General features: G+C 35.9%; 4 protein-coding genes across 5 annotated transcripts in view; 3 read left to right on the top strand and 1 right to left on the bottom strand.

Moving 5' to 3' along the window:
- The window catches only part of LOC145246004 (N-acetyl-D-glucosamine kinase-like), a 238,909-nt gene extending 231,014 nt beyond the window's left edge, over positions 1–7,895 (bottom strand). Inside the window, exon 1 of one of the 2 annotated variants that reach the window (XM_080107803.1) lies at positions 7,197–7,895. In XM_080107803.1, coding sequence (XP_079963929.1) covers positions 7,197–7,237 — 41 coding nt within the window. In that variant the 5' untranslated portion in view covers positions 7,238–7,895. The remainder of the gene's footprint in view (positions 1–7,196) is intronic. The other variant, XM_080107806.1, reaches the window with a different exon arrangement.
- A 9,645-nt stretch (positions 7,896–17,540) lies between these two features.
- LOC145245637 (uncharacterized) lies at positions 17,541–18,407 on the top strand. The gene has a single exon (XM_080107202.1). It carries the CDS (start codon positions 17,541–17,543, stop codon positions 18,405–18,407), a length of 867 nt encoding a protein of 288 aa, XP_079963328.1.
- Positions 18,408–19,675: 1,268 nt separating this feature from the next.
- On the top strand, positions 19,676–20,416 carry LOC145245636 (uncharacterized). Its single transcript, XM_080107201.1, has one exon. It carries the CDS (start codon positions 19,676–19,678, stop codon positions 20,414–20,416), a length of 741 nt encoding a protein of 246 aa, XP_079963327.1.
- A 36,994-nt stretch (positions 20,417–57,410) lies between these two features.
- On the top strand, positions 57,411–58,550 carry LOC145245635 (uncharacterized). Its single transcript, XM_080107200.1, has one exon. It carries the CDS (start codon positions 57,411–57,413, stop codon positions 58,548–58,550), a length of 1,140 nt encoding a protein of 379 aa, XP_079963326.1.
- Positions 58,551–72,089: the final 13,539 nt, after the last annotated feature.

Raw genomic sequence — 72,089 nt, 5'->3', positions numbered from 1 at the left:
CTCATCTCGGCTGTGCTATTAAAAAATGCTCCGCTGAGGTTGCTCCAGTTCTCTCTAAACTCTTTAACAAATGTCTTACCGAATCTTGCTTTCCTGACAGCTGGAATACTGCTTCTGTGGTACCAGTTTACAAAATCTCACCCCATTAGCTTCCACCCGTTTTTCGCCAAAATATTTGAGTCTTTAATTAATCAAGCTGTAGTCCACCACCTTACAGCTGCTAAACTTCTATTTGACCACCAATATGGATTTAGGCAAGCCCATTCTACTGCAGATATTCTAACTGTAATCTCTGAACATATATACCAAGCACTGAATAAGGCAGGGGAGAGGATGGCAGTAGTCCTACATATATCTAAGGCTTTTGACAGGGTATGGCACGATGGTCTTCTCATGAAAATAAAATCTATGGTATTACTGTACGAATGCTTAACATAATTAAATCCTTTTTAAATGAGAGACTAATCCAGGTTGTCCTCGATAGGCGTACGTCCAAACAATATGATATAAATGCAGGTGTACTTCAGGGCTCGATCCTTACCTGATAAAATTGTCTCTGACATGGATATATTTGCCGATGACACCACACTCTATAGCAGGCACGTAGATGGTAACGTTCAAAGCTGCTAAGACAAAGCTTGTTTCCTTTCATAATTACATGAAACCTTATCAACCACCAACAGCTATGGCTAAAGATACATTACCTGAAAGTACTTCGTTCAAACTCCTTGGCTTAACGTTCACAAGGAACATGAGTTGGAATAAATACATTGAGATCATTGCCAAGGCTGCTGCGATCAAGGTGGGCTCTCTCTACCGTGCTAGAAAGTTACTTACACCTGAAAGTATCCTGTACCTTTACAAAGCCACCTCCATGTATGGAGTACTGCTGTCACATTTGGGTTGGTGTATCTGTTACTAGTCTCTTGCTCCTGGACGGTGTTCAAAAGAGAGTCACCAACCTGATAGGTCCTGAACTGTTATCCAAAATTCAGCCTCTGTCCCATTGACGAAACAATTATTTTAATGGTAAATGCTCTGACGAACTACAAGCTCTTGTACCCCCTCGATGAAAATACCTTCGACAAACCCGACAAGCAGTGAAGTGCCACCCCTACACAGTAGAGATCCCCAGATGTAAGAAAGCCTTCTACTCTAAAAGTTTCTTCCCCAGAACTGCTAGACTTTGAAATTCTCTTCTGGGTTCCTGCTTCCCCAACTGTACTGACATGCAGAAGTTCAAGTGTAATGTAAACATACATCTTGCTGCTAAACTCCCTACATAGTACCCCTGAAACTTAGATCCCTGATAGTAGTCCTCTACAACAAAGTGGCAATGTGCCTTGTTTGGTTAGAAAATGTAACAAAAACATACTGGTAAAACCATATAAAAAAATAAATTCATTCGACTTAAGGAGTTGGAGTCGGGTAAAAAATTCTGACTTCGACTCCTTGTACTTTTAGAAATCCGACTCCGACTCCAACTCCAGCTAAAACCTCCTACTCCAACTCCACAACCCTGGAGTAAATGTCAAGCCCAGAAGCTTATCAAAACATGGAGCTTCCCCTAGATGAGAACCATCCATTTCAATTGATGCCAGATGGGGATCAGTGTGTTGATGATGTAAAGATAAGAGCTTGGTTTTAGATGCATTAAAATTAACTATCTACCTTTCCCCCACTGTACCACGCGCAGAGAATCAGAGAGAAAATTGTCATTTACGGCCTTTGCTGTGTTGCCATAGATAGTCATGTCATCAGCATAGATGTCAGCGAATGATTTAAGTATGTGTTTAGGGAGGTCATTGATGTAGATCAGGAAGAGAGTTGGGCCCAGGATTGACCCCTGAGGGACTCCAGCATTAATATTGAGGGCTTCTGATTTCTGCCCATCAACCACTACTCTTATGAGCCTATCAGAGAGAAATGATTTAATGATCGAGAAAACATTTCCAATTATACCGTAGCTGGAAATCTTGTGAAGTAGTCCCTTATGCCATACCTTATTGAAGGCCTTTGATATATCAAGAGCAATTGCCCTAGAAAGGAAGCCTTTGTCAAGAGATTCACTAATCCTATGAGATATAACAGTTAGCACATCTGCTGTAGATCTGGCAGAACGGAAACCATATTGCATGTCACTAAGAAGGTTATTTCTGCTGAGGTGGTTGACTACTTCTTTATTTAATATAGATTCCATCAACTTAGGAGACAGAAGACTTATTGGTCTGTACTGAGAGCGAGATGACTTATCACCTGAATTCTTAAATACAAGGCATACTGATGAGGTTTTCCAGGGTGTGAGGATGCACTTCTCCTTAAGGCAACGTTTAAACAGTTTTGTAAGTATGGGGGCAAGTTCTGATTGAAGTTTTTTCAGCACTATAATTGGAATGCCGTCAGGGCCAGTTGGTTTACTGGAATCAAGGTTCTTGATTAGCTTGGCAACCTCACGCACAGATATTTGTATGTTGCATAGCGTGTTGTCTGTTATAGAAGGAAATACTGGGAGTTGATCGCCTTCGTCGCATAGTGCAGAATTAGCTGCAAAATCCTTTGCAAATAGTTTGGCCTTGTCTGATGCTGACGAGATGACCTCAGGTCCATTGGTGATGGTTGGGATAGAACGCACGCTTCTGTTCAGGATCTTGTTAGCTATTTGCCAAAACTGGTGGGAACCAAGCCGCTGCTCAGCTACTTTGGATTTAACGGACTGAGCATATAGCTCTCTTGCATTTTTTATTACTCTTTTACAGTGGTTGCTGGCAGTCCTGAAAGCAGCTTTAGTCTCAGTACATCTATTACATTGGTAGCTATGGAAAAAGTGATTTCTGTGCGCGATGGCAGCAGCACATTCTGGGGAGAACCATGGCTGGCTGTTAGGTTTTTGTTGGAATTTTTTGGATGGTATGAATTGGTCTATGCCTACAATTAACCATTCGGTCAGGTCTGATACTATGGAGGACACATTAAACATGGAATGCAGGGGCAGATCTTATACAAATGTACGGAAGATATCCCAGTCAGCCATAGAGTATCGATATACAGTACGGTGGAGAGGTACGTCTGAAGACTTATTGCATTTCGTTTTTAACTGATACAACTGAGTGGTCAGAAGATCCCAGAGGAGACAGAATGGAACACGAACATAGCTCAGAGGAAGTTGTGAGAAAAAGGGCTAGAAGGCTAGCATACTGACCGGAAATATCGGGCACATGGGTGGGTTTGTGAACAATCTGGGTGAGGTCATAGGCAATGGCGAAATCATGACAGAACCTTGCCTCATCATCCGTCTTGTACTATAATTTTTTTTATTTTATTCAATGTTGTTTTATTTTAGATATTGAAAAAAAAAATTTAATTGATAAAGAAGGAATAAAATATTTTAAATCAAAAACTCATGTATTTCTTTAAGAGAATAAAAAAAAAATGGAAAATTTGTCGAAAGGTTTGTTTATAAAAGTAAACTTACTTATGAGTGAATGTGATTGTTTTGTAAGTACGGTGGCCCATATTTAACTAACTTTTGTTTACAGCAAAAACATGTCAGAAATAGAAAGGGGAGATTAATTCTGGCACTTTTAGGCCACCGAAGTTCTCAACTGGAAAAAAGGGAGACGTTTGTTTCCTTTTCTTCTATCTGATATTGCAGTATTTTTTAATCCTTGCTTAAAAAATTTTTTTATTTAAAAAGTACATAGAATATAAAATATAAATATGGATAAATTCTTAACAATGAAGAATGGAAGTACCCATTGATTAGTATGTTTTATAGGCAAGTGATTTTTGGAATTTATATATATTTATTATATTCGAAGTAAGTTAAAATTCGTTGATTTTCTCAAAATCTTTTTAAAAAAAACGATTAAAAAAAACAAATATTGCATATTTTGCTATTAAACTTGTTATTATTTTAAAATTTGGTCTTTGCTCCTTTTATCGAAAAAAAATTAGGGTTTAAATTACATTTTTCAAGTAGTTATAAGCTTCGAAAGATAATAAGTCTAATTATTCAAGCTTTTATCACGCATTTTTAATGGCGATTTCTGACACTGCTAGCGTAGCTCGTTAACGCCCCACCTGATTTGTATAGTTTCTAATGTGAAATGTAAAAAAAACTACGTAAAAATCTTTTTAACAAATCACTAGTGCGAGTGCGCTGTATTGCACAGGTCCAACAAACAAACATTAAAAAAAAAAAAATTATTTTTAATTTTTTGAATGGCCAATAAATGCAAATAAGTCAATAATCGCCCCCCCCCTCCCCGGTTACTGCAGTGTTATCACTTGCGCACTGGAAATTAGTGATGATTAGGAAATGGGGCACTTCTGCAATATACGGACAGTGGCCATTGTTAGGGGCGATAACTCTGAATTTTTTCTTGGCGAAATTTAAAATTTAAAAAAAAAAGCCTAGCCTACTTTTTTTTTAATAAAAAATACTAAATTCGCGAAATTTGGCCTAAAAACATGGTTCTGAAATGGATGACTATAACGTTGCAATATGCAACGTCGTTGGGTTAGAAAATGAGCATCAAAAAACAAATATTTAAATATTGACTTTTTTTTTTCAATCTGATAGGCTAGTGTCCATTTGATAGTAATCCGCTAAAAAAAAAAAAAAAAAAATGAAAAATGACAAAAATAAAAATAAAAAATAGAGAGGGGGCAAAATTCTTCAGGTCCGCCAAAATGAATTCTCTAGCGACATGATTGTCAATAAAGTGTAGAACAAAAAAAGAGAAAAATACCGAAATAAGGGACAATTTTTTTTTTAATCTTCGCAAATGCTCATGAATGACAGTTTGGGAAGCTTTTTTTTTTTTTTTTTTTTTTACATTCAATCATTTTATAAATAGATTAAAACAACATTAACAGGGCATATGATTTGGTTCGATAATAATTAAACGGGGTTTGTATTACATAGATTCGAAAAAGTTGTCAAAAAACAAATATATAACAAATAAATGTTATCAATATATAACAAATAAATGTTATCAACCTATGTCACGGTAATATATATTGAGCGAGTTTCTAACAGTAGAAATAGCTGAATAAACATGTTATTGTTACATTAAGTAAAAACACTGAACCCATATCCAGTTAGGTAGAAAAGTAACTTATCTTGCCTTTGATAACATTTATTTGTTATATATTTGTTTTTTGACAACTTTTTCGAATCTATGTGTACAGTAATACAAACCCAACTTTTCACTTAATTTAATCGAGTAGTTTTTTTTTGTTTTTTTTTTCACAGCGGAAAAACACGTTTTTATGAGAGCGCGTTGAAGGCAGTCATCTTTGATTTTTTTTAAATTTTGTTTGAATTTTAGAAACGTCACGGGGAGATAACTCGCCAACACTCCCTCCCCATCTTTTCGTCCTAAAAAATCAAGTACTTTTTAATAATTAAATTTAAATATTCAATATATATAAATATATATATAAATTTTGAATGTTTAAATTTAATTCCGTTCTGGATCGACAAACAATCGATACCCCCTGTGAGGGTTAGGGTTAGGCAAGGGTTGTGCAACCCCCAACCACGCCTCTCCTGAATCGGCACTGCTTGTTGAGTCCATTGAAAACAATGCCGAGATAAACGGAGAGTACTACATCAGCACCCGGAATTCCTAAATAGTCACCCGGTTTAGTACTGATCAGGCTCAACGTACATAATGAAAGCAAACTCCCCGGCAACACCGGATTGTTACAGTTAAGTTACGAAATATAACTGTCAACATGTTTTAACGTAAAATAGTAAACAATATTGTTACCATATTGGGTAATCGTGAAGAAAGAGAGAGCCTGTTTCCTCCGTTCGACTATAGGTGGCGTTACTGTCTGTCCACCCAGTTACGGAAGTACAAAATGTATATAATGCCACCCTTGAAATAAAAATAAATGTTTTTGTTATATTTTAATTTTAAACAGGTTTCTTTTTTTTTTTGTGCAAACATATTTAAGTTTTATTTTTTTGCAAACATATTTAAGTTTTATTTTTCCAAACATTTACGTTTTGATGCTTGTTTATTTTTAAACATTTACGTTTTTTTTTTTTTGCAAGCATAAACTAAATGTTTTTGCTATATTTTTCTTTTAAACATATTTATGGGTACAACCGTTTTTCCGCGAGTATTTTTTACGCTCTTATAATAATAATAAAAAAATCAACGTTTTTTCTTTTATCTTTTTTATGGACCCCCCCTTTTTTCTTAATTTTTCTGCACTTATTTTACCTTTTCCGCAAGTATTTATATATATATATAATATATATATATATATATATATATATATATATATATATATATATATATTTGAAAAAGGATATTGTAAAACCTGAATCTTACTTGAAACTACTATTAAAAAATAGCGCGGTACCAATAAGTGCATAAGCAAACTTTTCAAAAAGAAAAATATTTCAAAAATATTTAGTTTATGCTTGTACCCCCCCCCCCCAAAAAAAAAACCGTAAATGTTTTAAAATAAACAAGCAACAACACGTAAATGTTTGGAAAAATAAAACTTAAATATGCTTGCAAAAACAAACAAAAAAAACGTAAATATGTTTGAAAAAACAAAAAACAAAACTTAAATATGTTTGCACCCCCCCCCCAAAAAAAAACCATGTTTAAAATTAAAATATAACAAAAACATTTATTTCAAGGGTAGCATTATATACATTTTGTGCTTCCGTAACTGGGTGGACAGACAGTAACGCCACCTATAGTCGAACGGAGGAAACAGGCTCTCTCTTTCTTCACGATTACCCAATATTGTTTTGATTAATTTATTAAACAATTGTGACTATAAAAAAAGATGTCACAAGAAAACAAAAAACAAAATGTTTTGGATTTTCGATATAAAAAATTACGTTCACGTGCGTTCTGTGATTTGTTCGAAAGGATTTTTTTAATTCCAGAATTTTAACATGAAAAGTAAACATTAGCTTTGTTGCTTGCTTTCATAGCATACGGTCCGATTTTAATACTTATTAAGTATACAAATAAAGAAATGACGAGCTGTCAACTCAGAATTATAAATGAAAATTATAAATTATTTACGAAAAAAAAAAAATCAAGCACGATTGAAAGTGCCAAAATAAAATGAAGTTTAAACATCTTTTTTTTTTTTTCAATTTGATTTTGAATTATTCGAAAAAGAAAAAAGAAAAAAAAGCTTTTTGTAGTGTTTACCCTTCAATTCCGGCGTAAAGATACTTTGTTTCGTCCGACATAATGAAAAGAGTTGGCAAATGTGTGCGCGTGTTCACAACAACGAAAGAAGGCGAAGTTATTTCTTTTGAAATGTCGAGTAAATGTCATATTGACTTTATCAGAATGAACCAATCGCACACTTGGCAAACTATGGGGTTACTTGCCCGCGTGACAACTTCAACTTTCTTTTGTACCCAAGGTAAAGGGACAAGAATATAATCGCTGCTTGCTTTTTTATTTTTCGCATGTTGTGCGCTACAACTTCATGTTTATGACATTAAAAATATCGACATTATATTGTCAACCCCAAACCGATTTTTGTAGAGGCATATATTGTTGTCTATCCAGCTAAATGTTTTTTTTTATTTTATTCCGGAGACATTCAAAACATTTTTGAAATAAAACAATACTCGACATAAACAACTACAGAACTTTTATCTTAACTCATATTAAAAATTAACTGTTTTTGTAGTATTTGACGTAGAGAAAAATTATTCAAAATATGTCCACTTTTTTTTTTAAATAGGATCTTTTTTTTTTTTTTTTTTTTTAATACGTTTTAGTTTTCCGTAATTTTGACACGGGACAGACAGTCAACAATGAATACTATGTTGAGACTTAAGGGTGATTCTGTCGGAAGAGGCTAATCTTCAAATCGGATCAGTGGCATTTCCACCAGGACAACGCAGCGCAGCCAGCACCAGTAGCAGTGTCAGATGTCGCCATAAAAATGTGAATTATTGGACTAACTGTCTTTCCAAGCTTATAACTACTTGAAAAATGTAATTTAAACCCTATTTTTTTTTTTTTTTTTTTTTTAATAAAAGGGAAAAAAATCAATCTCTTAAATAATAAAAGGTTTAATAGCAAAAGATGTGTTGCGGACCAGGATATAAAATACCCTAACTCGCTACAAGAAAAAATAATGAAACGAATTGAATGAAAGAAACAAAGAACTCAAATGCCGGAATGAAATAAACATGTCATTTATTTTCTGTTGAGAAATGAAAGTCTTCGGTGTACACGTGTTCATTCAGCCGTTGACGACTACGCGCGTAGAAGGAAAGGGGGATGCAATAGAGAAACGCGAAGTGGCAAGCCGTCTGTAGAAAGAAAGGGTTAAGCTCAGTAGAACGTCGCGCCCATGTCTGTGTTGATGGGCCAAAGCGAAGGGGAGATAGAGTGAGAAAAGTCAATCCAGTTCATGGAGAGAGAAAGCGTATAAAGTGTGCTTACGCTTGCCCCACATTACAGTAGCAGGGAAAGTGACGTTAGAATGTGTGGTCGGTTCGTCGACTCAACAGGTCAAACGCTGACCCAGACGAAAAAGGGAAGTTAACAGGTTTTGTTGACTTTTATACTGGAGTTAGTGTTCTGGGTGCGCATGTCTGGTTTTCACCTTAAAGGAAGTGACGTTACAGCTCGGGGTGTGTGTGTGTGTACGTTAGCGTGTGTGTGTGTGCGCGCATGAATGTGAGTGTGTGTATGAGGATGTGTATATGCGTGTGTGTGTGTGCATACGTGTGGGTGTGTATATGTGTGGGAAAACATGTTCGAACATATGCAATATTTGTTTTTTTTAATCGGTTTTCTTTAAAAAAGATTTCAAGAAATTCAACGAATTTTAACTTACTCTGAATACAATAAATATATATAAATTCCAACAAATCACTTACCTATAAAAAATACTAATCAATGGGTACTTCTATTCTTCATTGTTAAGAATTTATCCATATTTATATTTTATATTCCATGTACTTTTTAAATAAAAGAATTTTTTAAGCAAGGATTAAAAAACACCGCGATATCAGATGGTCACAAACGTCTCCCTTTCTTCCAGTTGAGAACTTTGGTGGCCTAAAAGCGCCAGAATTAATCTCTATTTCTGACATGTGTTTGCTGTAAACAAAAGTTCCACTTAAAAAAAAATCAACATGGTTTTTTTAAAAAAAGATTTTAAACTTTTGACTTTACAGATAAATTTGCACATAACTATTCTTTTTTTTAATTAGATTATTTTATTTATTGATCTTTTTTGTTCAACTTGTGATATATAAACCTCAGGTGAAAAAATTAATTATTTTCATTTTAATAGACATTTCAAAATGGGGGAGGAATGAATTAAAAAAAAATAACGTTTGTCTAGAATATTATATTCGGTTTATTGGAAAGAGCATAAAATTTCACATTAAACCTGAAAATATCTTAAAAATTGAACCAATAGAAAAATTTTGATAGATTTTTAAATTGAGAAAATTGAAAAAAATTCAATTTATTTCATTACGTAAAAAAAAATGGCTGCATGAGCGTGCACATGCACTTTGTAAATACTTGTTTTTTTAATAAAAAATAATATTTCTTTTATTTAAAAAAAAATACTTTAATAGTTTATTTTGGCAGTATATTCCATAAACAAATTAAATAACCCACTTTGAAAAGAGAAATTACCTATATTTTATTCGCAGTTTTGTGTTAGGGGTATCAAAATTTCCCTCAAAATTCTGACACACCTAATGCACCAGTTCACAACTCCATCCTTGTCACAGGCTATTTGACCAAAATGGGCATCGAGACAGTTCCTCACCCTCCCTATAATCCAGACCTTGCTCCCTGTGACTTTTTATTCCCTTAGGGAAAACCTTAGAGGCTGTCGTTATGAGACTTTAGAAGTGAGTGTTTTACCCCTAATAAAATATATTTAATTTAGAAGTGAGTGTTTTACCCCTAATAAAATATATTTAATTAAGAACACAACACGAAAGGAGCAACAAAAACTTTTTTCAACAATAACAACGAAAAAAGGAATTTATTCTACAGCAGGAAGCTGAAGGTAGAACTGTGGTAGAGGAAAATGGAATCGACAGTTCTTTTTGAGATTTGTATCAGTCAATTGGTATATTCTCTGTGTTGTCCCAAAATAATAGCAGTTGTCTCCAGTGGAGGCCGACTATGCTAGAGGGAGGTGTCCATTGAACAGGGGGCGAGAGAAGAGAGGTGTTGCTTGGCTGGAGGTTCGGTACTGACTGATGATTTTCAGTAGTTCCAAAAAGTAGTTCTTTAGGGGATTGATGAGTCAATGCACCCTGTTAGCTGATTGACCAGTTTGTGGCTGAACAGCTCAGATGGGGGGGGGCATTGATTCACAAGAGAAAATAGATCTTTGTGACTGCTACATAACCCCAGCTTAGGTGAAAGCAACAGAGAAGATAAGTAGCAGTTGTAAAGAACAGATATAGTACAATTAGTGGATCAAGCAAAGATTAGATACCCCATAGCAGAAGACGAATACTGGCGAACATTTCAAGTGACACCGGTTGTTCGCCTTGACATTGCCATTGGTTGTTTGTAAACACGTTATGGTCGAATGTTCGCGAGCAAGATTTTTTTTAATATATTTACAAAACTTTTTAAGATTTAAAAGAAAAAATATATATTTATAAAATATTTTCTTTACTATTAAATATTTACAAAATATTTTCTTTACTATTAAATATTTACAAAACTTTTTAAGATTTAAAAGAAAAAATATATATTTACAAAATATTTTCTTTACTATTAAATATTTACAAAACTTTTTAAGATTTAAAAGAAAAAATATATATTTACAAAATATTTTCTTTACTATTAAATATTTACAAAATATTTTCTTTACTATTAAATATTTACAAAACTTTTTAAGATTTAAAAGAAAAAATATATATTTACAAAATATTTTCTTTACTATTAAATATTTACAAAATATTTTCTTTACTATTAAATATTTACAAAACTTTTTAAGATTTAAAAGAAAAAATATATATTTACAAAATATTTTCTTTACTATTAAATATTTACAAAACTTTTTAAGATTTAAAAGAAAAAATATATATTTACAAAATATTTTCTTTACTATTAAATATTTACAAAATATTTTCTTTACTATTAAATATTTACAAAAATTTTTAAGATTTAAAAGAAAAAATATATATTTACAAAATATTTTCTTTACTATTAAATATTTACAAAATATTTTCTTTACTATTAAATATTTACAAAACTTTTTAAGATTTAAAAGAAAAAATATATATTTACAAAATATTTTCTCTACTATTAAATATTTACAAAATATTTTCTTTACTATTAAATATTTACAAAACTTTTTAAGATTTAAAAGAAAAAATTAAATATTTACAAAACTTTTAAGGATTAAAAAACTTTTTTCTGTTTACGCAAAACTTTTTAATGTAAATAACAAAACGAACGTAAATTTAACAAAATATATTTAAATAAATCAGTGTCTTTCTGGGTGTGTTATTTTAATTTTTATATATTTACAGAACTTTTTGATAAAACTAATAATAATAATAATAATAATAATAATAATAATAATAATAATAATAATAATAAAAATGGTAAATTTTTACGACGTGCCCCAGCCTATTATAAACACCCCAACCTCCCCATGTTAGGAACAGCTTTCAGAATAAACACCCCCAACCTGAAAAGCCGTTCTTAACATGGGGAGGTTGGGGGATATTCCAAAAGCCGTTCTTAACATGGGGTGGTTGGGGGTGTTTATACTACGCTGGGGCAAGTTGTAGAATAATACCAAATAAATAAGCCGACGTTATAACTTGTGAAAAGTTCTCTTATTTGGAGGGAAGTGAGGGAATACAAGCAGAAATTAGACAAAGGCATATGTACAGAGTCTTACATAATTTCTTTGGCCAATGTACTCTACGACCACTAAGTGTGATGTTGACATAACTGTCTTTGGATGGAGTACTCGCTTCAGGTAAAATGAAGATAATGAAAGAAATCTCATTCTAATATTTAAAAGCAACTTTATTGGTTATCTTCGTTAGTAAGAATATAGGCGAGAAACAGATTAGTAGCTGAAAGTGTTCTTGTGTGAAAATATAGATCAAATATTAGACAGGCTTGTTGAAGGAGAACAGTGTTCATGCACACTTGTATCTATAGTAGTCGTGGGAAGAGTTTTTCATGCGGAGATGTAGATTAGAGTTTAGCGGTTTAATGAGAAAGAAAGAGAAAAGTGTTCAATGGATACATATGTCAGAATTTTATTTTTATTCCTAGCAGCCTTCAAGAGGTATGGCGGGATTAGGCCCCTTTTTTTGTCTTGTTAAATAGAATGTCTTCCCTTCATGACCTGGCATCATCATCCTAAATTCCTCCTGACTTCAATGTCCAAAAATTAAAACAAAAAAACATTCCCACCACTCTGCTGTCTAATTTCATCCAACTGCAACACAACTCTCTGCTCACAAAACTCGCTCCTTCTGTCACCAAATCCTAAATTGCTGAGTCTCTATAAAAGTCAGGCTTTTATACTACAATCAGCAGCATCTCATTTGCATAAAGCGATCAGTTGGATTAGCATAAAACCGGGAAAGCAGCCATTTTTTCTTTTCTTTTCTATTTGTTTGCATGGGACCGCACAAGAAACAGGTGTGTACTGATTTTTTAATGCCTTTTAATTACACCCCCCCCCTTGATCTTACTGGTCAATAATTAGTCCATCATACATGCCAGACGTCTTTATTTGTGGCACAACTCTCACACCAGTTCTTGCAAGACTTCTTCAACCTCCTCCTCTGCTGGCAAAAAAACTTTTCGTACATCCAAGATGTGACGTGGCATTCTGTCTACTGCCACCATGTTCTTAGAGAGTACATCAGTTATAGTACCTCTTCCCCATCATGTTATATAACGAGAATTGGGTGGCTTCACCAACTACGATTTCTGCGTATGTCTGTTCCACTTTTTCTGCTCCAGCCAATGGATGTCTCCATTCATATGTGAAAATGAATCGATGTGGAACTGACATTTTATCTTGGCGAGACTTTGGCGCCATATTATACCAAAATACCGCCTCTTGGGTGAAATTTGATTTCTTGTTACCAATGGTGCCTCTCTGTTATCCCATTGCAACTCGGTTGGTATGCAGCTCAAAAATATTGCCTAACAGGTTCAACTTAGATAAGTACGTCCTGCAGACGAGTCCCGTTCTGACATTTGGAAAATTTAGGTTAACAACCGGTGAAGCTACCGCAAAGTAACCTTTTTGAATGAAGATGTATATAAACAATATTTTTAAAATTATTTTCTTAATTTTACTTAAAAACAAAATGTAAACATATATAAACAAAATATTTTAGAAAATAATTTCTTAATTTTAAATAAAAATTGATTGTAAAGAAAATTTGTTGTAAATAATTATTGAAAAATATTGCAAAGTGTTTACATAGCTGGTTCTTTGGGATAATACTGTTATATCTCATAGGATTAGCAAATCTCTTGACAAAGGCTTCCTCTCTAGGGCAATTGCTCTTGACATATCAAAGGCTTTCGATAAGGTATGGCATAAGGAACTACTTCACAAGATTTCCAGCTACGGTATTACTGGAAATGTTTTCTCGATCATTAAATCATTTCTCTCCGATAGGCTCATATGTGGAAATTATCTTCCACCATCTTTCTTTCCTTTTTTCTTTCCTTCTTTCTTTCCTTCTTTCTGCTGTTTCTGTTCTTCCTTCCTTTCTTCTTAACCCCTTTCCTGCCCCCTTCCCTAGCTTCCCCCTTTTCTTTATGTCACCTGACTCCCTTATGCCCGTTAATTGGATGAGACATTTTCGTGCTAAATTGAAGCTCGTGTGTGACATTTTTGAGTTAACTCGACAGTTGTGGAAAAGGCGTCACCGAGACAACAAGTATCGAAAGTATTCCCTTCAGGTCTCGGATAAAAGGGGACGCCTGGAAATTTACTAAGGCGTTGTGCAACTCTGTCCTGACGAGACATTAAAGTCGTTGAAAAAAGAACCAAGAGAAGAAAATTCGCCACTGAAAATTTTCTAAGACACTTGAAAACTGAATAGAATTATCGAGATAAAGATAATTGAAGTTTTGAGAAGAAAATTCGCCGCTGAAAGTTTTCTAAGACACTTGAAAACTGAATAGAATTATCGAGATAAAGATAATTGAAGTTTAAGAAGAAAATTCGCTGCTGAAAGTTTTCTAAGACACTTGAAAACTGAATAGAATTATCGAGATAAAGATAATTGAAGTTTGAGAAGAAAATTTGCCGCTGAAAGTTTTCTAAGACACTTGAAAACTCAAAAATATTCTGCCTCCATGGAATTTTAACCTTTGCAAAAAGGACTATGGAAACGAATTTCCAGGAAAGGGACTGACAAAAAGAACTTTTAAACAACACAAACTCAGAAAGTAAAAGCCCCTACAAACGAACTTTCTAAATGTTCCATTCGAAAAAGGGTGCCCAGAAGCTTCCAGTAAGTGCTCCCCACTTTTTTCTTTCTTTCTTCCTCCTTCTCTATCTCTCTTTCCTTCTCTTTCCCTTCACTCTCTCCCCTTTCGGTTACTACTACAAGAACACTTGTAAGCCAGATGGACATTTTTAGCAGCCCATAGAGGTCACAAACTTTTCCTTTTGATATCATATTTAATAAATTCTATTTCTCCTATTTTTCTCTTTTTGTTTGTTTTCTTCCTTGATGTTTCAGAGTTTAATAGTAACGACTAATCGATTAAGAAGAATTACCTTCCACGGGAAGAAGTGGATAATAAAATTTCTTCACTCTGCCAAAAATTGGTACTCATAGAGTTAATAACTCTGCCAGTTTAGTAAGTTACTCTCTGCTAAACTGGTCTGGGCTTTATTTGGTGACCGCTGCTGCCGTCCATTGCGTAGATAGTACCCCCCCTCCCTCCTTCCTTCTTCTTTGTTTCTGCATCGGCCATCTTGGCTTCTTGTTCCTTTGTTTTACAGGCATTTTTGGCGCCAAGAGGGGTTGTTGGTGACTTGCGCGCCAAGAGGGGAGTGGTTTAGCATTTAGCCATTGATAGGTTAGAAGGGGCGGGGTGTAGTATTCTAAAATGACTACCTCTCCCACTACCTCAATGTTACTTGAAAAAAGAAAGATTATTAGAGATAAAATCTTAACTGTGTTTGAGTTCTTAGACTCGTTAGATGAAATAAACGAAGCAGGTTATACGTTGTATAAAAAGCAGATAGATGATTACACTGCTTAGGTGGATTTGTTAGATGAGCAGATTATTAATGCTTATTTAATTGAGGGAACAGAAGATGAGGAGATAAGGTCATTTAATAAGGATTGCGCTCTTCATTGAGGGAAGGTTTTGGAAAAATTGTCAAGACTCAAGCCTTCGGTAGAAGTAAAGGATAATGCAAATCACAAGGTCTCACTTATTAAGGAAAAACGTCTGGGGATAACGCCCAAAATTGAATGTCCCAAGTTTAGTGAAAAGGATTTAGAAAATGATATATTAGCCTTCCTTAATTTTCAGCGGGAATTCGAGAATAGCATAGTGGACTTAGAAAATTACGCCCTGAGGTTAGTTGTGCTGAAAAACCATTTGTCTGGCTACGCCTTTCAACTGGTGCAGCACCTCTCTATATCTGAGGAAAACTATCGCATAGCCACCGACATTCTCGCGTCGAAATTTCTAGATAAGGACAACATTGTGGATTCTGTTTTTTCTCATATATTGGGCATAGAGAAGTTAAGCAACCACTTAGCAGCAAAGAAGTTCTTGAATTCTGTTAAGGCTCAGGTACACGAATTAAATAGTTCCTTCAGTTTAAATTTCTTGGAGATGAACTCTCCCGGAAACAACTTATTAAATCACATTGTTTTTAGTAAGCTGCCCACTCTTTTTAGTTCTGAGTTAATTCATAAAATAGGGAATAATTACCCTACCCTGGAAGACATACTAGACCACAGTTCGGAAATATTTCGAACGATTGAGTTTTGTAAAAATAAGGAAACATATCCTCGGAAGGTGGCTAGTATACCTAAGAAAACATTTTCTCCTAGGTTCATGGGTTCGTCGGATGCTAAAAAACCTTCCACGCTGGAAAACTTTCATATCCAGTCTACTAAGATTGGATTTAAGTGTAATCGTTGTCGAACCAATAACCATAACAGTTATTCCTGCAAGTTTTTTCCTTCTCATGCAGATCGGTTGAGGAGGTGTAAGGAGATTGGCTTATGTAGCAAGTGCTCGAGCCCTTCTCATGCAGAAGAGTCATGTCTTTGCAAGGGTAAGGAGTATGGAATGTGCTGGCTATGTAATAAGAGAGGCCACTGTAGAGTGTTGTGTCCTTCTGTTGGGGGTGAATCTACTGCTTCTAATGCTTGTTGGCACTTGAATAGCTCTTCGTTGCTGCCTGTTGTTGAGGTTGCCGCCAACAATGGATCTGGTGAAAGTGTATCTTTCAACTGCCTTATCGACACTGGTAGTGAGTGATCCTATTTGTCTGGAAAAATGTTGGATGCTTTTTCTGATATTAATACTCCCATGAGAGATCGTAAGTTTCTGATTAAGACCTTTTTGGGAAAAGAAATTAAACACTTGAAGGAAGTTAATATTCAAGTGAGGTTTCCAAATTCCTGCCATTCTGTGTCGTTCTTGGTGGATGACAATATGGACCTTTCGTTTTGTGTTCACGGATTGAATTCTGTGGTAGAAGACCTTAAGAAACATCAGGTCAAATTGGCTGCTAATTTCTCGGAGTTGAGAGATGACACTTTACCTGTATATGGTTTACTGGGTGTGGACGTGCTTAGGTTTTTGGGACCCATGAATTTAAAGGAGTTTAGAGAGAGCCTTGTGTGGGAATTTCCCCAAGGAATGGTTTTGTTTGGTGATCTGGCGGATTTTGGGTCTCCTCCTCCCAAAGACCAGGCAAAGGGGTTGGAATTGAATTATGCTCAAGTCGTCAAAGAACACTCTGTGTGTAACCTCACTCATGTATATTTTGTGTTGAACCCCAAGTCTGTGTATACTGATCCGTTCAGTTGTTTTGAGGAGTCTACTGTTGAGAGAACTGTGGAAAAAATGGTTAGTTTGGAAGCCATAGGTATTGTTGAGGAGGAATGCAGTGATTTCGATAAGAATATGATTGAGTCCTTTCGCTCCTCCATTCACTTCATAGATAACTGTTACTATGTCAGTTTGCCTTGGAATGAAGAAAAATTAAAGTCGGTGCCTGCTAATCATCAGGTGTCTTTGTCAGTTTTGAATCGCGTATTCAAGAAGCTGATGGAACAAGGTTTGTACGAAGATTATTGTCAGGTCTTCTTAGACCAAGAATAGGAAGGATTAATTGAAAGGATTGTGGTTTCTCCTTCCGATTTTAACAAATACGTATGGATTCCTCATCGACCGGTGATAAAACAGGATTTACAGTGCACCACCAAGATTAGACCGGTCTTCAATTGTTCTTTGAGAACCGGTGGGAAACCTTCTTTAAATGACTGTGCTTATTCTGGTGTTAATATGTACACTGACATGCTGGATTTGCTTTTGCGGTTTCGGATGGACCAGTATGTTCTACTGGCCGATATTCGGAAGGCCTTTTTAATGATTCGTTTGAATGATGAACGTGACAGAAATAGATTCTGCTTCTTTTTAAGATTGGGTGATGAGTTGATCTGCTTTAAATACAACACTCTTATATTTGGCTTTGTATCCAGTCCTTTCATACTGAGCTACATGGTTCGATATCATGTGGAGAAATACCCTCCTGGTCCTTGCAGGGAGATGCTTTTGGGCCACTTCTATGTGGACAACTTGGTGAAAACTCATAATTCTGCTGAAGTTCTGATGCAGCTGTATTTGGAGGCTGTTTCTGTCATGGGGGAAGGTGGATTTTCCTTGAGGAATTGCTGTAGCAACAATGAAGTGCTTGCTAAGCGAATGTTGCAGGATAACAGTCTCTACTCCCATGGTTCTGACACTGAGAAGGTATTAGGCTATTTATATAACCCCTCCTCTGACAAAATGCGAGCAAGTTCTTGCATTGAAGGAAGATCAGTATCCTCTAAGAGGGATATTTTGTCTGTAAATTCCTCTGTATTTGACCCCCTTGGCTTAATGCTCCCTGTTACTATTAAAGGTAGGATCCTTCTTAGTAAATTGTGGAAGTTGAAAGTATCCTGGGACCAGCCGGTCCCACCCGACGTTATGGTTGACTGGGAGAGGTTGTATAAGGATCTGGTACGTATCGGGGAGCTTGAATTCGACCGTTACTCCGTGGCTTCCAATTCTTCAGCCACGTTGATAGTGTTTTGTGATGCCTCGAACTTCCACTCATTTTCAACACCTGGCCTATGGAATCACGGTATATTTACATCAGCATGGTAAAGCCAGACTGATATTCGCTAAAACCAGGGTTGTTCCCTCTGTTAAGAGAACCTTACCCACCTTGGAGCTGTTAGCGGTATATTTATGCATGGAGCACATTTCTGTTCTGGTGAAAATACTCCCTTTGGAAGTGCTCAGTTCTGTGATTATCGCTGTAGATGCACAGGTAGTGCTATCCTGGGTTTTGTCTGACAATGCCAATACAAAATGTCAATTCACTCATAACCGGTTAAAAGATGTAAAAGCGATGGTAAAAAATCTTTGTGATAAAGGTTTGACAGTGAAGTTTAAGTATGTGAAGACTGATGATAATCCTGCTGACTTTGTCATGAGGGGTATGTCCCTGAACAAATTTAAAATGGTTTTTACTCGTTGGTTATTTGGGCCTGAATGGTTGAGAGGAGATAACTTGGCCTAGTTATGACCTAAATTGTCTTAATCCGGCTAGCCACATGTTGATCAGTACAGTTACTGGTTGTGAACCTGTCATTCAAGGCAGTTATATAATTGAAGTAGAGAAATTCTCTTCGCTGAAGAAGCTCATTGGAGTTTTGACTGCAATTTTCCGATTTATATAAAAAATGAGAGGTATTGTTCTCGACTCTGGTATTAAGGCGAGATTGTACTTGCTCAGAATGACACAAGGACTGTTCCTTTCTAAGGGAAAGGATTATTTGTCTAAGTCTGATGGCGGTGAAGTCCCCCCCCCCCTTTGATTTCTAAATTTAATTTATTTTTGGACGATGAAGGATTGATTCGCTCACGAGGTAGAATTGGTAAATCTACTTATTTTTCTGATGCAGTCCTTCATCCTATTCTGCTTCCCAAGTCTTGTCATGTTACAAGTTTGATAATCATGGATTGTCATTTGAAGTGTAAGCATCTGGGAATTGCTGCTACGCTTAGCAAATTAAGAATGTTGGGATTTTGGATACACAAAGCTAGACAAGCTATTAAAACGGTGATATCTTGTGTCATTTGCAAAAAATATAACACTCTTTCCTTTAGATATCCCAAGGTTACAAATTTGCCTAAGCATCGGGTTAATTTAGTTAAGCCGTTCTTGCACACCGGGGTCGATTTTACTGGCCATTTGTGGATGCATGAAGGTGATGAAACTAAAAAGATGTATATTTTAATCTTCACCTGCTTTAGTGTGCGAGCTATACACTTGGAACTGTTGCCTGATATGACCACTCAGTCTGTGGTTTTGGCATTTGTGAGATTTTTCAATTTTTATGGAGTCCCTTCTCACATTTATTCGGATAATGCAAAGTCCTTTGTGGCGGGTCAAACAGGTTTATTTGTCTGACGAATTTAGAGGGACAGTTGATGCCCATCTTATCAAACACCAAATGATACCTTTATATTCTGCTTGGTACGGTGCTGTGTGGGAAAGATTAATTCGAGTTGTAAAAGGTTGTCTTTTCAAGGTTATAGGACGTAGGAAGTTAAATTATTTTCAACTTTTGACGGTTCTGTCAGATGTGCAGGGATCTGTTAACGATCGGCCCTTGACCTATCGTTGCTCTGATGATTCTGGCTTGGAGGTGATTACTCCTAATGCCTTTGTGCATCCCTTCCATAAAAACTCTGTGTTTTTGTCCTTAGAAGAAGATTGTTTCCAGAATAACCCCCCTAGCAAAGAAGATCTTATTGAGAGTCTGGGATGTAGAGATGAATTCTTGAATCGTTTTAAAAGGCTATGGTATGAACAATATTTCTTGGGTCTGAGAGAGTTGTCGCAAGATCTTTACCAATCTGATTTTGAAAATATGATTAAGCTGGGCGATGTCGTTTTGATAAAAAACCCTATGAAGCCTCGCCTTTATTGGTCCTTGGGAAGGGTGGTTAATCTAACTTCTGGATCGGATAGCTTAGTTCGGTCAGCTTTAATCAAAAGGAGTGATGGCAGCACTCAGGAAGATTCCTTAAAGAACTTGTGTCCTTTAGAACTTTCTATATCCACTCTCACGAAGCTTCTAACGATGGAGAGGGCAATTCTCTGAGCTCGGGGACTAGTCGGGACAGGGAAAACTTTTGGTCTAGGCCTGTAAGGTCTGTTAAATCTTTAAATGAAAGAAATCCAGAATACGTTTGGTATTAGATTGTTGTTTGAGGATTTTTTCTTTTTGTCTTTTTTCTGTTTAGGGAGAGTGTGGAAATTATCTTCCACCATCTTTCTTTCCTTTTTTCTTTCCTTCTTTCTGCTGTTTCTGTTCTTCCTTCCTTTCTTCTTAACCCCTTTCCTGCCCCCTTCCCTAGCTTCCCCCTTTTTTTATGTCACCTGACTCCCTTATGCCCGTTAATTGGATGAGACATTTTCGTGCTAAATTGAAGCTCGTGTGTGACATTTTTGAGTTAACTTGACTGTTGTGGAAAAGGCGTTGTCGAGACAACAAGTATCGAAAGTATTCCCTTCAGGTCTCGGATAAAGGGGGACGCCTGGAAATTTACTAAGGCGTTGTGCAACTCTGTCCTGACGAGACATTAAAGTCGTTGAAAAAAGAACCAAGAGAAGAAAATTCGCCACTGAAAGTTTTCTAAGACACTTGAAAACTGAATAGAATTATCGAGATAAAGATAATTGAAGTTTGAGAAGAAAATTTGCCGCTGAAAGTTTTCTAAGACACTTGAAAACTCAAAAATATTCTGCCTCCATGGAATTTTAACCTTTGCAAAAAGGACTATGGAAACGAATTTCCAGGAAAGGGACTGACAAAAAGAACTTTTAAACAACACAAACTCAGAAAGTAAAAGCCCCTACAAACGAACTTTCTAAATGTTCCATTCGAAAAAGGGTGCCCAGAAGCTTCCAGTAAGTGCTCCCCCCTTTTTCTTTCTTTCTTCCTCCTTCTCTATCTCTCTTTCCTTCTCTTTCCCTTCACTCTCTCCCTTTTCGGTTATTACTACAAGATTACTTGTAAACCAGATGGACATTTTTGGCAGCCCATAGAGGTCACAAACTTTTCCTTTTGATATCATATTTAATAAATTCTATTTCTCCTATTTTCCTCTTTTTGTCTGTTTTCTTCCTTGATGTTTCAGAGTTTAGTAGTAACGACTAATCGATTAAGAAGAATTACCTTCCACGGGAAGAAGTGGATAATAAAATTTCTTCACATAAGAGTACTGGTTGATGGGCAGAAATCAGAGGCCCTCAATATTAATGCTGGGGTCCCTCAGGAGTCCATCCTAGGCCCAACCCTCTTCCTGATATTCATCAATGATCTCCCAAAACACATACTTAAATCATTCGTTGACATCTATGCTGATGACATGACTATCTATAGCAAAACAGCAAAGGCCGTAAATGACAATTTTCTCTCAGATTCTCTTTCCTCTGATCTTGAGCGCGCGTGGTACAGTGGTGGGAGGAGGTGGCTGGTTACTTTTAATGCATCTAAAACCAAGCTCCTATCTTTACATCATCAACGCTCTGATCCCCAGCTGGCATCAATTGAAATGGGTGGCTTTCGTCTAGGGGAAGCTCCATGTTTTGATAAGCTTCTGAGTTTGACCTTTACTCCTGACCTGAAATAGAACACGTACATCAAGTCAGTTGCCAAGGTTGCTGGAAAAATGTTAGGATCCTTCTACCGCTCCAGAAGATATCTCACTCCTGATGCAATTCTCTATCTGTATAAAAACCAAGTACGTCCAAGGATGGAGTACTGCTGCCACATCTGGGCAGGAGCTGCTAAAAACAGCCTATCCTGCATTGACAGAGTACAAAATAGGATTCGTGGCCTAGTGGGTGATGCCCTTTTCTCTTCCCTGCAACCTCTCTCCCACAGGAGAGACGTTGCGAGCCTGTCTTTCTTTTATCGTTACTACCATGGCAGGTGCTCGTCTGAACTCCAATCTCTGGTCCCCCCTCGCCAATCTTTCACGATAAACACCCGTCTAGCTGAAACCACTGTCAAAAATTTTCCCCACTCCGTATCTGTGCCAAAATCAAAACGTAGATTGCATGAACAAAGCTTCTTTCTTAGAAGTGCACGCCTGTGGAACTGTTCTGGTTGCCTGTTTCCCACCTGACTACAACCTGAATGTCTTCAAGTTCAATGTAAACAAATTCCTGATGAACCGCCCCCCTTAAGTAAGACACTTTATCAAATCTCCAACACTAATGTACTGTACACACAATAACCCTTATCCCCGAGTGGCTTCCAGGCCTTGATAAGTGGTGACTACCTTGTAAAAAAAAATAAATAAAAAATAATAGGCGTGCCTCCAAAAAAAGACAACAAACAAAAAAAGCTTTAGTGTTTTTACTATTTTAAAGCACTTTTTTTTTTAAAGCACTTTTTTTTTTTAAGTTTGAAACACAAATAGTGGCTAGTTGTTAACTTAGAACAACAAGGGCGCATGGTGGAAATTCTTCAGGGTTTAAATGTATTGTAATGCTTTTATTGGGGTTGAAAAACGTTTTTCAGCTGCCATATTACTTCCTATTTACTTGCTTCCCCACAAGGGCAGAGTTAGACACAAGGCCGGTATTTAATGTAGAGAAGCATTTACTACTAAAAAAACAAATGGTAAAATATAAAAGCAAGTTAAGTTAAAAAAAAAAATAATAATTCAAAAAAATAATTCAAAGAATTAAAGAAAGACAAAATTCAAAGAGATTTCAAACATTTACTACCAGAGAACCTTGCTGGCTTAAATTCTGCCAAAGTATTTTTTTTCTTTCCTTAAAGCAAAACAATCATAAATGGTTTGGTCAAAGGGGACAGAATGATAACTTCAAAAAAACATACGTTTTGTTTTCAAGTCGAGCGATGGTGACAAATTCCGATACAGTCATATCCAGTGCAAAAAAGGGAAATATTTTTTTTCCTTTGATTGCTTTGAACTAAAAACCACACACACACACACACACACACACACACACACACACACACACACACACACACACACACACACACACACACTCGTAATTGTTGGCGTCACAAAATTTATTTGTGACAAGATCAAAACAAAAGATAAATAAATTCTTTGGAGTTAAAATTTCACACACGCATTTGTCGGCTTCAAAGAATGTTTTTTTTCGAATCAAATATTAAATGATTCGGTGTGACTATGATAAAACCATTTGAAATTTAGATCAAGAGATTTTTCAATTTTCAATAACATTTTGTCGAGATGTTGACAGAACAATAAAATGGTCCATTTCCTTTGATAATGACAATTATCACATCTAAGGGCAGAATTCACAAAGCATTTTTTTTTCTGGACGCAGTTTTCTTACTTACACGGTTATCGCGTATTACGCAGTTTCCGAATTATCCAATGAGAGAAAACTGGTTATTTTCCATTGGGCGTTTTTGGTTGATCGGGGAGGAGTTAGAATTATTCTTGGATTGTGGGAGGTGGCCAATTTTTGGTCGTCAGTCAAATTATCCAATGAGAAAGAATCAGACGATTTGGTTATTGAGCATTCTGATTGGTCGGGAAGGAATTGGTAATTGTCGCCCCGCCCAGTGCGGTACTATATAAAGACCAAGAAAGTCAGAATTAAAACAGACAGATTGAGATTGAGAGAGATCCAGATTTAGAAGCAGAAGAGCGAGTCAAGCCACCTCACCTCTCTTCTCTCTCTCTCCCCCCTCGCCTATTGCCCGATAACTAAAAAGGGTTAAGTTAATAGACTTGTAAATTCCAGCAAGTGGAAGCCCCAATTAGAAGTTTAAATGCTTGCTTACAAACTCATACTCCAAACTGTATATATGTTTGTATATATTTCTTTTATGATTTTTTTTCAATACATTTATATAACCCAATCTCCGGAGTCTTTGTTATTCAAAATTCTTTGATGTAAATCTTATATCTTGAGGAATAAATGTTTCCTTATTATTATTTTTTTTTACTTGTGAAACTGCTTCCGTCAACGAGCACCCGGTATCTCCGAAGACGAAAATTCTAGACGATCACAGAAGATCCGGCCTTGTGGACATCGCAGCAAAGACGATTCCACCAACGCACTGAAGAAGGGCTTACTGGGTGACACGACGGCCCGACCCGGTTTCATAAAACTAGCATCAGGTAAATTCGATAGTCTCATGCTTCTGCTCAAGTTTAACTTTCTCCCATTCCTCATACTCTGTTGAAACTGGAAGCAGCTCCTTTCTTTCCAAAGGTCATTCAATGTTTGAACCAACGGAGAAATATTTTTTTATCCTAGGATGGAGAATTCATAGCTTGATTAGAAACAAAACATAGCCCTTACCTATCCTAAACAATTCCCTTTTTCCTGATTCATCTTAATTCTCCTAGCCCCAGTGCTACCCCTATTTATCTCTGTTCGGACCCTACTATTCTCTACCTGATCTGCAAGTGATGTTAATAGGGGACAGCTTGCACCCAAGCTATTTACTGCCATGCTATGCATTGCAACTTTTTGCTCCATCAATGGTACATGAAATCTCCCATTCGAGCTCTCACATTGATGGTGACACTTCTGCCAGTGGCGGCTCGTGCATGGAGCTGTGGGACTGCAGCACCCCCAAGTTATTTCTACACAATATTAATGATAAAATTAAAAATAATACGTTTGTTTATTATTATTATTATTATTATTATTATTATTATTTTATTTTTTCTATGTGTACATTATAAAATCATTAACTTTAATGTCGGTATCTCCAAATTCATATAATAACAAAAATAAAACTTGCTTGGAGCTGTGAAATTCACAGTTACACTTTCTTAATGAAATTCTCTTGTACGCATGTGCGGGTTAGACGCTTTAGGCAGTAGATGAAAGCCTCTTGAGGAACTGTCGCTTGACGCAGTTCCGTGTCGTGAAATTCGTTGTTTGCTTAGAGTGTGCGCCTGTATAGATATGATAACATTGTTATTGAAAAAAAAAGGAGGTTTACTTATATTTTTTTAAATTATTATTAAAATCTGCACATAACGTGTTCTTGTACATAAAATATTGTGCTATTTTTTTTTTTAAATACGCACACTTTTAGCGTTGCGATTTAAGTCGGTAGCAGACGGAAATATATAATATGCAGAAACTGTTTATTTTTATTTATTAAAAGTATTCGGGAATTTAGCAGTGAAGCTAACACGCGGCCAAGGGTAAAAACCAAATATACAATAAATAAATCTTACCATAAAAATAAAGTTAATTTTCCATCTACCTGCCTTTTTGTTTGTTTCTTTAAAGTAGTTTTAAATGCTATTTATTTTGCAACAACTAAACTTTACAAAAAAAAACTGCTTACATTTTTTCCTAGAAACAAAAAAGCGAAGAAATAGTTTATGTTGAAAATACATTTTAGTTAGAAATCTTTTTAACGTGTATGTTTTAGATATAAAACAATTAGCATTTATTTGCCTCCGACAAGGACAATGTTAGAAGTTTTACACTTTGAAAAATGGATTTTTTTAGACGAGATTTTTTAATTAAAATGCGTTTGTAAGTAAAAAAAAAAAAAAAAAAAAAAAAAAAAACACAGTTTTTTATAATTATGCATTTTTAAACTTTACATTGAATTTGTTAGTAGATGGATCAGATAATACGCATTAAAAAAAGTAATTAGAAATCCTTCTGGACTGAGACAATTTTAATTTTTTGTTTTTTGGGGAAGAAAGCTACATTAAAATTCGATGTTTTATAATGCTTATATATGACATCCTATTTTCTTATAATAAATCTCCACTTTATGTCGATCTTTACCGGCATGGGAAGGTCAGTAAATAGCCAAGTTGGTTCTTTTTATATAAAAAGCAAGTTGTTAAAAGATTTGTAAATAAAATTTTGTATCTTTAAATATTTTTGTTTGTTTGCTCACTATATAAAAATGTAAACTTTTTTATTTTGCATTTTATTTACAAATACGTTTTGTTATAAATACATCTTTAAAAATAAATTTTGTAAATAACACTTATTAAATAAAACGCTATTTTCAAATAGTAAACTCCTAAATTCGTAGGGAGGCAGGTAAATTTCAAAGTTTTTCTTTTTTGTTTTTATAAAAAATAAGTTATTTTTAAAAATGTTTTTCGTTTGTTTGCAAAAAAAAAAAAAAAACGCAAACTTTTATTTAATCTGAAAAGTTTAAAAGGAATAAATATATATATTATTTTTATTCTGTAAAGTGTACATAATTTTTAAAAAATCTTTTTAATAAAAAAGTTTTTGCGTATTATCCATTTCTGATTGATTATTTGTCTTTGTTATTGTTGTGGTGGCAACCACTTATTTGCATATGCGAATAACATAACACTATAAATGGCAAGCCTAGGTTGGCCTTGGGTGTCTTACTCAAATGCCACCAGAAGTGACGCCGAAGAGCGTACATGTCCTCCCACCAAGACTCTCTGACGACACCGTCATTTGTACATATTGTAAATATACCTTTTCTTTAATACACTTATTATTGCGTTATCTTGTTGTTTGCGTCTTCATTGTATTTCCTTACTAATTATTGTTCAACCTTGCAACCACAACAGTTGGCGACGAGATATGAAGCGTCAAATATAACAGTTTGACGAAGAACTATTTAAAAAAAAAAAAAAAAAAAAAAAAGTACAACGCAAAGGTTGACCATTTTTTTTAAGGAATGCAAAGTGTTGACGAGCAAACGGATTTTACGCTAAAGAGAAGTTTCAACTCAAGTGAAAAAAAAACTCTAACGTGGCAAAAGCGACAATTTACGCCGTTTTCTGGGAATCCGACTTGCAAACGAATGTAAAAGTGAATTTTTGTTTGTCGCTACACGACAAATCTTACTAAAGGACCAACTTGCAAATGAAAAGCGAACTTTGTTCTGTCGCAAAAACGACAGGTCAGACCCGTATTACGAAAAGCAAGGAAGTAACCTACGAAAAAAGTTCACCGGTGGATTCTAATTACTGTTCTCCGTAAACAAAACAACAACTAAAGGACTTTTTAATTAATGTTTTGGTTGACGTCGGTACTAAAAGGAAATACCACAGCTAAAACTAAAATTCAAGGAAAGGAGTTTTTTTTCTTGAAGTTGTCACTGAATAACGGATAATACAGTAAAACGTCACGGAAAAAAAAGGTAATCTCAAGTTAAGAGGTATTTTAATTACTAAAATACTAGAAAAAAAAACTCAAAGAACTAAATGTACTGCATACATTTATTCAATTGTGACTCGATTAAAAAAAAAAAAAAAAACCCAAACTTTTACTTTGTGGAAAGAGTTACTTATTAGTAAGTGCCTAAAAACGGAAAGTCAATTCCATTTCGTGATTCCAGATAAACCTGTTTTATTTTTTTTTGCAGCGTGACTCGCAAAAAGAATATATTATTGCAAGCAGCGATATTATTATTAAAAACAGGAGCTTACAGCAATTTGCTTTTTTGTTGTAACCCAAACCGGTGTATATGGTACATGGTACAATATTTTTTTTAACTACACACTAAAAAAAAAAAAAAAAAAAAAAAACATGGAAGACTTATCAAAAATGTTCATGCAATTTTTACAAGCACAGGCTGAGCGGGATGAACGCAGACAAGCTACACAAAACGAGCTTTTGCAAACACAAATACAGGCACAGGCTGACCGCGAGGAAAAGAGAGAGGACAGATTATTGAAATGGCAGCAGGAACAAGAAGAAAAGCAGAAAATGGCACAATTAAAGCAGAAAAAACTGCAATTGGAACAGGAAGAAAGGCATAAGAAACTACAATTGGAATATGAAGAAAGACAAGAGGAACGTTTTGCTAAAACACTGGAACTACTAAAGAGTAATCGAGAAAATGTCGATAGTGTTAATTTCTCCCATACAACTATTTTTAATAGCATGGACACATTTCATTATGTGCCTGAGGAAGAGAAGAATTTTGAAGCATACTACACAAGATACGAGGATGTTTTTCAACTGGACTGTAAAAATTGGCCAAATAGTCAGAAAGTGAGCCTCTTACTCAGAAAATTGGGTACATCAGAACACAGCAAATTCGTAGATTACATATTACCTAAAAAAAACTGCGGAATTAGAGTTCATGGAAGCTGTAAAATTACTAAAAGAATTATTTAATCCAAATATATCTCTTTTTCATAAAAGATGGCTGTGCATGAATCTAAGAAAGATGGACAACCAAGATTATTTGACATACGCATCAGTTGTCAATAAAAACTGCGATAATTTTAAGCTTGCAGAACTAACGGTAGAAGATTTTAAATGTCTAATTTTCGCTCAAGGGTTAGTTTCCACAAAAAATGCAGAAATACGCAGACGAGTGTTGTCTAAGCTGGAATCTGAGCAAGATTTAACCCTCCAGAAACTAGCAGAGGACTGTGAAAGGGCCATTACACTAAAAAAGGATTAAAAAAATATAGAAGAATCCGGAGTGGCATATGTAAGAAAAGTTAGAAAACCATACGCACCAACCAAGAACTTTACAAAGAAAAGCAATGGAACGGGATATTCCAAAGATAATAACCATAAATATAGTACAGAATATAACAAGCCTCTTCTTAGATATAACTGTAAGAGATGTGCAGAAAAGCATTGGGAATCAGATTGTCCTTATAAGAAGAAAAAATGCTACAATTGTAAGAAGGTGGGACACAAAAGCGATTGCTGCAGATATAAAGATTACACCAGAAAGAGAGTACAGCAAACAAAATCAAATACAAAATTAGACAAAGATCGGCGAAAATACGTAAAAGTGGAAATATTTAAAACATCAATAAAGTTACAACTCGACTCCGGCTCCGATGTTTCTATAATAAACCTGAATACGTGGAAAAAGTTGGGAAAACCGGCCATGATGAAAACTAGTAAAGCAGCCCGGACGGTAACTGGTGGTGGTATAAAATTTGAAGGAGAAGTTGTCCTCCCGATAAAATTGAAAGGGATTTCGAAGAAATTAAAAATATTCGTACTAAAAAATAGTGAAAATCTGTTTGGAATAGATTTAATTGAGAAATTCGGACTATGGGATAAGCCAATCAATACATTCTGTAAAAAATTAGAATGTTCGTCTCCAACAACAGTAAATATAAAAGACGATTTAAAAGAATTATTTCCTGAGGCATTCACGACTAACTTAGGTCGCTGCAATAAATTCAAGGCCTCGTTTGAACTTAAAGAAAACGCCAGCCCAATTTAAAAAAAAAAAGCGAAATGTTCCGTTCGCTGGGTTGGAAAAGATTGATAAAGAATTAAATAGATGGGAACAGACGGGAATTCTATCAAAATGCACCTGAACCCCGAAGATCAGGTAGGAAAAGAAAAGTGAATGAACCATTAATGGTAAACCCAAAAAGGAAAAGATATTGAAATCTGTGTGACTTCAAATCTTGGGAGGGGGGTGTTGTGGTGGCAACCACTTATTTGCATATGCGAATAACATAACACTATAAATGGCAAGCCTAGGTTGGCCTTCGGTGTCTTACTCAAATGCCACCAGATGTGATGCCGAAGAGCGTACATGTCCTCCCACCAAGACTCTCTGACTTGACACCGTCATTTGTACATATTGTAAATATACCTTTTCTTTAATACACTTATTATTGCGTTATCTTGTTGTTTGCGTCTTCATTGTATTTCCTTACTAATTATTGTTCAACCTTGCAACCACAACAGTTATATATTTGAATATTTATTTGAATGTTTGTTTATTATTTGATTAAATATTTATTTATATAATTGAATTCCTTTACACGATATTAAAAAAATGCGTAAAATTTTTGAAGCAGCACCCCCATTAATCTCAGGCACGAGCCGCCACTGACTTCTGCACTGAAAAATCACCTGCTCCATGACTGAATCACTGTCTTACTCATTACACTTCCTTAGAGCGACAGTTTTCCTTAATAGCCTGTAGCAGATAGGCTTGCAAAGAACACAAGTAGGAGCGAATTCTTTCAGCTTGAGATTTTGAATATATTTCCTTTGTGGCTTGTCCAATCAGAAGCCAGCTCCAAGTCACATGACCGAATTTATAAAAGGTTGGACCGGCAGCTCTCTCTTTTTCTTTCCGGATCTTTGACTTAAACTCTACGGTTTTTGTCTTGTTATCGAAATCCTCTAACATTTTTTTCCTGGATTCTTAATGTTGTTTCTAACTAAAGTGAAGGCCCAATGCATTATTTATAGAGCGATCTTGTGATGTTCATCACCATAGTATACTCTACATACAATACAGGGTTTTAGTGTGTTATTAATGGCAGAATAACATCCCTTTTATTGAGCAAATAGTATGGTAATAATTTGTTTTGCTGATATGGAACCTGACAGCCGCTAACATTTGATTAATGTACATATCCCATGACTGTTCATTGTTCCACATCTTCTTTGATAAGAAATCATGCATCATTCTATAGAACCTTTCGAATTTTCCATTACTTTGAGGGTGAAAGAATGACATGGTCCCATGATGTACATTGAGGTCCTCTAATGCTTTTTTCATTACCTTATTTATGTTTTCGGACCCATTATCCATTAAAAACTGTAGTTGTGCCTCCAAATCTGTGAAAAATCTTGTCAATCAACAGATGCACCACTGTTTCTACCTTCTTATTAGGAACCACAAAGGCCAAGGCCAACCACTGTACATATCTATAAATGTTACTATATACTGGTTATTTGAAAGAGTCTTTAGATGGGACCCAGAAACATCTAATGCTAATTTAGCGAAAGGAAAAGGAGGCAAATCGCACTCCTGCATTTGGGGTTGTTGCTTCCCTAGATTTCTGGTTTGACAAGGAATACATTCACCTATGTTTTTTTAATGGCGTGAAACGTCTTTTCCATGCCCATGTGACCATTATATGATATTGGACTTTTCTTAAGCATAATGACCCAATAGATGTGCTGTTCGATATATTTTTAATATGGCATGTCGAACTTAGCATAAGTTTTAAAACTTCCGCATAATGATACAATAGATGTGCTGAAAGATGTATTTTTAATATGGCAAATACTACACTACTTTGTCCATTATTATAAATTTTTTTAAGCTCCATTTTGGACGCTTTACCATTTTTCATCTATATCTTTAAATCTAGAATTTCCTTATCGTCCTCCTGTTCCCTAATTAAATCTATATCCGATAATTGATGTTCATGCTTTACTGATGAGCCCTCCACATTCTTATATGATGCAAATTCTTTCAGCTCAAAGAGATTCGAGTTTATTACACTCACTATGTAATTCCTACTGTCTATCTCTACAGAAGATCATCACTGTTCTGACTGGAATCCACAGTGCGTGACAAGAGATCCACACATTGTCCTTACCTTTTAGGTCCTGTATGGTGCAAGCCAGTCATACTTACAATTCACATCTGTATTTTTCTATTTTGTATGGGTGAGTTCAGTAAATATTCTAGGGGGTCTATGATTCGTATGGATGGTGAACGTTGCACTATGCAATTAGTGATGTAATTAAGGGAATAATGTATCGCATATGCATCCTTTCCTATCATTAACCATCTCATCTAGGTATTAGTCAGCTTGTTTTTCTACCTCTTTTCTACCCTCTCGCTGATCACAGACCATTTGTGACAGGCATGTCTCAGTGGAATGATTGGAAGCATCTGCATACAGTCTGTAATCTTTGTCTGGATCAAGATAAGCCAGTATTACCATATCTGTGAGCTTCATTTTCAGGCTATCAAAGGCAGACTGACGTGTTTCGTCCCATCATAAATATGTATGATTCCATGTCAATATCAGAAAAAAATTTTATAAATTAATTTTATAGATTTGACTTTATTGAGATCTGGCTATATACCCCTTTTACTAACTTTAAACCCCATATTAGAGAATATTAATATATAATCCAAATGCAGTAAGGCAAATTCTTCTTGTCCTTCTAAAACTATGAACATCAATTCCTGGAAGACATCGGGGACGTTCATGAGTCCAAACGGCATCACATTAAAGTGAAATAAACCCAATATGAAAGGTGATACCAGTTTTCTCTTTATCGTTCTTACTGAATTTAACCCAACAATAACCATACAACAATAGCCATACAACAATAGCAATACAACAATAACCATACAACAATAGCCATACAACAATAGCCATACAACAATAGCAATACAACAATAACCATACAACAATAGCCATACAACAATAGCCATACAGCAATAATCATACAATAACCATACAACAATAACCATACAACAATAACCATACAACAATAGCCATACAACAATAGCCATACAACAATAGCCATACAACAATAACCATACAACAATAACCATACAACAATAACCATACAACAATAACCATACAACTATAATTATACAACAATAACCATACAACAATAGCCATACAACAATAACCATACAGCAATAACCATACAACAATAGCCATACAACAATAACCATACAACAATAACCATACAACAATAACCATACAACAATAACCATACAACAATAGCCATACAACAATAACCATACAACAATAACTATACAACAATAACCATACAACAATAGCCATACAACAATAACCATACAACAATAACCATACAACAATAGCAATACAGCAATAACCATACAACAATAACCATACAACAATAGCCATACAACAATAACCATACAACAATAATCATACAACAATAACCATACAACAGAAACCATACAACAATAGCCATACAACAATAACCATACAACAATACCCATACAACAATAGCCATACAACAATAACTATACAACAATAGCCATACAACAATAGCCATACAGCAATAACCATACAACAATAACCATACAACAATAGCCATACAACAATAACCATACAACAATAATCATAGAACAATGACCATACAACAATAACCATACAACAATAGCCATACAACAATAACCATACAACAATAGCCATACAACAATAGCCATACAACAATAACTATACAACAATAGCCATACAACAATAACCATACAACAATAACCATACAACAATAACCATACAACAATAGCCGTACTACAATAACCATACAACAATAACCATACAACAATAGCCATACAACAATAACCATACAGCAATAGCCATACAACAATAGCCATACAACAATAACCATACAACAATAACCATACAACAATAACCATACAACAATAGCCGTACTACAATAACCATACAACAATAACCATACAACAATAGCCATACAACAATAACCATACAGCAATAGCCATACAACAATAGCCATACAACAATAACCATACAACAATAACCATACAACGATAGCCATACAACAATAACAATACAATAATAGCCATACAACAATAACCATACAACAATAGCCATACAACAATAACCATACAACAATAGCCATACTACAATAACCATACAACAATAACCATACAACAATAGCCATACAACAATAACCATACAACATTAACCATACAACAATAGCCGTACAACAATAACCATACAACAATAACCATACAACAATAGCCATACACAATAACCACGCAACAATAACCATACAACAATAGCCATACAACAATAACAATACAACAATAGCCATACAACATTAACAATACAACAATAGCCATACAACAATAGCCATACAACAATAACCATACGACAATAACCATACAACAATAGCCATACAACAATAGACATACAACAATAGCCATACAACAATAACCATACAACAATAACCATACAACATTAACCATACAACAATAACCATACAACAATAGCCATACAACAATAACCATACAACAATAACCATACAACAATAGCCATACAACAATAACCATACAACAATAGCCATACAACAATAACCATACAACAATAACCATACAACAATAGCCATACAGCAATAACCATACAACAATAGCCATACAACAATAGCCATACAACAATAACCATACAACAATAGCCATACAACAATAAACATACAACAATAACCATACAACAATAACCATACAACAATAGCCATACAACAATAACCATACAACAATAACCATACAACAATAGCCATACAACAATAGCCATACAACAATAGCCATACAACAATAACCATACAACAATAGCCATGCAACAATAGCCATACAACAATAGCCATACAGCAATAACCATACAACAATAGCCATACAACAATAGCCATACAACAATAGCCATACAACAATAACCATACAACAATAGCCATACAACAGTAACCATACAACAATAACCATACAACAATAACCATATAACAATAGCCATACAACAATAACCATACAACAATAACCATACAACAATAGCCATACAACAATAACCATACAACAATAACCATACAACAATAGCCATACAACAATAGGCGTACAACAATAACCATACAACAATAACCATACTTTAAATTTAATTTCGATAAGTATTTTTCTGACCCAAGCAAAACTAAAATATCATCAGTAACTGGTAATGTTCGGGCATATTTTTTATGACTTTATTTAATACTCTAAAATCTATACAAAATCTCTTACTACCGTCTTTCTTTTCCACTACCACTAAACTATTGGAAAACTCCACGGGCTGTTTGATCTTAGCCCTGCTCACATCATTTCATCTTCTGCTGAATCCACCATTTTTCTACATCTAGTTGACAACCCTTTTTTAAAGTAACTGTTTCATTAGTGTTATTTATCATGAGCAGTGAAAACTTATTAGACCTGTTAATGTTACCACCGTATTTATTATGAGCAGTGAAAACTTATTAGACCTGTTAATGTTACCACCGTATTAGTTGCTGGTTTTTCACTAAAATTACGACCAAATATGCTGCTTAGTTGCTCTATCTCATATTCCAACCCTTGACATGTTTATACTAAAACCCACACAAGCTGCGCATGTATGCAGGTGCTGGGGTTTTAATGTTATTTTTCTGCTAGTCTACTGAAATATGAGATGCTACGTATTCATTTTCGATCCTTATTGCTCCTAGATCGAAGTACATTCTCACCTCATTTTGCCTAAGCCAATTACAGCTTAGTTGAAATTCTTCACAACAAAGAAGATGCGTGAACTGACTTCCTATTCTTACCCTTAATTGGGAGAGACCTTCCAATATTAATGGGGACACATTCACTGTCCTTAAATTTACTACTTTCTATCTTAGTTCAGGTCTAAGTGCATTGAAAACACTGCTATTTATTACAGAAACTTCTGCTGCCCCTGTATTCACTAAAGCTCTATTAGCTTTTCCTTCTATCTGGATTGAAACGAAATTTGCTGTGGCCATATTATCATATTATCGATTATGTGTGTCGGTAACCTCTTGTTCCGTTCATTGGGCGTTTGCGTACAAATGGGGAATTATTGCGTGCATTGCTTAAAGAGTTTGGATGAAGTAAAGAATAGATATCCCGTAGCAGACGACGCCGACTGGCGGTGCCAGGCGCACAATTCAACTAACACCGGTGATTCGACCTTGACATTGGCACAAGCACATGGCGTCAGTTGTTTTTAAACACGTCAAATAGCAAACATGCTCGAATATTCACCAGCATTTTTTTAAAAATATATTTACAAAACCTTTGAAGATTTAAAAGAAAAAGTATATATTTACAAAACATTTTTTAAAAATAAGTAACAAAACGAACGTATTTGAATAAAAGATATTTAAATAAACGGGTGTCTGTCTCTTTCTGTTTCGGATTTTTGCGACCAAGATTGATTTTTATGTGCCGTGTTTTGGGGGGTTCTGTGTGCGTTTTTAAGACAATTCAATATTTATTCTTTAAAACATTAACTTCAGCGACAATTAATATATTTTCAAAATAATATTTTTAAATATTACATTTTTACGAATATTCGCGAGCAAGATTAAAAAAAAAAAGTTCAAATAAAGACTGTTTGAATAAAACTTATAAAAAAAGGTTCATTCTATACGGTTTTGGCCATTTCTTTTTTGTGCGTTTTTGATACAATTCAATATTTATTTACAGTGCGATGTATGTCGGTGGTCAGTGAAGGAGAAATCCTTTTAGGCCGAGGCAATTTTTTATGCATAATAAAATCACAAGTATAAACAATCGAGATAAAAAAAATATATTATTTTATTAATATCTTTTTTTTATAAGTTTTATTCAAACAGTCTTTATTTGAACTTAATGGACTGTTGTTTTTTTTTATTATTATTTATTAACTGTTTTATTCTTTTTATCAAACAAAAATAGAACTTTTATAATGAAATATATATTATGGACTGTTTTTCAAACATCGAAATTTTAAAATTAAAGTTTTATTTAAAACAACAAAAAAGACGAGGTGTTTTTTCTTTTCGAGATATTTTTTTTCACCATTTATTACTTTGAAATTTTATTCACCAATGAAATGATAAAAAAACTTTTCGTTAAATATATTTTTAAAAAATTATTAAAAATATCTATAAAGTCTATTTTTATGTCTGTAAAATTTTGTTGAAAGTTCAAATAAAGCTTATAATTTAATTGAAAAAAAAAAACACCTCGTCTTTTTTTTTTAAATCTTGGTCGCGAATATTCGTAAAAATGTAATATTTAAAAATATTATTTTGAAAATATATTAATTGTCGCTGAAGTTAATGTTTTAAAGAATAAATATTGAATTGTCTTAAAAACGCACACAGAACCCCCCAAAACACGGCACATAAAAATCAATCTTGGTCGCAAAAATCCGAAACAGAAAGAGACAGACACCCGTTTATTTAAATATCTTTTATTTAAATACGTTCGTTTTGTTACTTATTTTTAAAAAATGTTTTGTAAATATATACTTTTTCTTTTAAATCTTCAAAGGTTTTGTAAATATATTTTTAAAAAAATGCTGGTGAATATTCGAGCATGTTTGCTATTTGACGTGTTTAAAAACAACTGACGCCATGTGCTTGTGCCAATGTCAAGGTCGAATCACCGGTGTTAGTTGAATTGTGCGCCTGGCACCGCCAGTCGGCGTCGTCTGCTACGGGATATCTATTCTTTACTTCATCCAAGAGTTTCTTTATATGGCCCTCTGTGGCACCATAATAATATCTAATGATCTGCCTACTTCTTTCCTTCTCCCTAGTTTTATATACCGGCTTCTTACTTTCTATTTGGTTCCCTCTTTTCCATCTATTTTCATATCTTGGGGACTAGCTGGACTTGTGGCTTTAACTTGAATTCGCTGTTTAGTGTGACAAACCTCCATGGGTTCGTCTTCATATTCATGACTTGCATTAAGTCAGATTTTCAATTTTATTTTTTTTTTTTTTTACAAAGGTGTCACCACTTATCAAGGCCCAGAAGCCACGAGGATAAGGGTTAATGAGTCAAGAGAAACATGTCATAGTAATCATTAGTAGTGGAAATTTGGTAAATTGGATTACTTAAGGGGACGGTTCATCAAGAACTTGTTCACATTGGACTTGAAGATAACCATACTGTAGTCAGTTGGAAAGCAAGAAAACGGAACAGAGTTCTACAGACATGCAGTTCTAAGAAAAAAGCTTTGTTCATGGAATCTATGTTTAGTTTTAGGCACAGATAAAGACTAGGGGAAATTATTGATAGTGGTTTCAGCTAGACGAGTGTTTTTCATGAAAGTTAGGCCAAGTGGGAACCATAGATTGGAGCTCAAACGAGCACTTGCCATGAAAATAACGATAAGGCAGAGATAGGTTGTTGTATATTGGTTTATATTGGAGGAGATGATATATTAAAACGTGTCATGTGTTATCTAGTCTAAATATTGTCCTTTTAACAGACAGATAATAAGCGTATAAATCATATGTATGTTGTTTAGCTAGGAGGACATGACATTGACATGTAACGAATCATGTTGTATGAGACTTATCACATGGGATATTTTTACAGTTCATATGTAATTAGAATAATATATGCTTCATACCTTTTTTCTTAAAGAGTTCTTCTGTATCTTCCCGCTGCTCTGTGACAAACCATGAAGTGATCAGCACCATCCAATTGAGACATCTGTTCTTATTTGTGAAAACCATAAAACAACTCTTTATATTTTTATAATATAAATTTATTACAGTTGCCTCAAATGGTTTTCACAGGATCTGCAGTTAGTCTACATTTTCTGTTCATATAGCCCACTCCTAGCTGTCTGTCCACCCCTGTCTAGACGTCTGTCCGCTCTGGTTGTCAATCTCTCCAAAACTCTCTCTGAATCTCTCCAAAACTAACTACATCACGTGTTCTCTTACATCACCTAATTACGTGTCTCATACCAATCTAATCCACAACTAGTTATTTGTTTATTCAAAACCCCAAAATAATGTTTACATATATTTTCTATTTTCACATTCCTTTTGCGCTTCACACGTTAATCATTTCTCCCGCAATTTAATTGTTTATTCTTCTAATCATAATAACTGATCCAGCGACCATCCGTCACTCAAATCAATTAATAAGAATACAATAACAATAATAATAATGTTTTGATCATTGACCCCACTTGCCACAGTTAACAGATACTACGCTATGATCACAGCCTAAGGGGTCATAACATTACAAGCTTCGCAACGTCTCTTCTGTGGGAAAGAGGTTGCAAGGAAGAGAAAAGGACATCCCTCACTAGGCTACAAAACTCTGTCCAAGCAGGATGATTGTCACCAAATTGTAATGCTAGGGCTTTCTGATAAGCCACATTTTTGATTTTGCAGTTCATCTCTCATTACAACAATTTTTATCTCTGAAGCCTTCTATGAAGAATCATAATACTTGCTTTTAACTCAATTCCTGTATCTATTCCACTATATGCACTTTTTGTTAGACCTACTATTCTCTACATATACTCCTGTATTCCTTCTAATCAACCTTTCCTCACATTGGCTAACTCGACTATATGCTTACTGGGATTTGTCACAATCCCAATATAGTCTTCTAAGGACCTCTTTACATCTATCCATGTTAAATTTTCATTGTTTAACATTAATCTATTTAAGAATTGTCCGACCTGGCCCCTAGTGGCAAGAAGAGCTATCTGACATTTTTCTTTCCACCCTGACTAAAATATTTTTCTAAATCTTATAGCTACACTTTATAACCACCATAGATGTTCTAAAGGTCTTATATTCTTTAGAAGGGATTCACCTCTAATTGTTTATGATACCAACTCTACTGCTTTTCAGTGATTAAACCTTGAATGTAACTCAAAAAATTTGCTGCTCCATTATTATATTTTTTGCAACAAAACAAAACAAAAAATCAACTTTTAACAAAATTTTGAGTGTTTTTTTTTTTTGTTATTTCATGAACACAAATACGTATGTAGATATTTGTATATATTTGTTTCTTTTTTTGTTTTGTTCGAATGTGTATATATATATATATATATATTTAAGAGCAGAAACACACAGGGTAAAAAAAATCAAACGTCACTTAACTTTCTTATTTTGTTTTTCTTGTTTTTTTTCTTTGTGCTATCCAGAACCATTTTCTTTGTGTCTTTTCCCGTGGTCTGTTTTTTTTATTTATTCCTTGCCAGAATAACTAATCAATGACATGAAAATGCGTATATGTAGCGTAAAGTATATAAAACATGCTTGGACAGAGTGATGTCCTTTGAACTTTGGAAAAATAAAATAATATCCGGGTCTTTCCACACATACAGCGAAGGACGTGCATGTATATATAAATTAGTTCCATATATCACCTTGTACTTTGTTCATTACAATTTGGTGACAAAGATTTGACCAAAGAACGAATTATGGCTGCCTTCAGTCAGTTGGAAGTGCTTAGTAGTTCAATTGAACATTGGGACCAGCACATAGAACGTTTGGGACATTTTTTCGAAGTGAACAACATTCTAGTCGATACAGCTGGTGTTAAAAAAATGTGTCATTCTTTTGTCAGTTTGTGATAGCAAAATTTATAAACAAATGTCCAGTTTATTCGCTGCAAAAGACAAAGTATTTGATGAACTTGTTAGACTGAGGAAAAACTATTTCAGCCTATAGAGATGAGGGAACGAAATGGAGTTTCATTCTATATTAATAAACAAACTTTATTTGTTATCTTCGTTAGTGGCGTTTAGTAGAATAGAGAGAGAAACGGGTTAGTAGATTGAAGTGTTCTTGTGTGAAGATAGAATTAATATATTGTCGGCTTGTTGAAGAGAGAACAGTTCAGTCCACACGTGTTTATAGCTAGTAGTCGCCGGGGCAAAGGAAACCGATTACAGGAGAAAGAAAGGGCAAAGTCTCCAGTGTGTTTGTGTATTGTCGTCAGTGAGTGTGAGTTGTATCGACGAAAGTAGTCCTGTAGAATGATAAAGTGGAAATAAATGGGAGAAAATTGAAAAGAGCCATTGTTAGCTTGAAGTACTCACGTTCAGCCAGGGGCAAAAGCCCCAGGCTAATGTGTGCTGCCAGCTGAAGCCAGGAGAAAAGAGGAAGAAAGGTTCGTGATTTTGTGTTTTATATATTCGGTTATGTGATGGAGAGCTGGCTTGTGATTGAACAAGCCAGGAGAAAATGGATTTCAAATCTCGAAGTCGTGCTTGTTTAGAGAAGAAAATCTTATACAAGAAACCATCAATTGGGCGAGTCGATCACCGATTACATGGCTGAATTGAGAAGCATGTGCGAAAATTGCACTTTTGAAGCGTTTTTAGATAAAATGCTATGAGACAAACTCGTAGTTGGAGTAAACGGCGACAGCATTTAAAAGAGACTGATTGCAGAGAGAGACACAATCAACAGATGCACCATGGTTTCTACCTTCTTATTCACCTTTAACGAGGCACGAAATATAGCAGTCAACATGGAGTCTGCTTCCAAATATTTACAAGATATTCAAACAAAAAATGGAAGTAAACAAAATTTCTGGCCAAACCAAAGAAATAAAACAGGAGCCCAGACTAGAGGAAGGGTCGGAAGAAAAGTGTACCCATTGTGGAGGAACTCACATAGCAAGTAAGTGCCCTTTTAGATATGCCAGGTGTCACTACTGAAAGAGACGAGGACACACAGTGGATGAATGTTTGAATTAAACATGAAAAAGAAACCTGCTGATATTGTTAAAAAGAAAAAAAATTGGTGAGGCAAATAGAAGTGGGAGGTGCAGACTCGGATAGCTCCAAGGAAGTTTATATCATAAATAGAATCAGGGTGCTACTGGAAATAGTGGACCCCTATCATGTAGATATTAATATTTGTGACAAGAGGGTGTCTGTGGAGATAGATAAGGATAAAGATAAAGGAGAATCAGTAATGATAATGGGGCTGAAAACGTGGGAAAAAATAAACAATAAAACATCGTTGGAGCTCACAAAAATGTCTCAAGTCTTATACAGGAAATTTCATCGGTGTAATTGGACAAATGGAAATTCTAGTACAGTTGGACAATCGTCGATGGGAAGTACCACTAATTGTGGTGGACGGGAATTCATCCACACTCCTGGGCAGAAACTGGCTGCAACACATGAAGTTATTGAAGAAGGAAGCAAAATGGGAGTGGACATCAAAACAAGAACAATTACATGGGAAGAAGCAAAGGAACAATAAAATTACTCAAAAGTTGTTTGAGCACTTCAACCAAAATAAAGCAGTGACAGTGGCATGTGACGCTTCTTCATATGTGATGCTTCTTCATATGTGACGCTTCTCCATATGTGACGCTTCTTCATATGTGACGCTTCTCCATATGTGATGCTTCTTCATATGTGATGCTTCTTCATATGTGACACTTCTTCATATGTGACGCTTCTCCATATGTGATGCTTCTTCATATGTGACGCTTCTTCATATGTGACACTTCTTCATATGTGATGCTTCTCCATATGTGATGCTTCTTCATATGTGACGCTTCTCTATATGTGACGCTTCTTCATATGTGACGCTTCCCATATGTGACGCTTCTTCATATGTGACGCTTCTTCTTATGTGATGCTTCTCCATATGTGATGCTTCTTCATATGTGACGCTTCTTCATATGTGACGCTTCTCCATATGTGACGCTTCTCAAAATGTGACGCTTCTTCATATGTGACGCTTCTTCATATGTGACGCTTCTTCATATGTAATGCTTCTCCACATGTGACGCTTCTTCATATGTGACGCTTCTTCATATGTGACGCTTCTCCATATGTGATGCTTCTCCATATGTGACGCTTCTCCATATGTGATGCTTCTCCATATGTGACGCATCTTCATATGTGATGCTTCTTCATATGTGACGCTTCTTCATATGTGATGCTTCTCCATATGTGACGCTTCTCCATATGTGACGCTTCTCCATATGTGATGCTTCTCCATATGTGATGCTTCTTCATATGTGACGCTTCTTCATATGTGAGGCTTCTTCATATGTGACGCTTCTCCATATGTGACGCTTCTCCATATGTGACGCTTCTCCATATGTGACGCTTCTTCATATGTGACGCTTCTTCATATGTGACGCTTCTTCATATGTGATGCTTCTTCATATGTGACGCTTCTTCATATGTGATGCTTCTCCATATGTGACGCTTCTTCATGTGTTATGCTTCTTCATATGTGACGCTTCTTCATATGTGATGCTTCTTCATATGTGACGCTTCTCCATATGTGACGCTTCTTCATATGTGATGCTTCTCCATATGTGACGGTTCTTCATATGTGACGCTTCTTCATATGTGACGCTTCTTCATATGTTACGCTTCTTCATATGTGACACTTCTCCATATGTGACGCTTCTTCATATGTGACACTTCTCCATATGTGACGCTTCTTCATATGTGACGCTTCTTCATATGTGACGCTTCTTCATATGTGACGCTTCTTCATATGTGACACTTCTCCATATGTGACGCTTCTTCATATGTGATGCTTCTTCATATGTGACGCTTCTCCATATGTGACGCTTCTTCATATGTGACACTTCTCCATATGTGACGCTTCTTCATATGTGATGCTTTTCCATATGTGACACTTCTTCATATGTGACGCTTCTTCATATGTGACGCTTCTTCATATGTGATGCTTCTTCATATGTGACACTTCTCCATATGTGACGCTTCTTCATATGTGATGAATCTTCATATGTGACGCTTCTTCATATGTGATGCTTTTCCATATGTGACACTTCTTCATATGTGATGCTTCTTCATATCTGACGCTTCTCCATATGTGATGCTTCTTCATATGTGACACTTCTTCATATGTGACGCTTCTTCATATGTGATGCTTTTCCATATGTGACACTTCTTCATATGTGACGCTTCTTCATATGTGACGCTTCTCCATATGTGACGCTTCTTCATATGTGACGCTTCTTCATATGTGATGCTTCTCCATATGTGATGCTTCTTCAAATGTGACGCTTCTTCATATGTGATGCTTCTTCATATGTGATGCTTCTCCATATGTGACGCTTCTTCATATGTGACGCTTCTTCATATGTGATGCTTCTCCATATGTTACGCTTCTTCATATGTGATGCTTCTTCATATGTGACGCTTCTCCATATGTGACGCTTCTCCATATGTGATGCTTCTCCATATGTGACGCTTCTTCATATGTGATGCTTCTTCATATGTGACGCTTCTTCATATGTGACGCTTCTTCATATGTGACGCTTCTCCATATGTGACGCTTCTCCATATGTGACGCTTCTCCATATGTGATGCTTCTTCATATGTGACGCTTCTTCATATGTGATGCTTCTTCATATGTGACGCTTCTCCATATGTGACGCTTCTTCATATGTGATGCTTCTTCATATGTGACGCTTCTCCATATGTGATGCTTCTTCATATGTGACGCTTCTTCATATGTGACACTTCTCCATATGTGACACTTCTTCATATGTGACGCTTCTTCATATGTGACGCTTCTTCATATGTGACGCTTCTCCATATGTGACGCTTCTTCATATGTGACGCTTCTCCATATGTGACGCTTCTCCATATGTGATGCTTCTTCATATGTGATGCTTCTCCATATGTTATGCTTCTTCATATGTGACGCTTCTTCATATGTGACGCTTCTTCATATGTGACGCTTCTCCATATGTGATGCTTCTTCATATGTGACGCTTCTTCATATGTGACACTTCTTCATATGTGACGCTTCTCCATATGTGATGCTTCTTCATATGTGACGCTTCTCTATATGTGACACTTCTTCATATGTGACGCTTCCCATATGTGACGCTTCTCCATATGTGACGCTTCTTCATATGTGACACTTCTCCATATGTGACGCTTCTTCATATGTGATGCTTTTCCATATGTGACACTTCTTCATATGTGACGCTTCTTCATATGTGACGCGTCTTCATATGTGACGCTTCTCCATATGTGACGCTTCTTCATATGTGACACTTCTCCATATGTGACGCTTCTTCATATGTGACGCGTCTTCATATGTGACGCTTCTCCATATGTGACGCTTCTTCATATGTGACACTTCTCCATATGTGACGCTTCTTCATATGTGATGCTTCTTCATATGTGACGCTTCTTCATATGTGACGCTTCTCCATATGTGATGCTTCTTCATATGTGATGCTTCTCCATATGTGACGCTTCTTCATATGTGATGCTTCTTCATATGTGACGCTTCTCCATATGTGACGCTTCTCCATATGTGATGCTTCTTCATATGTGATGCTTTTTCATATGTGATGCTTCTTCATATGTGACGCTTCTTCATATGTGATGCTTCTTCATATGTGACGCTTCTCCATATGTGATGCTTCTTCATATGTGACGCTTCTTCATATGTGACACTTCTTCATATGTGACGCTTCTCCATATGTGATGCTTCTTCATATGTGACGCTTCTCTATATGTGACACTTCTTCATATGTGATGCTTCCCATATGTGACGCTTCTTCATATGTGATGCTTCTTCATATGTGACGCTTCTTCTTATGTGATGCTTTTCCATATGTGATGCTTCTTCATATGTGATGCTTCTTCATATGTGACGCTTCTTCATATGTGACGCTTCTCCATATGTGACGCTTCTTCATATGTGACGCTTCTTCATATGTGATGCTTCTCCATATGTGATGCTTCTCCAAATGTGATGCTTCTTCATATGTGATGCTTCTTCATATGTGACGCTTCTCCATATGTGACGCTTCTTCATATGTGACGCTTCTTCATATGTGATGCTTCTCCACATGTGACGCTTCTTCATATGTGACGCTTCTTCATATGTGATGCTTCTTCATATGTGACGCTTCTCCATATGTGATGCTTCTCCATATGTGACGCTTCTCCATATGTGATGCTTCTCCATATGTGACGCTTCTTCATATGTGATGCTTCTTCATATGTGACGCTTCTTCATATGTGATGCTTCTCCATATGTGACGCTTCTCCATATGTGACGCTTCTCCATATGTGATGCTTCTCCATATATGATGCTTCTTCATATGTGACGCTTCTTCATATGTGATGCTTCTTCATATGTGACGCTTCTCCATATGTGATGCTTCTTCATATGTGATGCTTCTCCATATGTGACGCTTCTTCATATGTGACGCTTCTTCATATGTGACGCTTCTCCATATGTGACGCTTCTTCATATGTGATGCTTCTTCATATGTGACGCTTCTTCATATGTGACACTTCTCCATATGTGATGCTTCTTCATATGTGATGCTTCTTCATATGTTACGCTTCTTCATATGTGATGCTTCTTCATATGTGACGCTTCTCAGTACGTGACGCTTCTTCATATGTGATGCTTCTCCATATGTGACGGTTCTTCATATGTGACGCTTCTTCATATGTGACGCTTCTTCATATGTTACGCTTCTTCATATGTGACACTTCTCCATATGTGACGCTTCTTCATATGTGACACTTCTCCATATGTGACGCTCCTTCATATGTGACGCTTCTTCATATGTGACGCTTCTTCATATGTGACGCTTCTTCATATGTGACACTTCTCCATATGTGACGCTTCTTCATATGTGACGCTTCTTAATATGTGACGCTTCTCCATATGTGACGCTTCTTCATATGTGACACTTCTCCATATGTTACGCTTCTTCATATGTGATGCTTTTCCATATGTGACACTTCTTCATATGTGACGCTTCTTCATATGTGACGCTTCTTCATATGTGATGCTTCTTCATATGTGACACTTCTCCATATGTGACGCTTCTTCATATGTGATGCTTCTTCATATGTGACGCTTCTTCATATGTGATGCTTTTCCATATGTGACACTTCTTCATATGTGATGCTTCTTCATATCTGACGCTTCTCCATATGTGACGCTTCTTCATATGTGACACTTCTTCATATGTGACGCTTCTTCATATGTGATGCTTTTCCATATGTGACACTTCTTCATATGTGACGCTTCTTCATATGTGACGCTTCTCCATATGTGACGCTTCTTCATATGCGACGCTTCTTCATATGTGACGCTTCTTCATATGTGATTCTTCTCCATATGTGACGCTTCTTCATATGTGACGCTTCTTCATATGTGACGCTTCTTCATATGTGACGCTTCTCCATATGTGACGCTTCTCCATATGTGATGCTTCTTCATATGTGACGCTTCTTCATATGTGATGCTTCTTCATATGTGACGCTTCTCCATATGTGACGCTTCTCCATATGTGACACTTCTTCATATGTGATGCTTCTCCATATGTGACGCTTCTCCATATGTGATGCTTCTTCATATGTGACGCTTCTTCATATGTGACACTTCTCCATATGTGATGCTTCTCCATATGTGATGCTTCTTCATATGTGACGCTTCTTCATATGTGACGCTTCTTCATATGTGATGCTTCTTCATATGTGATACTTCTCCATATGTGACGCTTCTTCATATGTGACGCTTCTTCATATGTGATGCTTCTTCATATGTGACGCTTCTTCATATGTGACGCTTCTTCATATGTGACGCTTCTCCATATGTGACGCTTCTCCATATGTGATGCTTCTTCATATGTGATGCTTCTCCATATGTGATGCTTCTTCATATGTGACGCTTTTTCATATGTGACGCTTCTCCATATGTGACGCTTCTTCATATGTGACACTTCTCCATATGTGACGCTTCTTCATATGTGATGCTTTTCCATATGTGACACTTCTTCATATGTGACGCTTCTTCATATGTGACGCGTCTTCATATGTGACGCTTCTCCATATGTGACGCTTCTTCATATGTGACACTTCTCCATATGTGACGCTTCTTCATATGTGACGCGTCTTCATATGTGACGCTTCTCCATATGTGACGCTTCTTCATATGTGACACTTCTCCATATGTGACGCTTCTTCATATGTGATGCTTCTTCATATGTGACGCTTCTTCATATGTGACGCTTCTCCATATGTGATGCTTCTTCATATGTGATGCTTCTCCATATGTGACGCTTCTTCATATGTGATGCTTCTTCATATGTGACGCTTCTCCATATGTGACGCTTCTCCATATGTGATGCTTCTTCATATGTGATGCTTCTCCATATGTGATGCTTCTTCATATGTGACGCTTCTTCATATGTGACGCTTCTTCATATGTGACGCTTCTCCATATGTGATGCTTTTTCATATGTGACGCTTCTCCATATGTGACGCTTCTTCATATGTGACACTTCTCCATATGTGACGCTTCTCCATATGTGACACTTCTTTATATGTGACGCTTCTTCATATGTGACGCTTCTCCATATGTGACGCTTCTTCATATGTGACGCTTCTTCATATGTGACACTTCTCCATATGTGACGCTTCTTCATATGTGATGCTTCTTCATATGTGACGCTTCTTCATATGTGACGCTTCTTCATATGTGACGCTTCTTCATATGTGACGCTTCTCCATATGTGACGCTTCTCCATATGTGATGCTTCTTCATATGTGATGCTTTTCCATATGTGATGCTTCTTCATATGTGACGGTTCTTCATATGTGACGCTTCTTCATATGTGACGCTTCTTCATATGTGACGCTTCTCCATATGTGACGCTTCTCCATATGTGATGCTTCTTCATATGTGATGCTTCTCCATATGTGATGCTTCTTCATATGTGACGGTTCTTCATATGTGACGCTTCTTCATATGTGACGCTTCTCCATATGTGACGCTTCTTCATATGTGACACTTCTCCATATGTGACGCTTCTTCATATGTGATGCTTTTCCATATGTGACACTTCTTCATATGTGACGCTTCTTCATATGTGACACTTTTTCATATGTGACGCTTCTTCATATGGGGTGGGAGCTGTACTGTCTAACATCATGGAGGATAAATTCAAAAAACCAATAGCTTTTGTATCAAGGACTCTGGCACCAGCAGAAAAAAATTACACCCAAATTGACAAGGAGGCATTGGCAGTAGTTTGGGGGATGAAAAAGTTTCACCAATATCTGTATGGAAGGCCATTCACATTATATACTAACCATAAACTGCTTTTGGGATAGTTTAAAGAAAATAAGAGAATGTCAAAGATCAGTTTAGCAGGAATTCAACGTTGGGCAGCAATCCTATCCACATATGCATACCAGCTAAATTATCGGGAAAGAAGAAAAAAATGGAAATGCAGACAAATTGAGTAGGTTGCTCAGGCCTATTAAACTGGAAGAAGAAGCACATCATGCTGCTAGAATACCAAAAAATCGTCAGGTGGACAAAAAAGAACAAACTATTAAAACAGATGCTGAACTATGTAAAAAATGGATGGCCAGACAAGTGTTCTACTAGAGAAGATTAGCACCCATACTTCAATAGAAGATATGAATTGGAAATAGTAGAAGAATGCTTACTATGGGGAAAGCTAATAAAAGTACCCACACGAGGGACAAAAGAACTCATGGAGGTGGTCTATGAGCGACATTTGGGAATTGTAAAAATGAAAGAACTGAGCAGAACCAATTTTTGGTGGCAAAAATTAGACCAGAAAATAGAATTTAAGGTGAGGAATTGCTATGAGTGTTAACAAACCAATCAAATGCCAGCAACTGCACCTTTGCATCCTTAGGAAATCCTTGAAGAGGAGTGGTTCAGACTTCACATAGATCATGCGGGCCCATTTAAAGGTCACATGTTTCTGATAATAGTGGACGCTTTCAGCAAATGGTTAGATGTTTATATATCAAATGCAGCAACCACAAAACCTACAAAGATGTTTTGTAACTCATGGATTACCTAAAAGAAATCGTAATGGACAATGCGACCGTTTTTGTAAGTGAAGAATTCCAAGCATTTATGATGTTTAGTGGAATTATTAATGAACCAGAAAATGAAGACTGTTTTGTATTGGATTATTCCCCAGCAAACTACAGTGAGGGAGCGCATGAGAAAACACCAAGAAATCAAAAAACATATATCTTGACAACTCTTTGATTCTACAAGAATTTAAAGCAAGCGAATTAATCTTTGCAAAAAATTTCTATACAGGGCCAAGATGGAAAAATAGAGTGGTCAAGAGACGGACAGGTTCCATGTCATATAAAATTGAACTAGAGTTGGGGACAATGGTAAGACGACACGTGGACCATATAAAAAGATGACAAAGCCAGGCTTGGATAGAGTTTCAGAAAGTGAAGAACAAGCCAATATAAAAGAAATCAAAATCTGGACACAGACTGGGTGGTCCCACTGAATTCAGATGCAAGTATTCCAGGGAGTTTTATTCCTGACAAAGAAATTAGAAATGGAATGTAACTCCAGTAAGAGAGATGTAGTGGGAGAACTAAGATCAAATCAAAGCTCTTAAAAGACTATTGTCACATAAACAAGCACGAAATTCTGAACTACAGGTGAAACAATCTTGGACAGAGTGATTTCCCTTAAACTATGGAAAAATATAATAACATCCGAGTCTTTCCACACATGCAGTGAAAGACACCATCTTTATAATGATAATCCGTGCGTGTGTACATACAATAATAAATCAGTTTTATATATCACTTTGCTCTTTGTTTGTTCATTATATGTAATATTGTCGTTTATATAATTTATGGTTTGCACTTTTAACAAAATGTGTGCCATACATGCTGATAGCCATGATTTTTTGTAATCAAACAAACATACACTTGTTAAATCAACATCAAGTTTTATTTACATTATAGTGATAGTATGACAAGAGAGTTCAGGTCAGTATGTGGGTTAGTGTGATTGGTCAGTGAAACGATAGTAGAAGAGTGGCACTTTGGCTTTTTCTCTCGCTTTCTCTCTGACTAACCGACTTTGTTTATGTCATATATTGACATCACCCACATTCCTTGATCGGAATCTGATTGTTTGCTTATTTTGACATTCAATTTGAAATTTTGATTGTTTTATTGATCCACACTTTTAGCAATTCCAATCCAGTTAAAATATTTTTCTCATTGTTTCACGATATTGATTCTTAAATCAGAATATAAGATTGACGTCATCGTTCAGCAATCCAATTTACATCTGGTTTTGCTCGGATCTGTAATTGTGTGTATGCAATGCCTCCGACATTTTTATAGTGTTGCCCATCCCCTATGCAACAAGATGTTAAGGTGACTAAAGTTAACCAGGAATAATTAGATCATTGGTTATTAGGAATCTTGTCATAAAGTGTTCCAAACTTTGATTGGCCATATATTGACTTTTAAATGACCTCCAAATCGAAGATAAAGATAAATAGGTATTTTAATCTATTTCTAATCGAGTCAAATAACAACAAAATTTTCAAAAAAAATTTAATGAATGATTAATATTCAAAGTCAACATCAAGCGACAAGTTATCTTTATCTGACTGATCTGGTAAATGAACAGCAATGATACGTGTCTCTTCAGTTGTATATTCAGTTGTATATTCAGTTGTATATTCAGTTGTATACTTGTAATGATTCGTTGACAGATAAGCAATTTAATACCTTCTAACCAATGAATTGAACATTTGAAGATATAAGATTCAGTTGACATGTCTGGCATACCATAGTAGTAATTGGTTAGAACACCGATTGAATTAACACTTTCCTTAGTATCTGCATCTGCATCCTCAGCTTCTTTACTTTTTTTATAGTAATGGTATCTTAAGCATTTCTCCATTCAGTTGAAAGCTAAGGTGAGTTCAGCATAAACTTCAAATGATGAAAAGTTCAGTTGCATGTTTTCTCGAGCACACCTTTCATTGAAAAGTGTATAACGGTTGAGAAAGTTGGTGTCATGGATTTATACAAGTGAAGCACTTGCATCCATATGGTTGGTCAGTTTTCCACTTTTTTTTTTAAAATATCAACTTACATTAGGCAGAGAAAATTGTGCATTGGTGTTGTTATGAAATGTAGCTATGGCTTTAACTATGAAACTGTATGCATGAAACAAGCACAGCTCAGTACGTCGACATCTTTCAGTCAATAAAGCTTTTTGTGCTTAAACTTACAATCCGGTTTTTGTTCCATCTTTATACACAGGTGTAATATTTTGCCTTATCACGGGTATAATATTTCGCCTTACCACGAGTATAATATTTCGCCTTACCACAGGTGTAATATTTCGCCTTACCACAGGTGTAATATTTCGCCTTATCACGGGTATAATATTTTGTCTTATCACGGGTATAATATTTCGCCTTACCACGAGTATATTTCGCCTTATCACAGGTGTAATATTTCGCCTTATCACAGGTGTAATAAATACTGATACCTAAAATCAGAACTCTTACTTGCACCATTATGTGAGGAAATGACATCAAAGATCGTTTGCATAAACACGTTGAAAAAAAATCCTTGTTTGAGAATTTTATTTCTTTTAAACCCCTGTTGGGTGGAGGTGGGGTGAGACCAACATGTTGCCATTGTCAGGATTAGCAATCCTGATGTTTTTATATATTATTTTTTTTTTTGTGTGTGGAAAGTATGGAGCTTTTCTGCTGTCAGGTTGACTATAATTTACTCAAGGGACCTTTCCATGCCCCCTTCCTCCTATAGAATTGCGGTGGTCCCCAATTTCAGCTACTACGATTTCTTCAGTATCTAGATGACACCCGCACCAACCGAATGTAGCGTTAGGTGCTCCGTTGTAATTTCAACATATTCTGTAATTCCCCTTTAATTAAAAGGCAAAATGGTGGAATTAAAGAAGTTCAGAAAACTACTCTTCGAAGACAGATCTTTAATTAAATAGTAAGAAAATTCTGAGGAACCCTTTTTAAAGAAGAGGAGAAGTCAAAGACCAAGAAAGACTTTGGGAGAGAGGCAGAAAGTGTGCATTTCTTAGGATGCCCACGGATTAAACACAACATGACCGATATGTTTCCATATGTGTGTCTCTTTATTCTCCACTGTAAACATAAGTCATCCGAAGGGGCTTAACTCCAAATGGTGAAAACCCTGGTTAGTTCCTCATCCAACATCCTCCCTCTTCTCAAAGACAAGAAAAAACAAAAAAAAAAGTCTGATAAGAATTAAAATAAAGCATATATAAAAAAAATGACCTAGCATTCATTGGGATGACTACCTTCCTGCCTAACACTTTTCACTTTATTTTGTGAAATCCATTAATCTCACAGGATCTCTTACTATTCTTCCTGACCGTGTTTGTCCGCACTCTTTTCAGGGTTGGTTTTGTTCTTTCTGGACTTGGTGTTATTGGGGTTGTGTCAGGTTTAGTCTTTCTCTTATTCTACCTTCATATTGAGGTTGATCTGTGTTATATGTCTCTTCTGTACCATGACCTTCATTCCTGGATACCTCTGCACTTCATATGGCTGGTGAATTAATGATGTAAGTGGGGGTGCTTCTTCAGATTTTTCAAGTCCACTTTATTGAGTTGATATAATTCTCCATCCACTTTTACATGGTATGACTGCTCATCCAGTCTCCACTACATGATTGCCTTCTCTGACCCTTTATGTGTGGTTTCATCTGTACTACACATCCAGAGTTTAACGGTTGAAGTGGTTTTACTTTGTGGTTAAAGGACTATTCTTGTTTCCTGCTGTCTCGCTTAACAAACTTTAAAAAAATTTGGGGCACTTCTGGCTTAAGTAACTCCTCTCTAGTTGGGAGAAGTGTTTTTGTTCTTCTTGACATCAACTTCTGAGCTGATGATAAGAGACCTTTAGCTGGTGTATTCCTGTGATTCAACATTGCTAGGAATGGATCAGCCTTATCTTCCATCGCTTTCCGGAAAAGGATCTTTGCCATCTTTACCACAGATTCTACTTTACCATTCGCCTGACAGGTGTATATCTAAAACACCACTGTTTGCAAACAGAAAATTCCTGGACCATTATCAGTTACCACCAGATCTGGTATTCCATGTTGTGCAAAATGGTGCTTAACTTTGGTTATTACTGTCTTTGCTTCTGTATTTTGAAGATGATCAATTTCCCAGAAGTTTCTCATATAATCAACAATATAGAAATAGTCTCTATCTGCAAACTTAAAAAGGTCCACTTCCATTTTCTCCCAGAGTCTGTCAGGAACTTCATGTACCATTAATGGTTTGGCTGGATTGGCTACTTCGTATTTTCTGAATGTGGGGTGTTTCGAAACATAGTCTCTGATCTCACTGTTCATACTTAGCCAATGCAAGCATTCTCTTGCTCTTCTGCAACATCCTTCTATTCCTAGGTGTATATTCAGCTTCCTTGGCATCATCTTCAAAAGTATACTGATGAAACCTCTCACTAGCATAGACTACTGCTAGCAGTTCTTTTTCAATTTGTGCATATCGGGGTTCTGTGTTGGTCAGCACATGGCTGATATAGGCTAGAGGTTGACCTTCTTGCAGTAGTGCAACCCTCAAACCCTTCTCACTTGCATCACATTGAATGACCAAAGATTTGTTGGGAGTCAATATCTCAATACTGGTGCCTGACTCACTAACTTTTTAATTTTTCCAAAAGCCTCTTCATGAATTTGGGACCACATCCATGACACATCTGCCTTCACTAAATTTTGAATTGGGGCCATCACATCAGATATGCGTGGCTGAAATTTTGCCATGTAATTCACGAATCCAACCAATCGTTGCATTCCTTTAACATCTGTTGGGCACGGCATCTCTTTTATGGCTTTTAGCTTCCCAGGATCAGGGAGTAAACCATTACTGATTATCATGTGACCTAGGAAAGATGTTTGTTGTGGCTTCAATTTTCCAGCATTTAATTGCATCCTACGATTACGACATCTTTGCAACAGTTTCCTGAGTTTTATGCCATGATCAACTGCCAATGATAGAGGTACTCCATAGACAAGTTCGGCTGGAGAGTATCCCAGATCCTCTTTGATAGCAGCACGACAGCCAAGAAGGACAACCAGTACATATTCGCTCCATCGTTGTTAGTTAGGGTAAGCACCTAATGCTGCTTTCAATTGATGATGGAAGCGTTCTATCTTCCCGTTAGAAGCTGGGTGATAACTTGTAGTATGAATATGTTGGATCCCTAGAATCCTGGAAACAGTCTATACTGGTCAGAAGATAAGTAAATCCCTGACTGACCGGCCAAGGTCCAACAAGGTCGATGTGAACATGGCTAAACCGAGTGTCTGGGGTGATGAATGTTCCAAAGGGTGCACGGATATGCATGTGCACCTTTAACTTTTGGCAGGATACACAGGAATGTGTCCAGGCAATGATATCACGCCTCATATTTGGCCAGAAAATCTAGCTGTAGTCAACTTCACTGTGACTTTACATCCAGGGTGTGCCAGATTGTGTAGTGTGTCAAAAACAACTCTACGATGAGTCAATGGACACTTTAAATCTGTTGTCACCTAAATTTGCAACTTGCAAATTCGCATACCTGCCCATGCCTACCTCGGACACGCAGATCATTTGTGACACTTCAACGGACTCACCTCAACCATTTGTTCTATTGACTCATGGTAGAGTTGCTTTTGACACCCTACACAATCTGGCACATATATATATATATATATATATATATATATATATATATATATATATATATATATATATATATGAAATAAAATTTTTTATTTCATATATATTTTATTTCATATCGTCGGATTTAATCCAGCTCAACAATCATATATATATATATATATATATATATATATATATATATATATATATATATATATATTTGGAAAAGTTCTCTTTTCTGTTTTGGTTATGTATGAGGACTAGAAATTGATTGTCTCTAGCTTGAATGGTGTTTATGTGTACGCATGTGCGTGCGTGCTTGCGTCCTTTTTAGCAAATAAGAAAAAAAAACTTTTAGTCACTTTTTTTATGGATGCTTTCGAAGTCTGTTGTTTACGGACTGCTATCTGATGTGTCAGCATGCATTTTCTTCCGAGAGAATATATCAACCACGTGTGTCAAAAGATGTGGCACTGACCTCTTTAAATATATTTATGTATATATTTATTCTCAAGTGAGAAGGAGTTTTTTTTCTTCAAACCGGAAGCTGTCCAATTTCCTTAGGGGAGAGAAAGGATCAATGCGCCGCATCCCTGATTGGTCAGTATGTGGCCAAATAGCACATGAGGGAGGGGAATTGATTTGTGAAAGAAAAAAGTTCCTTTTGTTTCTGCTTTACATAATTCCTCCTTAAATACCTCTTTGAACTCATAATGCCGCCTGAGTTCTGGCTGCTGAATTCATCTATTTGGGAAACTTTGGCAACCATTTTGAACTGGTCCTGGTTGATTGTGATTGTTGGAACTCTTCTTGTGATTGTCTCCCCTTTATTGTAAAAATCCTACAATTCCTTTTTGCCCTGTAATAAAATTTTCTTCTTTCTATCCGTCCACACGTGTTTATAGTTCCTCCTTTGAATCTTACCCATTTCCTATCTCAATTCCACCTAAAATGTACCACTCAATAGGTTATGGACCCAAGAGAGATAATGGAAACCGATGGAGCAGGTTACTATTCGATGGGGATGAAACCAAATATGAAATTTGGGAAGTTAAATTCTTAGGCCATCTACATGCGCTCGGCCTGAAAGACGCCATTTTAGGCGTAAATCCCGTTAGAGATGGACATGATGATGAGAGAAATGAAGAAGCCTATGCGGAGCTTGTACAGTTCCTGGATGATAAAAGCCTATCTCTGATAATGAGAGAAGCCACTGATAGTGGGAGAAAAGCTCTAGGAATATTACGCGAACACTATGCGGGTAAAGGAAAACCGAGAGTTATTTTTTATATTTTTTATATTTTTTTATATTTTTTATATTATTTTATATTTTTTATATTTTTTTATATTTTTTTATATTTCTTTATATTTTTTATATTTTTTATATTTTTTATATATTTTATATTTTTCATACTTTTTCATATTTTTTATATTTTTTATATTTTGTTAATATATTTTTTATATTTTTTATATTTTTTATATTTTTTTATATTTCTTTATATTTCTTTATATTTTTTATATTTCTTTATATTTTTTTATATTTTTTATATTTTTTTCATATTTCTTTATATTTTTTATATTTTTTTATATTTTTATATTTTTTATATTTTTGTATATGTCTTTATATTTTTTATATTTTTTTATATTTTTTATATTTCTTTATATTTCTTTATATTTCTTTATATTTTTTATATTTCTTTATATTTTTTTATATTTTTATATTTCTTTATATTTCTTTATATTTTTTATATTTCTTTATATTTCTTTATATATTTTTTATATTTTTTTCATATTTCTATATATATTTTATACTTCTTTATATTTTTTTATATTTTTATATTTCTTTATATTTTTTATATTTCTTTATATGTCTTTATATTTTTTATATTTTTTAATATTTCTTTATATTTCTTTATATTTTTTAATATTTTTTATATTTTTTATATTTCTTTATTTTTTTATATTTTTTATATGTCTATATATTTTTATATTTTTTTATATTTTTTATATATCTTTATATTTTTTATATTTTTTATATTTTTTTATATTTTTATATTTCTTTATATGTCTTTATATTTTTTATATTTTTTTATATTTTTTAATATTTTTTATATTTCTTTATATTTTTTTATATTTTTTTATATTTTTTATATATTTTTATATTTTTTATATATTTTTATATTTTTTATATTTTTTTATATTTTTTATATTTCTTTATATTTTTTCATATTTTTTTAATATTTTTTTATATTTCTTTATATTCCCAACTGATATCCTTTAAAAAGCAAACCGACGAAAACGTTATGGACTTCATTATAAGAACAGGAACCATTTTAACAGCTCTCAGAAATGCTGGACAAACAGTAGATGATGCCTTAATCATTGCAATGATATCAAAGGGATTACCAAGCCAGTTCGACCCTTTTTCTATCTATGTAACTCACAGCAACAAAGAACTGACATTCTCTATATTTAAAACTGAGCTCCACAGCTTCGAAGAAACGCTAAGGCACAGAGATCAGTCTGGCAGTGACGACGTCATGAAACTGACATCTTCTTTTTCAAGAACCACTATGAGAAACGATAGCTGTGACGAACGAAACAACGAGCAAGATGCTTCATGTTTTACAAGCAGTGGGAAGGGACATATATACAAAGAATGTCCCAACAACAAGAAGCGAAAACAATGGTGTAACTACTGCAAAAGCACTACTCATAAGAGAGAGTCCTGCCGCTATAAATGCAGGGACACTATGAAAAAGGCAGCAGACACCGAAGAAAACATATTCGCGTTCAAAATGGAAGACTACTACCGACAAGAGCCAATATCATCCATGAGTTTACTAGTCGATGCAGGAGCAACTTCCCACATTATTAGAGATGAAAAGAAATTCAAAAACTTCAACGCTACATTCCAACCAGAGAACCATTACATGGAATTAGCGGACGGAACAAAAACCAGCGGTATAGCATTAAAAAGAGGAGACGCCGAAATACGTCTACTAGACGAAAATGGAGGCAGCGTCACAGTAACCCTGAAAATGGCGTTACTGATACTTACCTATCCGCAAGATATTTTTTCCGTTAAAACCGCCACTAAAAATGGAGCAATGGTCATCTTCAAAGAAAATGAAGATGAACTAATGCACAAAAATGGAACCAAATTTAAAATATATGTACACAAAAGATTATATTATCTAATGACTGTAGAGGATGAAAGTGATGAAGACAGCTGCCATCAATGCTACGACGTCCACACGTGGCACAGAATACTCGGCCACTGTAACTACGACGACGTAGCAAAACTACCTGCTGTAGTCAGTGGAATGAAAATAAAAAATAAAAACTCCAGCAACAGAACCTGTGACATCTGCCTTCAATGGAAATTCCCCCAAAACAGAAACAAACAACTGATGAATGGGCAACCAGTATACAACACTTAGTACATTCAGACTTAGCCAGCCCAACAGACATGGCAGATTTAAGCAGGAACGGCTATGCTGTCTCGTTCACCGATGATTTTTCGGCACCTTATTCATATATTTCATTAAGAATAAAGGCGACACTACACTCGCTGCCGAGAAATTCATCGTGGACATTTCCCCCTATGGTAAAATAAAAATATTAAGATCGGACAATGGCTTGGAGTTCAAATCAAATGACTTCCAGAAGCTACTACGCAAAAATAAAATAAAACATGAAACTTCGGTGCCGTACTCACCTCATCAGAATGTAACGGTCGAAAGAAATTGGCAAACATTGTTTAAAATGACAAGATGCATGATCGTAGAAAGCAGCTTGCCCAAAACCTTATGGACTTACGCTGTTATGACATCTGCAGTTATATGAAACAGATGCTTCAATAACCGCTTAAAACAGACTCTTCATTATGAGATAACCGGCAGAAAACCCGACCTCTCAAAAATGCGCATTTTCGGCTCGGTGTGCTATGCCTACTCTAATACAAAAGGAGGAAAACTTGACCCAAAATGCCAGAGAGGAATATTTATCGGATATGACAGAAACAGCCCAGCATACCTAATCTACTACCCAGAAAACGGAAAAGTGTATAAACACAGACAAATAAAATTTATCAAGAGCACTAGTGAACAACACACTCAAATCTCTCCACCAAATGATGACGATGGAACTTTCCCAAGAGCCGTTTGACAGAAAACCCAAAACAATCTAGTATTGATGAACTACCCAACGCCATGGAAGAGGATATCCATACACGGAGATACCCTTAGCGGAAACGCAAGATACTCACCTACTTAGAGGACTGTGTAACAACAGTTCAAGACGAGAGCAGTCACACACTAATCAACATCGATTACTGTTACAAAGCCGCACATGGTGTATCACGCACCTATAAAGAAGCTACAACCTCCCCAGCAGCACACCACTGGATCAAAGGAATGCAGGAGGAAATAAATTCTCTAAAAGAAAATGATGTGTATGGAGAAATATCTTTACCTAAAGGTAAAACAACAATCAGTGGCAAATGGGTATAAAAAATTAAAGAAAACCCCGACGGAACTCCAAAATACAAAGCAAGATTTGTCGCAAGGGGCTATAATCAAACCAAAGGAGTAGATTATACAGAAACTTTCTCACCAACAGCCGACATCACATCAATCCACATATTAATGCAAATGGCTACCCAATACGATCTCATCGTACATCAAATGGACGTAAAAACAGCATATCTTCATGCCCCTATCGACCATGAAATTTACATGGAGCAACCAGAAGAATTTGAAGTAAAATGGAAAACAGGCGAGAAACCAGTCTGTAATCCTTATATGGCCTAAAACAATCGGGCAGAAACTGGAACCAAACCTTACATAATCTGCTCACCAAAAATGGCTTCACTCAGAATAAAGTGGATCATTGCATCTACATATGGCACAGCAGTAAAGAACGAGTCATTGTCATCTCATGGGTCGATGATTTAATTATTGCAGCTGATAATAATGAGTCACTAAACACTACCACGCAGATGCTGATGTCCAAATTTGAGATGAAAGACCTTGGAAAACTCCGGCATTTTCTAGGAATAGATTTCAACATAACCGAAAAATATATATTAATGAGCCAGGAACGGTATGCAACAAAAATACTGTTCGACATGCTTGACTGTAAGGACAACACCATGTGAGCAGAAGTTGGATTTAACCAACAATAACTCCAACAACACGATCGACCTCAGAAAATACTGTGATGTCGTCAGTAGCTTAATTTATTTGATGATCTGTACGCGACCAGATATGTCGGAAAATTATCCCAGTATTTATTCAAGCCATGTGAACAGCACTAGACCACAGCCAAGCATGTACTAAGATACATAAAGGCCACTGTGCGATATCAATTATGCTATACAAAAACAAACGACCAATTGCATACAGCGACGCCGACTGGGTGTCAGATCAATGCGACAGACGCAGTACGTCTGGGTACTGCTTCAGTTTGACAAAAAACGGCCCACCCATTTCATGGAAATCAAAAGGTCAACCTACGGTAGCATTATCCACATGCGAAGCCGAGTATGTGGTATTAGCGAAGACCACTCAAGAAGGTATTTATCTCCTACAACAGTCAGAGAAATGGACCTATGCAAAAATTACGGACCGATTAAGATATTCGAAGATAACCAGAGTGCAATAGCACTTTCGAGAGACCCTGTGCACTGACAGAGGTGCTAGCATATAGACATAAAATACCACTTCATCAGGGATGCCATAAACAACAGTGACATAAAAATTATCTACAACAATGACATGCTAGTGGATATTATGATAAAACTCCCAACCCGAGCAAAATTAGATTCAAAGAACTTTTTAGACTTTAAATATGATGCTCTTATATAATATACACAATAACATTCTAAGAGCAAGCGGGGGTGTTGGAACTCTTCCTGTGATTTCTCCCCTTTATTGTAAAAATCCCACAATCCCTTTTTGCCCTATAATAAATTTTCTTCTCTCTATCCGTCCACACGTGTTTATATTTCCTCCTTTGAATCTTAACCCATTTCCTATCTCAATTCCACCCAAAATGCACCACTCAACAGTGATGTCATCTTCTGAATTGCGTTTACCCCAAGTAAGGGATGGAAATCCTCTTTCACAATGACAAACTTGACCGCATATTTTCGTTCAGTTTTGGAGTTTATCATTTTAACTCGACACTGTCCCAATAGCTTCACTTTTTCTCCATTCCACATGACAAGCATCTTATTTGGAGGTCTCAGTGTTTTCCTCATCACGTGTTTCTTAACTTTGCTGACTACGTCCCAAGAACTTGTGGGTTTGTATTACACATAGATTCGAAAAAGTTGTCAAAAAACAAATATATAAAAAATAAATGTTATCAAAGGCAATATAAGTTACTTTTCTACCTAACTGGATAATTTTTTAGTGTTTTTATTTAATGTAATATGTTTATTCATCTTGAAAAACATACAGTGTTTACCGATGTTAATACTGTTAAAAACCCACCGAATATGTCACGGTAACATATATTGGGCGAGTTTCTAACAGTATTTTATATAGTATTTTATTTTTAACTCATTTTCCCAAACTTACCGTGTTCAACAGAGAGTCCGGCGCCATTTTTAATTTTCCAATATATCGGTAATCCTTCATGACTGAGACAATTTTTATTTTTGTTCCTTTTCTCCATGTTAAAAAACAACTCTAGTGTCTAACCCTGCTCCGTGGGGAGATATTGTAAATAGGAATTTCAATATGTAAACAAGGTCATTTAATTTCATTAAGATAAGACAATTAAGATAAGACAAATAAGATAAAACAAATAAAAGATAACTAAAACCTTTAATTGATCTGCCCATCCCACTATCAGTTTCAACATTCTTGTTACTTCATTAATCTGTAATGGGTAACATTTGAAAATATTGAAATAACAACTGATTATTTTTGTATTATAAAAGAGATGAATGAAACACAGACAAATATGTATACTGCTCGGCTCAAATTAGGTTATCAGCTGTTAATTTGAACATCTCTCTAAAAACCAATTCAGGATATTTAAAAATGAAAACAAAATAATTTTTTCAACTAATTGTCAGTCTTCAAAATGTAAATTTTGTGCAATAATAAACGTTAACAAATATGTCTGGAAAACGCAATTCATGGGGGCCAAGGTTTCTAAGTTGATTTAGACTAATTTGGGGGTGCTTAATCTGAAAATCATATTGATTTTTTCTCATCAGGTCAAGTTGTTGAGATATTTGCTATTTTATACCTTTTTTACCTTAAAATTAGATATTTTTGCCTCCCTATTTTGAATCCACTATCTCCCTTTAAGTTACTCTTCACTGAAAAGTTACTTTCTTACTCATTTTCTTTTCCGATTTGTCTTTATTTCCTTTTTGCAAGCACTGGCGTTACAGCATGCATCTTTCTTCTTTTTCTGCTCCCATCCTCAGCATCAACGGAATGTTTTACTCATTTCTTCTTCTGAACAATATGTTTGTTTACTTTGTCATGCAACGTGACATTTCAAATTCCATTTCTTTACAAACTTATTCAGTCTTTTCATTTCTTTAACTCTTTCATTTTCTATCCTCGTTTGTTGTGAATGTTTTTAATTTCTCATACCGGTTATTTTTTCTCTTTTTCAGTTTTTACATTTTCTCTTTAAATAAATATAACTGTGGATTATGTACTAGTCTTCAGAGTTGTTCCTTTTTAGAATAGTTTATCTGACTATGAAATTTTCTATACAATAAGTTATGTAGTTGGTAAGAAGTGGACACTGAGTAGTAAATAAGCCTACCGATTGTGGCATATTTTTGTTGATTTCTGGGTCAACGTAAGGTTTATGTTAGGAATTCATTTATAAGTAAGGAAATAATTAAGCTGCATTATTTTACTTTCGATGCAGACTTTTGGAGCAAAAATTAAGCATAGCAGCATCATTTCATAAGCGACATCGTTTTAAACAATCTAAATGTGTTTTGTTATATTTGCGGGGAAATTTGAAGAATTTGTCAAGTGTGCTTATCTTGTTTACTTCAAAGTAAAGCTGGATGATTAAAATAAGATATGGGCATCTCATATTGTATGCAAGCAATGTGTTGAGCATCTTCAACAGTGGAAAAAGGATAGAAAGTTACTCTGCTTTGGTATTGCAATGGTCTGGCATGAACCAAAAAACCATTTCGATGACTGCTATTTTTGTGCAATGAAAAATGATAAGAATCAACAGGAAGAACAGGAATTCATTGGTTTATCCAAACCTCAAGTCTCTAATTCTTGTTCCAGCTAGTCTGAATTGGAATTGCCTGGTTCTGAAGAAGGCCAAGCCTCTGTTTTGTCCACTGACAGTAGTGAAGCCACTGTTTAAATTGTCGGTTTTCTTACTCACATCTTTTTTCTCAAGGAGAACTTAATGATCTGACAAGAGATCTTAACCTTTCCAAAGACACAAAGAAAAAAAATCTACTTCAGCCTAGAACTTTCATAACCTTCCATAGAAAACACCATATTGAATTCTTGCCATATTTCACTTAGGAAAATGACATAGTATATTGTAATGACATTACTGGCCTGCTGCGGCAGCTTGGTGTTGAACATATTATTCTCAAGATTGGTGCCTTTTTATAGACATTTCCAAAAGAAGTTAAAAAATGTGTTCTTCACAATGGCAACTTATATGGATCAATTCATCTAGGCCATTCAACGACTCTCAAAGAAAAATATGATGAAATCAAATTTGTTCTGGAAAAGATTTCATACATACAGCACCAATGGATCATATGTGTCGATTTGAAAATGGCTGGGTTTCTCCTTGGGCTACAGGATCGCTACACAATATTTCCTTGCTTCTTGTGTTTGTGGAATAGTAGAGAAAGAACAGAGCATTGGATAAAAAAAAGATTTACCAGTCGGCAGTGAACTAATTCCTGGCTCTCTCAATGTTCTGGCTTCTCCTTTGGTGGAGCGTTCCAAAATTATGAAACAGTTTGTGAAGGCTCTTGAGAAAGATGGTGACTGTTTCATATATATTTGCACGAAATTTCCAGGACTAATCATAGGGAAATTAAAAGATGTAATTTTTGATGGACCCAGATTCGAAATTTAATGAATGACACAAATTTCTGTACTTTTATGAACCCTGCAGAATTGAGTTTCTAGTTGGCGTTTACGAATGTAGTAAAATTCTTCTTGGGAAAAATAAAGGTGCTCAAATATACACATTCTACAGATATTGTTGCTTGCATCCTTCATAACTGAAACAGTGTTTAAACATTACTCATAAGTAGGGTTGTGACAACAGCATATTCTTTTCATTGTTTTGACTCTTGAGTATATATCCGTTAATATCTTATAAGTTTTTATATAGACTGATGTGGTTCTCGGTTGATTGAGTGTGTCTTACTGTGCCAGATATATACTTGAGAGTTAAAAGAATGAAAAGAATATTCTGTTGTCACAGCCCTACTCATAAATTTCCATCAACTGGGTGCAAATAAAAGCATCAAGTTACATTTTTTACACAGCCATCTAAATGATGAGCAAGGAGAGCACTTCCATCAAGACATCAGCAACATGGAAGTTCGCTATCAAGGTCGTTGAGATGCCACCATGCTTGCAGATTGCTGTTGGTCTATCAAGCACAATGATGCCAGAGCCCCCTATTCTAGAAAATCAGTGAAGCATCAATTTATGAATGCTGATGTCTATATTTAGCATTTTTTACAACTTTAAGCTTTAATCTCCATCTCCATATATAATACTTTGATTGCAGAAATTCACCTCTGGACCAAAGTACCATAGGTTTGCAACAACAGATGCCACATACAAATTTAATCTAGACTATTAGCCACTATCTTATATAACTTTAGAATGACATTTTAGACACATTTAGTCATTATAACAAAATCGTACATTTCATTCTAGGAGCAACACAATCACAATCGCAGCATCTTTAGAGTAAGTAGTTGCTATATTTCACCCTGAATATAAAGTCCTCCCACCGCCCCTAGTCATCATCGGGAGGAAATATACACATTCTACAGATATTGTTGCTTGCATCCTTCATAACTGAATCATAAACTCATAAACATAATGTTATAATTAAGACAAGCGTATGGTAGCAAGAAAAACGTGAACACGGAGATTGTGTATATACATATATATGCATATATTTATTCTCGACAAACGAGATGTTAGAAGAAAAAAAAAAAAAAAGAAAGGATCGTTAGTATTTACTCGAAGTTGACTGGGACGACGATAAGGTATCGGCTGTGGCGTCGTTGGTGAGAAGAGAGGTGGTTGAATGTTTGACTCGTGCGTCGGTGAAATAGCAGTCGTGGTGACGGTGGAGACGACGATTAAGACGGCGTTGAAGACGGCGGAGGAAGCAGCGAACGCGAAGCGTGATGTGTTTGACTGGTCGGTCTGTCTAAACTGCCGATTTGAACATGCTGCCCCTTTTTTATATCGAGGCGCGATGAAAAAGTGGCTCGAAAAAGCCTGTGTTTAATTTAGGCGGGAGGCATTGTTATTGGCCGAAAAATATAAATGTTATTTTGCCAATGCCTGCGGAATTGCGCGTAAATCGCCTGAGATTTGTATTTCTGTTTTATAACAAAGCTCCCCCAGATCTCAGACAGATTTACAATTTGTGGGTGTGTTTAGTAGTGTAGTGTTTAGATCATGACAAAGTCCCTGAAGCGGGTGGGGAGGTTCCCTTTTGTTGTTCTCACCGGGGGTAGGGTCGGGATAGTGTTATTGTCGTGTGGTGATGATGTTGAGGGATTCATGTTTTGATTTTGTGGGGGTTTATTTGGAAAATGTTGTGTGGCGTGAAGCTGGTTGGTGTTGCAAGGTGGGGGCAGGGGGTTTGTTTTGCACAAATGCGGTGGGCGAGGGGCCAAGCGTCTGATATGTGCGCGGTGGATCCAGGCTGTATCGCCCTTTTCATTTTGCACCTGAGACATCATGTCATTTGTTTTTATGATTGTGAAGTCACCTACCCATGGTAGATGAGATGATTGTGCCATTGCTGATTGTGGCCGATGGAGTAAAACTTTATCACCTACTTGTATCGGATCTCAACAGGTAAGGTGATGGGTGCCTTTCTCAAGTTTGTGATCGGCCTCGTCGTTGGCCAGGGTGACATGGTGGTGGACCTGTCTTAGCAAAGCGTTGATTTGCATGCCATATGCTCCCGGGTCGTCGCTTTTAATTTGTTTATTATGAAGCGTAGGCAAACCAATGTTGGGGTGACGACCGGTGATTGCATAATGAGGGGAGACACCGGTAGCGCTATTAGTCGTGGCGTTCATGGATGAGACTACCGATTCGAGGACGTCAGTCCATTCACAATTCCTCTCCTCACATAGCATGTATAGGGCATTTTTCATTGTCCGATGTTGCCGCTCAATGTTCCCCGAGCTTTGTGGACGCCAGGGGCACTGGAGCTCCTGTGTGATGGACAGCTGGTCACAGAATTGTCTATAGACTTCTCCCGTGAAGTGTGTGCCCCGATCAGAGGAAACTATTCTTGGAATTTCCCTGTGCAAAAGAAGAAACTGAAACAGCCCGCTGTCGTTTAGTTATGTTTGTTATTATAAGTAATTGATAACCAAGTTGTGGTTTTATTTGATATAGAACTTTATTACATATTTACATAGGAAGAGAGATTGAAAGTATGTGTGTAGAAGTCTACGCCATGTTGTCGAATACGATATGTATTAGGCGGTTTACATCAATATTCATACGCCATGATTTCCTTGTTACGCGTATGAAAGTAGTTCTATGATAACACTACATCCCCCTTACCAGAAGGAAGAAAAGTAGTACACATTGTTCAGATGTTTATTGTTTAAATCTGTTTGGCCTATGGATTTCACGGCCATGTCTTGTTATATTTGGTGCGTGTTTCTTAGTGTTTATTTGGTTTGAGATGCTTGTGTTAGGGAGTCCAGATTGAGATTGGGTTTGGTCACTGAAGTGAACATGTTTATGGGTTGCTTTTCCATCTGCTCTGATATGGACTCTGTTACGTCTTTTTGACGATCCATCTGGCAATTTGAGGATGTACGATCTAGGTTCTGTACATTTGCTGAGAATTGTTGCTGGTTTCCATTTTCCAGTTTGGTTATCCCACATACGTACGTGTTGTCCAGGGACAAGTGCTGGTAAGTCATGGGCTGTTTTATCGTGATAGGTTTTTTGTATATCCTGTCTGTGCTTTAGTTCTTCGTGGATATGGTCACGGTTGGGAAATCTGTGATTCGTGATTTTTGCAATCAGGTTCGATTTCATGATGCGACTGTTTAGAAGTTCAGCTGGGCTTGGAAGTTTGTGGCTGATAGGCGTTGTTCTTAAACACAGCATTGCAAGGTTAATATCTCTTCCTGCTTGCTTTGCTTTGACTATTGTTCTTTTAATGGTTTGAATCTGTCGTTCAATGAAACCATTTGATTTAGGAAACCTTGGAGATGATGTGATATGATCGAATTGCCATTGTTGAGCAAATTCTTTAAATGCTTCACTGGAGTACTGTGGTCCGTTGTCACTAATAACTCTGGTGGGAATACCATGTTCTGAAAATATCTGCTTCATTGTTGATATGACCATGTTGCTTGTGGCCATGCCATTCATTTTCCGTATGATTGGGAATTTACTATAATAATCAGCAATTATGAGGTATTCCTGGTCGTTACAGTGGAACAAATCAGTGCCAACAACTTCCCATGCTCTGCTAGGGATGTCGTGTGGTTGTAACGTTTCTTTTGATTGTGCTGGGAGGTTTTTCTGGCATATTGAACACTTTTTGATCATGTTCTCAATATCAGTGTTAATTCGCTCCCAGTAGACAGTATCTCTAGCTTGCAGACGTGTCTTTTCGATACCTTGATGGCTGTAATGTAGTTGGTCCAGGATAGTTTTCTGCTGATTTTCAGGGATAATAATCCTTGAGCCTTTCATGATTATGCCATCACTGACAGATAACTCATCTCTGTATGACCAGTATGACCGAATTGTCGGTGGTACTTCCTTAATTGAGTCTGGCCATCCTGTTGTTATGGTTTCATGTAGTTGGTTGAGTATTGGATCAGACTTTGTTTCCTTTTTTATTTCATTCAGGCGTTCGCTCCTGAATCTCACCAAGTCAACTCGAATATCTAAGTCGATCATGTCAGTGTTTTGAGTACTGGGGAGACGACTTAGTGTATCAGCTATAGTCATTTCTTTGCCTGGTATGTATTCTATTTGTATCTGGTATCCCTGTAATTTGGTCATCATTCGTTGTAGCCTAGGAGGTGCACTGGTCAGTGGTTTCTGTAGTATCATGACCAAGGGTTTATGGTCGGTGTGTACCTTGAACTTCCGTCCATATAGGTAGACATGATACCTGTGCACACCAAATACAATTGCTAGAAGTTCCCTTTCTATGCACGAATACCGTTGCTCGGCGTCTGTTAAAGATTTTGACGCGTATGCAATAGGTTTTTTGTTTTGCATTAATGCTGCTCCAAGTCCTTTTAAACTCGCATCAGTTTGCAGTATTGGTACTTCATTCGTGTCGAAGTATGTTAGTGTGGAGTCTTTGGTGATTATTGTTTTAAGCATCTCAAAGCATACCTTGTGATGCTCTTCCCAGAGAAAAGGTACGTCTTTTTTCAACAAGCCTCTTAATGTATGTGTCTTGTCAGCTAAATTTGGTATGAATGGTGATAAATATGTGACAAGGCCTAAGAATTCTTGTAGTTCTTTTTTGCATGTTGGATATGGCATGTCTTGTAAGTCTTTAAGTTTTTCTGGGTCTGGGCTAACACCATTTTCACTATATATCATTCCAAAGAAAGATATATTTTTTGATTTTATTTTGCATTTTGCTGAATTAAACACAAGACCATTTTTTGCAGCTACTTGCATGAGCCTGTATAAGATCTTATCATGCTCTTTGTCCGTTTTACTATAGACAACAATGTCATCTGTAATTCCAATTGCTCCGTCAACTTGTTCGAGTATCTGGTCCATTTTCATTTGGAAAATGTCCTGGGATACACTTAACCCAAATGGTAATCTCTGGAAACAGTATCTGCCAAAAGGGGATTGGAATGTCGTTAGCAGCTGAGATTCCTGATCTAAATGTATGGACCAATAACCAGCTTTGGCATCAAGTTTAGAGAACAGCTTGGCACCCGCAAAGTGGTGTGTTAGCTCCTCCACTGTAGGGGTTGCATGGTGTGGTCTCTTTAGCGCAATGTTAAGGCGTCTTGGGTCTAGACAGATTCTCAGGCTTCCATCTTTCTTGTGTGAATAAGCTAGGCTGGAAACCCAGTCTGTTGGCTCTGTGACTTTTCTAATGATCTTGTTGCTGACCATTTTGTCTAGTTCCTGTTTTATGTTGTCCTTTAGGGCAATTGGGGTTTTTCTTGATGGGTCAATGTGAGGTTGTACGTTTTTGCTCGTTGTTAACTTGACATGTCCAGGCATAGAGCCTATTTTGTCAAATTGATCTGGATAGATCTGTACCAAGTCTTCGATTTTGTTGATTGGTTTGACTAAATTTTGTTCTTTCACCGTGCAGTGAAGAGTGACCATTTTCAGTATTTCCAGTGATGGTAATCCTAGAATTGCTGGTCCATTTACATCTACTATATAGAAGGTGCTTTCGTGCCAATCAGGGGTTTGGTAGCTGCATGGTATACTGATATTGCCATAGCACTTTATCGGTGTTCCATTGTAGGTTATTAATTTTTTGTCCTTACTTTGTTTTTTTAGTTTTGGGCAGCCATCAGTAGTTAATTTCTCAGGAAACATTCTACGGAATGTAGAAATTGGTAATGTATTACCTTGGGCTCCAGTATCGACTTTAATTCGTAGTCTGTGAGTCCCGTTTCGATTAGGTAATTTTATATTTATATAAGCGAAGGCTTCATCTCTCTATGTTTGAGAGGGTGTGTTAATGGTGGAAAAAGTTAAATTTTCGAAATGTTCATTTAGTTCCTGGCTGTTGTTCCTGGATAATATATCAGTTTGGATGAAGTGTTTTTTCTTGGTCTGGTTCATGTTTAATGGTTTTTGTTTTCCACGGTCTCTGTTTTGCGATCTTGACCTTGATCTTCTGTTATATAAACATACTGTTGCCCAGTGGTTATATTTTCCACACGTTTTGCATTTGGAACCAAATGCTGGGCATGCTTCACGTCGACGTTCGTGACTTTTTCCGCAATTAAGGCAGTTGTTTGTCTTTCTATTTTGTTTATATTTTTTAATTGCTTGTATGTCAGTATTGGCGCTATTGTCCTCCCCGTTATTGGTGTTTAACATCTCTCTAAGCTGTTTAATATGTGCGTTTGTTGCCTCATACGTTTTACCAATTCGGATGGTTTCATCCAGTGTTAGCGTATTATCTTTTCGTAATAGTTCTTTCTGGAATTCGACAATTGGGGTACTCGCAATAATTAGTTCTATAATTCGCTGTTCTTGTTCAGTGTCGGTTAGTGAGCATTTTAACGTAAGTTGACGACATCTATTGACGAAGTCGTCTAATGTCTCATTTTGTTTTTGTTTATAAGACATTAGTTTTAGTCTATTAATCCTAAAGTTTTCTTTAGGTTCTAAATGCTCCAAGAATTTATTAAAAATAACGTCGGGAGAACGTTTTTCCTCCTCTGTTAATTTCCAAGTGTTAAATTTTTTGAGACCTTCGTTGCCGGTCTTTAGCAGTATGTAATTCACTTGTTGGTCGGTTTTTATTTTGTTTATAGCAAAATATAGTTCTAACCTCTGTTTAAAAAGTTTAAATGTTTCCGCTGGATTTGGCATTTCCCAGTCCATAAACGGAATAATGTCATTATTGGTAGACATTATTATTAACGGCTATGTATTTTTTCAATAAACAGAAAATTCAATATGTCTGCCAATGTGCGAAAATCCACACGTGTTTACGGGAACACATACGATAACAACAGTTGACAAAAATTCAAAATGTCTGCTACTGTGCGAAAATCCACACGTGTTTACGGGAACACATACGATAACAACAGTTGACAAAAATTCAAAATGTCTGCTATTGTGCGAAAATCCACACGTGTTTACGGGAACACATACGATAAAAACAGTTGACAAAAATTCAAAATGTCTGCTATTGTGCAAAAATTCACACGTGTTTATAGCATATACGAGAATGACAGCAATGTTTTATAAAATGCACATTAATGAAAATTGGTTTACATGCCTTGTTTTGTCTTCTGTAAACGTATTTTTCCTCTCGTATCTGTTGTCGAAGTTGTTTTTTTTTTGTTTTTTTTGTCGGTTGCGACTAATCAATCCAACTGAGTGAGTTTTTTTTTTTTTTTTTTTAACTGTTATAAATGTTCAGTATCCATTTCGCTGCCACCATGTCGTTTAGTTATGTTTGTTATTATAAGTAATTGATAACCAAGTTGTGGTTTTATTTGATATAGAACTTTATTACATATTTACATAGGAAGAGAGATTGAAAGTACGTGTGTAGAAGTCTACGCCATGTTGTCGAATACGATATGTATTAGGCGGTTTACATCAATATTCATACGCCATGATTTCCTTGTTACGCGTATGAAAGTAGTTCTATGATAACACTACAATGGTCAATGGCACGGTCCCTTGCACATGGTATCACCATGAAATACCGACTAAAGCTGTCCAAAATCGTCAGTATGTACCGTTTTACTTTCGAATTTGGCATTGTTACAAAGTCGATAAAGACCAGCTCGAATGGCCTTTTTCCACGTTTGCAGTGACCCATCGGTCAGTGGGTGCGTTTACCATAGTTCCCTTTGCATTTTGCGCAGGTTTCGCAAGAGTCGACATAGGCCTTAATGTCGCGGTTCTTGAACTCCCACCAGTAGCCGGGCAAGAGTTCTCGCATGCGAGTGATGCCTGAGTGGTTGCTGCCCTCGTGGGCCTGGAAGAGGTATCTGGGACGAAGTTTATATGGCACAACCAGTT

The sequence above is a fragment of the Euprymna scolopes genome, chromosome 23 (genome assembly GCF_053919585.1).
Source record: "Euprymna scolopes isolate OS-2025 chromosome 23, ASM5391958v1, whole genome shotgun sequence".
Lineage (NCBI taxonomy): Eukaryota > Metazoa > Mollusca > Cephalopoda > Sepiida > Sepiolidae > Euprymna > Euprymna scolopes.
Note: the sequence above shows the minus strand (reverse complement) of the source record. Positions and strands in the feature narration are given on the sequence as shown.

Excerpts from the sequence above, each read along its gene's own strand:
- LOC145245637 (XM_080107202.1), top strand. The coding sequence starts at position 17,541 with ATGTACACTGACATGCTGGATTTGCTTTTGCGGTTTCGGATGGACCAG.
- LOC145245636 (XM_080107201.1), top strand. The coding sequence starts at position 19,676 with ATGCAAAGTCCTTTGTGGCGGGTCAAACAGGTTTATTTGTCTGACGAA.
- LOC145245635 (XM_080107200.1), top strand. The coding sequence starts at position 57,411 with ATGGACTTCATTATAAGAACAGGAACCATTTTAACAGCTCTCAGAAAT.